Source organism: Oncorhynchus tshawytscha, linkage group LG23 (genome assembly GCF_018296145.1).
Source record: "Oncorhynchus tshawytscha isolate Ot180627B linkage group LG23, Otsh_v2.0, whole genome shotgun sequence".
Taxonomy (NCBI): domain Eukaryota; kingdom Metazoa; phylum Chordata; class Actinopteri; order Salmoniformes; family Salmonidae; genus Oncorhynchus; species Oncorhynchus tshawytscha.
In genome coordinates this window covers 7240587-7312675 of record NC_056451.1, presented here as the reverse complement: position 1 = coordinate 7312675, position 72089 = coordinate 7240587, and the positions used below count along the sequence as shown (strand labels likewise).

General features: G+C 41.8%; 1 protein-coding gene across 2 annotated transcripts; it reads right to left on the bottom strand.

The window, feature by feature from the left end:
* Positions 1-23129: 23129 nt before the first annotated feature.
* LOC112223070 (R-spondin-1-like) lies at positions 23130-66014 on the bottom strand. 2 transcript variants are annotated; one of them, XM_042304507.1, is made up of 7 exons: positions 65920-66014; positions 65526-65642; positions 47614-48317; positions 44917-45108; positions 37501-37644; positions 31470-31676; positions 23130-24573 (listed from the first exon to the last, which is right to left on the bottom strand). In XM_042304507.1, the coding sequence occupies exons 3-7, from the start codon at positions 47711-47713 to the stop codon at positions 24278-24280; spliced, it is 939 nt and encodes a 312-aa protein (XP_042160441.1). In that variant the 5' UTR covers positions 47714-48317; positions 65526-65642; positions 65920-66014; the 3' UTR covers positions 23130-24277. The 2 variants fall into 2 exon arrangements, with proteins under 2 accessions (XP_042160441.1, XP_024241793.2); XM_024386025.2 differs by having other exon boundaries at positions 47614-48314.
* Positions 66015-72089: the final 6075 nt, after the last annotated feature.

Sequence of the window (72089 nt, the reverse complement as noted above, 5' to 3'; positions counted from 1 at the left end):
CTTTGACAGCATTTACCATCCACTAGGCCTAACACCACTTGCTGGTAGCAGTGTGAACAGACAACAACACAGAGTTACACATGGAGTACACAATAAACAAGTCAATAACACATTAGAGAAAAAAAAATATTCTATATACATTGTGTGCAAAAGGCATGAGGAGGTAGGCAATAAATAGGCCATAGGAGCGAATAATTACAAATTAGCAGATTAACACTGGAGTGATAAATGATCAGATGATCATGTGCAGGTATACTGGTGTGCAAAAGAGCAGAAAAGTAAATAAATAAAAACAGTATGTAGGTAAATTGGGTGGGCTATTTACAGATGGACGCTGCAGCGATCGGTTAGCTGCTCAGATAGCAGATGTTTAAAGTTGGTGCAGGAAATAAAAGTCTCCAACTTCAGCGATTTTTGCAATTTGTTCCAATCACAGGCAGCAGAGAACTGGAAGGAAAGGCGGCCAAATGAGGTGTTGGCTTTAGGGATGATCAGTGAGATACACCTGCTGGAGCGCGTGCTACGGGTGGGTGTTGCCATCGTGACCAGTGAACTGAGATAAGGCGGAGCTTTACCTAGCATGGACTTGTAGATGACCTGGGGCCAGTGGGTCTGGCGACGAATATGTAGCGAGGGCCAGCCGACTAGAGCATACAGGTCGCAGTGGTGGGTGGTATAAAGTGCTTTAGTAACAAAACGGATGGCACTGTGATAAACTGCATCTAGTTTGCTGAGTAGAGTATTGGAAGCTATTTTGTAGATGACTTCGCCAAAGTCGAGGATCGGTAGGATAGTCAGTTTTACTAGGGTAAGTTTGGCGGCGTGAGAAAAGGAGGCTTTGTTACGAAATAGAAAGCTGACTCTAGATTTGATTTTGGATTGGAGATGTTTGATATGAGTCTGGAAGGAGAGTTTACAGTTTAGCCAGACACCTAGGTACTTATAGATGTCCACATATTCTAGGTCGGAACCATCCAGGGTGGTGATGCTAGTCGGGCGTGCGGGTGTAGGCAGCGAACGGTTGAAAAGCATGGATTTGGTTTTACTAGCGTTTAAGAGCAGTTGGAGGCCACGGAAGGAGTGTTGTATGGCATTGAAGCTCGTTTGGAGGTTAGATAGCACAGTGTCCAAGGAAGGGCCAGAAGTATACAGAATGGTGTCGTCTGCGTAGAGGTGGATCAGGGAATCGCCCGCAGCAAGAGCAACATCATTGATATATACAGAGAAAAGAGTCGGCCCGAGAATTGAACCCTGTGGTACCCCCATAGACTGCCAGAGTACCGGACAACATGCCCTCTGATTTGACACACTGAACTCTATCTGCAAAGTAGTTGGTGAACCAGGCAAGGCAGTCATTAGAAAAACCGAGGCTACGTCTGCCGATAAGAATATGGTGATTGACAGAGTCGAAAGCCTTGGCCAGGTCAATGAAGACGGCTGCACAGTACTGTGTTTTATCGACTGAACTTAAACCCTGTACAAATCAGGAATCTTGGTGATCTCAGAAAATACACTAAGTGTAACAATGCCTACGTAACATTTCATTATGTTTTCAGTGAAAACCAATCCAAAATAATGTAGGCCTAGGCCATTGCAAAATCAAATGTTTCTAACCGAAAGAGTCAACTATAGGCCTGCTGTCATTAACACATTCTTGTTGGATGGATTGGATGCGCATTGGTGTCTAGCTGTAGGCTAGTTGTCTGGTGATATTGTCGACCATCATCAGCTGATCCAGAAAACAATACAAATATTGATAGAAAATAATAAAGCTAAATAAATGGCCTACTACTTCTAGCCACGGATGGCACAGAAAACACCACTACCCACGCGCACCCAAAAAACAAAGCAATGAGCACTCTAAACAACTGACTGACAACAGAAAACCAGGCTAAATCAATGGATAAATCATATGCATTGGAATAAAGGCTATTTTCTTTATCAAGGGCGCATGGCAAATAAACAGTAAAATTAGGAAGTACAAAAGAAAATCTACGCGTAAAGGAGCTTGGCTGAGGCCAAAGTTCAGCACTACTGGATGAGTAGTAGCACATAGAAATACATGGTTTAAACCATGACAGAGAGGTGGTGGTGTTCGTGCTCCTGTGAAACGAGGCCCGCCCCTTGCATTTATGAAAGCAATTGTTTCCAAAGCTCAAATTATATCTCACTCTTTTCACAGTTCTACTGGATAATGTTAATAAATGTTGTATTTATTGTAATTTCAACTATCGTGGGGTCGTGACTTTGTTGTGTGATATACGTGGCTCATTGATAACAACTCTCTATCCTACTATAGGCAGTTGGCTGCCTAGTGATTGCAGCATTGTAACTTCGATCTGAATAGTTGGCCACAATGTTTAGTTTCCAAGTGCAACTGGATAAGCTCAACTGAAATGCACCAATTTCGCATGATACTCATTATTACTATACTCTAGTTTATCAATCCATTCCAAATCTTTAAACACTGAACAAAAATATTATCACAACATGTAAAGTGTTGATCCCATGTTTCAAACGCTAATTTCTCTCAAATCTTGTGGACAAATTTGTTTATATCTCTGTTAGTAAGCATTTCTCATTTGCCAAGATAATCCATCCACCTGACAGGTGTAACATATCAAGAAGCTGATTAAACAGCATGATCATTACACAGGTAATGAGATCCTGAGGCCCATTGTCATGCCATTCATCCACCGCCATCTCCTCATGTTTCAGCATGATAATGTACGGCCCCATGTCGCAAGGATCTGTACACAATTCGTGGACGCTGAAAATGTCTCAGTTCTTCCATGGCCTCCATACTCACCAGACATGTCACCCATTGAGCCTGTTTGGGATGCTCTGGATCGACGTGTACGACAGTGTGTTCCAGTTCCCGCCAATATCCAGCAACTTCGCACAGCCATTGAATAAGAGGGGACAACATTCCACCGGCCATAATAAACAGTCTGGTCAACTCTATCCGAAGAAGATGTGTCGCACTGCATGAGGCAAATAGTGATCACACCAGATACTCTGGTTTTCCATTCCACGCCCCTACCTTTTTTTTAAGGTATCTGTGACCATCAGATGCATATCTGTATTGTTGCATGTTGCGTTTACATTTTTTGTTCAGTATACTGTACATGACAAAGGGGCAACATATGTTCCTCTTTCCTAGGGTGGCAGCAGAACTGCTAGGACCAGACCTGACAAACACAATCATTTGCCTCTAATTTACTTGTGTTTGCGGTGGACCTTGGCCTGCTCAAAGTGAGCCCCTGCCGCTGGGAAGTCAAAACTGTCCAACTCCTTAGAGCAGCCTGCGATGCGCGAAGGAGTGATCTTGAGGCCATCTTGACTCTGTTTTGGAGAAATAATCCCTTCTTGACGGGCACACTTTACTGTATATGGGGATAATCAACACAAACTTCTCCAATTTTACCCAGTTGGGGTACATTTAGCTAGCTGAAGTCCCTTATGACGACCTCCTTATGAGGACACAACAACACTCATTTCCAAGCACTTCGAGGATTTATTAGCCTATGAAGTATATTTGCCTTTGAAGTTTAAGCACATCGACTGGTATTTCCATCAATGAATAAAAAGCAATTTTGCAATGGATTTGTTTTCTTCTCTCTGACAATTTGGCCGGCAACTATTGTATTTAGGGGTTCATCATATTTTGTTGTGGGGGTGGGATCTACCAAGCTAACATATGGAATTGTTTTAAGATGGTCATACCAAGGATCAGTTATCTATTTGATTTGGAGTTTTGGGACCCCTTAATTAATATATCCCAAAAAAACAAAAAACATTGAATTTGTCCTTACTGCTATTAACCCACAGAAAAACATTGAATAACAGCTTCATACAGTACATGGACAAGCAGATAGTAAAACAAGTGAAGTGTATGTGCTGCATCGCAGAGATATAAGAAAGATCAGGAAACTCTTTTTCTATTTTTTTCTATATGTATTTCACCCCTTTTATTTTCGACAGATCGGATGTACCAGTTTCAGACGAGTCCCGTGACGCTTGTGGAGAACACCATCTGGAGTACACCATCGTGAACACCATCGTGTTCATGAGTCTCATCGTTCCACAGATGGACAGTGGTGGTACTCCACCATCTGTAGTACTCAATTGTAAAAGTAAAGATAGCTTAATAGAGGGAAATACTACTTGAGTAAAAGTCTAAAAGTTTCTGGTTTTGGGCCTCCTGAGTTGTGCAATGGTCTAAGGCAATGCATTCCAGTGCTAGCTGTGCCACTAGAGATTCTAGGTTCGAGTCCTGGCTCTGTCGCATAGTCGTTCTGGTTAGGGGGGAGGGTTGGCCGGCAGGGATGTCTTTGTTCTGTCACGCACACTAGCGACTCCTGTGGCGGGACGGGCGCAGTGTACGCTGACAGTCGCCAGGTGCACAGTGTTTCCTTCGACACATTGGTGCGGCTGGCTTCCGGATTAAGTGGGCTTTGTGTCAAGAAGCAGTGTGGCTTGGTTGGGTTATGTTTCAGAGGACGCACAGCTCTCGACCTTTGCCTCTCCGAGTCCGTACGGGTTTTGCAGCGATGAAACAAGACTAACTACCAATTGGATACCACGAAAAAGGGGTAAAAAAGTATCTGGTTTTAAATGTATTTAAGTATTGTGGTGGGAAAAGTACTCAAAATACTATACATCAAATTCCTTATATTAAGCAAACCAGACAGCATGATTTTAGTGTTTTATTTTATTTATGAACAGACGGGCACACTACTGCACTAAGACATCATTTACAAACTCATTATTCGTGTTTAGTGATCAGAGGCAGTAGGGATGTTATATTGATAAGTGGGTGATTTGGAACATAATTCTGTCCTGCCTGAGCATTCGAAATGTAACGAGTGCTTTTTGGTATCAGGGAAAATGTACATTTTCTTTAGGAATGTAGTGGAATTAAAGTTACAATTGTCAACAAATATAAATATTAAAGTACAGAAACCTCTTAGAATTACTAAAGTTGTGCTGAAATGTTTTTTTTATATAAGTACTTTACACCCCTGTAGATGGGTCAAAATAGTTTTCTAGGCCAAACTGTTTGGCACTACAGACATTTTCGTGAGAAGACCAATTTTCGGAATGTCTCATGATCTGACAAACACTGCTCCAGCTCTGCCACCTTTCACTGCAGATGTAATAGGGTGACATCGGCAGATGCAGTAGATTAAAATGCAGCCCATGCAAAAAACAGATATCTCTAGTTTAAACTGAGGGTTTTTGATGCAGATTTTTTTCTAATGACAATTCAATTTCTGCAGGGCCACGGACATCTACTCTTATGAAACACTAGGAGGATTTTAAAGTCAGTCCTATAGTTGACCAGTAGCCAGTGGGGTACAGCAAGGATGGTGAGTGTCATCATGCATGCAACACTTTGGGGTGGACACACCTGTCTCAATCAATGACAGATTTGAAATAGACAATATTGTGACGTACATATTGTTGGATTACTTCATGGATGTATTTTAATAACTGAGTTTTTTCTCAATTCAGACACCCCACCTGCTACTGGACAATTACATTTTCGAGAACGAAGAGAGTATCGCCAATACCAAGTCAAGTTAAAAATCTCTGCCTACATTTCATATAGGCAAACCTGTAATTCCCAGTAATAGATACCAAAAATCTCTGACTAAATCACATATTTTGTAACAATCTGTAGCTAGTAATACATACCCTTGGTGTACGGTTACCTTGAGAACAAGGTTCAATCTCTCATGTCTAGATTTTGCACTGACTTCTCTACCCCGTTCATTGCGGAGTGTCACATGATGTCAGTGTGGGCAAGTTCAAGGTCGTCATTATTTTTGAGCGTGTTGCGCATGTTCTTCTTCGATGAGCTTTAATGGCAGTTGGCATCCAACATATGTTGCATTACCGCCACCAACTAGACTGGAGTATAAATCCATTATAAAACCCACCACCCTATTACACAAGTGAACCCTATCTGGTCCTACACCAACGGCCTGGGAGGACGGAACACCACCACTAAACACCCCCTGTAACTCTTCTGCAGTCAAATCTTGTAAACCCAAGTATTTCTCTGCAGCTGCCACCATAACAGCTATTTTCTGTGACTTACATTCCCTGCAGTACCTGCAGTACAGTTGATAACCGTAGCAATGAACGCTAAGCCAATCACTTTGTACTGGCACAATTCTACTATTCACCAGGTGCCTCTCTGGATCCCATCTTACTCTACAGAAGCTGCCTCATACCCATAAGCTTGGCATCTGAAACACCGTAATGGGTTCGGCACAAAAGCTTGTAAGGAATAACTGATATATCCCAACATGACCTTTTCTGTTAAAGACTCAACATCAAAACTCAATAGAACAGACAATGACTCTTCAGTTTCACCACACTCGCCATCTTGTCTGTGTCGCAAATGATCACAAATACACTTCGAATCCAATCAAATAAATTTTTTACATACACGTGATTAGCAGATGTTATTGCAGGTGTAGCGAAATGCTTGTGCTTCTAGCTCTGACAGTGCAGTAATATCTAACAAATAACATCTAACAAATTACACAACATATACCCAATACACACAAATCTAAGTAGGGATGAATTAATACTATATACATACGGACGAGCGAAGTCAGAGCGGAACGGACTAAGATACAGTAGAATAGTATAGAAAAAACGGTATATAAATATGAGATGGGTAATGCAAGATATGTAAGCATTATTAAGTGAATGAGAAACCGTAGAATAGTACAGAAAACAGTATATACACATGAGATGAGTAATGCAAGATATGTCAACATGATTAAGTGACTAAGATACTCTAGAATAGTATAGAATACAGTATTTACATTCACTCTTTCAACAGCACAATTCCATTTTCCCAGACCCTGAAACCACATATAGATCAGCCAAAAGGAAGGCGTTCACCTTCTCCAAAAATGTCACTCCCACTGGACCAGAACCATCCGCCTCATGACTACCATTATGAGGCTCGAGCTCAGAAGCCCTCGCCACACCTTCCTTCCCAAGTAATTCATCCTCACTATCCTCCAATTCACCTTCAGAGCTACTGGAGTACTGCTCACCCCGCGTGTACATGACACCACACACCCACCCACCTCCCTCGGAACTCAACTCCTCTTTCTCTTCCTCACTATCCATATTTGCACTATAAAACACTATTTCTCTCTCAGCTGGTGCAGCCGGCCGGCCTTTAACCTCAAGCATATCGTCTGAGCCTTCCACCTCCTTTTTCTTCTTTTGCCCCATCTTTCAGATAGTATTTGGGAAGCCAACATATAATAGCAAACACTGAATTTTGTTCTTATTATCTGATAAACATTAGCGACCCTCCTTGAGCTGGCTTGTTTCTCCTGCTTCCTCTTGAAATCCCAACCCACCTGACCAAGGCATTTTGCTCAGATGGACAGGGGCCTCATTTATAAACCATGTACATAATATACTCCAAAATGTGTGTGCGCTAGTTTTCACGAAAAAGTTAGCATTTATAACAAATGATCTTGATGTGAGAATGTGCTTACCACCCCGCAAACTTTAGACCATACATACGCACATCTGTTAGCAGTTGAAATATTGTATTTCATGCTGGCAATTAAGTATTTTGTGCAACTGGGGGATATGATGAAAAGCTTATTCATAAACAAACTAAAAATAGGAAATGCAGAATGCAGCTATTTGCAGTTAGTCAAAAGAGCGAAAAATCTATTTTTAGAATCTAAACATTAGACATAGGAATCTTTTTCCTACTTATTTTATTTTCATAACCATTGCAGTTACATGTTATTACAGTGTAACTATGAATTATTACAACGAATGACAATACTTGTTACAGTGTAATTACATGTATGTAATGTAACTGACATGTATGTAATTACATGTATGTAATTAAATTGTATTAAGGACCCCTTAAAATGAAGTGTTATTGCTGCAATTATTGTAATGAGTAATTATTGGAAAAGGACTGGAAATAGCGCTCATCTCTTCCATTTTGAGAGTTATTTGGCAATGGTAAGGGTTTTGGAAAGTTCAGAAACTGCTCTTTCTGATAATACGTAGAAATCAAAACGGTGTACCTGCATGTGGCTCTGTAGGAGGATGTGAAAAAGTGACACTCTGGTGAAAAACATTTCCTTTTAAAACTTATAACACAAATTCTGTTTGCGATATTAAACATTCTTAAGACATATGTGTGTTAAATACACATATTTATGAAAAGTCAAGGTCGGAGGAGGGCATGACTTAAAACATGTCAGAGATATTTGAATTTTAAATTCATAATGAGTCAAAAAGACAAGTACACAGAATTTTGACTACAAAACGCCAAATACCTATTTAGACCTAATCACCAGCTCTTCAAAGTAAGTTACTACATAATAGTCCAGTTTGTAACATCCTCTATGAAATTGACTTTTAAATTATGTATGTCAATTTTAAAAGTGGCTACAATTCATGATGTTTTGATGACGATATTATGATAAAATAAAAAATGTCACCCATTTTTTAAAATTTATATTTGAACTTTTTGAAATGACTAAGTAACGAACCAAAATACCAAAAAATCTCCAAATTGATAAGTACATGAAAAAATGTGCCTGGCTTTCACAGAAATCACATGCAGGCTTGTTTACAAACACTGGAATGTGGAACACCTCAATTTGGCTGATAGAAATCTTTTGAATTTTGTTTAATGACTTTCAATTTAAGAGTCATTATTTCAATATAGCGTACACTTTCTCGTTCTGTACTATTAACAGAGTGGGACGGGTGTGGCTTTGTGACAATGATCAAGAGCAACTGATCACCGATTTGATAGCTCAAATGCAGACACCCTCAAAACATTAGCTAGGCGGGTGTCGGCTATCACCAGTTATCACTTGATCTGACTGAATCTAGGCAATAATTAATGCACGTAAATTACAAGTGCAATTTTAATTGATTTTTTTAATCTCCATTTTGAAGTAGTCAATTGAATTATTCACGATTGGCTGATCTCTCCTGATGACCCCGCTTGACATGACTCCGCTAGAGGCATCTATCATTCTCTTCCCCAGATTGCAGGGTGATGATGCAGAGTCACGTGGAGCACAACATCATGAATCCTATATATGGCAGCCTATATATAGACCAGCAGCACTGGGAGTTGTAGTAGTCGGCATGGAGATCTGTATGTAATGATGACATGCTTATGTCTCCATAACAATGGGGGTCGTTGTCCCAAGAGCAGGCGACAAGCATAGGTCCAAAATAAGTCCATAGAAACGCATTGGGCTTATTTTGGAAAGATTTTGGTGAGAGTGAAACCTCTCTCTTCGCCTCTTCCTCTCTGGAAGGCTGTAGCGCAGATAATAGGCGCATTTTGTTTTGTTTTGTATAAATATTGCAATTATGCCAAGGCCTATGCATTAAACTGTATAGAGAAAGTATAGGGCAAATGCCACGGGAAAGCACAAAACATAAACAAAGCCACAGTGATGCAGTCTTCTTTATGCAAGTAATGGATTATTCAGTTGACAACACACAGGGGGTGCTATAGGCCTGTGTAATTTCATTAATTTATGCCAGGCCATCAAAGTGATACAATTGGCGGTGTTTTCTGGTCAGTTTTTCTGAATATAACTTACTTGCCTATAATTAACCTGTAGACAGATTATTTATATATAATATTGTTACTATCATAGGGTTTGCTATGCCTAATTGAGAGGCAAACATTACTTCTTCAATATACAGGTAACTGCCAAAATAAAGAAAACATTGAAAGGGATACAAAGTATATTGAAAGCTGGTGCTTCTACACAGGTGTCGTTCCATCATGCTTAGTAGCTGCCTTATTTGTATTAGTTTTATAATCAACCTCTGTAGAGGGAGCAGCTAGTTTTTACATATTGTGTACACTACTGTTCAAAAGTTTGGGGTCACAAGAAATGTCCTTGTTTTTGAAAGAAATTGTAATTTTTGTCCATTAAAATAACATCAAATTGATCCGAAATACAGTGTAGACGTTGTTAATGTTGTAAATGACTATTGTAGCTGTAAACGAAATATTTTTTATGGAATATCTACATAGGTGTAGAGAGGCCCAATATCAGCAACCATCATTTCTGTGTTCCAATGGCACGTTGTGTTAGATAATCCAAGTTTATCATTTTAAAAGGCTAATTGATCATTAGAAAAGCCTTTCGCAATTATGTTAGCACAGCTGAAAACTGTAGTGCTCTTTAAAGAAGCAATAAAACTGTCTTTCTTTAGACTAGTTGAGTAGCTGGAGCATCAGCATTTGTGGGTTCGATTACAGACTCAAAATGGCCAGAAACAAATAACTTTCTTCTGAAACTCATCAGTCTATTCTTGTTTTGAGAAATGAAGATTATTCCATACGAGAAATTGCGAAGATATTGAAGATCTCGTACAACACAGTGTATTACTCCCTTCACAGAACACCGCAAACTGGCTCTAACCAGAATAGAAAGAGGAGTGGGAGGCCTCGGTGCATAACTGAGCAAGAGGACAAGTACATTAGAGTGTCTAGTTTGAGAAACAGACACATCACAAGTCCTCAACTGCCAGCTTCATTAAATAGTACCCGCAAAACACAAGTCTCAACCTCAACAGTGAAGAGGTGACTTCGGGATGCTGGCCTTCTAGGCAGAGTTCCTCTGTCCAGTTTCTGTATTCTTTTGCCCATCTTAATCTTTTATTTTTATTGGCCAGTCTGAGATATGGCTTTTTCTTTGCAACTCTGCCTAGAAGGCCAGCATCCCGGAGTCGCCTCTACACTTCAAATCAAATCAAACTTTATTGGTCACATACAAATGGTCAGCAGATGTTATTGCGAGTGCAGGGAAATGCTTGTGCTTCTAGTTCCGACGGTGCAGCAATATCTAACATGTAGTCTAACAATTCCACGACAACTACCTAATACACACACATCTAAGTAAAGGAATGGAATAAGACTATAATACATATAAATATATCACAAAACCAGATAGCAATCTCTGTCCAGTGAAGTCTACAAAGCATATTGCATGTACAGTAACACAGTTCCATGACCATTTAACAACCCTTCATTTAGTACCACAGAGAGTTACCACAAGTCGCAAAGAAAACAGGAGCTTCCTCCACTATTACAGCATCATTTTAACTTCAACATTTGAACATCAAATCAAATTGTTTGTCACATGTGCCGAATACATACAGTGAAATGCTTACTTACAGCCCTAACCAACAATGCAGTAAAAAAAGAAAAAAAAGAAGAAATAAAAGTAACAAAAATTTAAAGAGCAGCAGTAAAATAACAATAGCGAGGCTATATACAGAGGGTACTGGTACAGTCAATGTGTGGGAGCACCGGTTAGTCGAGGTAATTGAGTTAATATGTACATGTAGGTAGAATTATTAAAGGGACTATGCATAGATAATAACAGAGTGTAGCAGCAGTGTAAAAGAGGGGGTGGGGCAATGCAAATAGTCTAGGTAGCCATTTGATTAGATGTTCAGGAGTCTTATGTCTTGGGGGTAGAAGCTGTTAAAAAGCATCTTGGACCTAGACTTGGCGCGCCGGTACTGCTTGCCATGCGGTAGCAGAGAGAACAGTCTATGACTAGGGTGGCTGGAGTCTTTGACAATTTTTAGGGCCTTCCTCTGACACCGCCTGGTATAGAGGCCCTGGATGGCAGGAAGCTTGGCCCCAGTGATATATTGGGCCGTACGCACTACCCTCTGTAGTGCCTTGCGGTTGGAGGCCGAGTAGTTGCCATACCAGGCAGTGATGCAACCAGTCAGGATGCTCTCAATGGTTCAGCTGGAGAACCTCCTTTGCCTTAATCATGTTGAGGGAGAGGTTATTGTCCTGGCACCACACAGCCAGATCTTTGACCTCTTCCCTTTAGTCTGTCTCGTCGTTGTCTGTGATCAGGCCTACCACTGTTGTGTCTTCGGCAAACTTAATGATGGTGTTGGTGTCGTGCCTGGCCATGCAGTCATGAGTGAATAGGGAGTACAAGAGGGGACTGAGCACGCACCCCTGAGGGGCCCCCGTGTTGAGGATCAGCATGGCAGATGTGGTGTTACCTTCCCTTACCACCTGGGGGCGGCCCGTCAGGAAGTCCAGAATCCAGTTGCAGAGGTAGATGTTTAGTCCCAAGGTCCTTAGCTTAGCGATGAGCTTTGACGGCACTATGATGTTGAACGCTGAGCTGTAGTCAATGAATCAAATCAAAGTTTATTTGTCACGTGCACCGAATACAACAGGTGTAGACATTACAGTGAAATGCTTACTTACAGGCTCTAACCAATAGTGCAAAAAATGTGTTAGGTGAACAATAGGTAAGTAAAAAATAAAACATTAAAAAGACAGGCTATATACAGTAGCGAGGCTATAAAAGTAGTGAGGCTATATACAGACACTGGTTAGTCTGGCTGATTGAGGTAGTGTGTACATGTAGATATGGTTAAAGTGACTATGTATATATGATGAACAGAGAGTAGCAGTAGCGTAAAAGAGGGGTTGGTGGGACACAATGCAGATAACCCGGTTAGCCAATGTGCGGGAGCACTGGTTGGTCGGCCCAATTGAGGTAGTATGTACTGTACATGAATGTATAGTTAAAGTGACTATGCATATATGATAAACAGAGAGTAGCAGCAGCGTAAAAATAGGGTTTGGGGGTGGCACACAATGCAAATAGTCCAGGTAGCCATTTGGTTGTCTGTTCAGGAGTCTTATGGCTTGGAGCATTCTCACATAGGTGTTCCATTTGTCCAGGTGGGAAAGGGCAGTGTGGAATGCAATAGAGATTTCATAATCTGTGGATCTGTTAGGGTGGTATGCAAATTGGAGTGTGTCTAGGGTTTCTGGGATAATGGTGTTGATGTGAGCCATGACCAGCCTTTCATGGCTACAGACGTGAGTGCTTACGGGAAGGTAGTCATTTAGCCAGGTTACCTTAGTGTTCTTGGGCACAGTGACTATGGTGGTCTGCTTGAACCATGTTGGTATTACAGACTCAGACAGGGAGAGCTTGAAAATGTCAGTGAAGACACTTGCCTGTTGGTCAGCGCATGCTTGGAGTACACGTCCTGGTAATCCATCTGGCCTTGCGGCCTTGTGAATGTTGACCTGCTTAAAGGTCTTACATCGGCTGCAGAGAGCGTGATCACACAGTCGTCTGGAACAGCTGATGCTCTCATGCATGTTTCAGCTCATCTGATAGGCTCATGTCACTGGGCAGCTCTCGGCTGTGCTTGCCTTTATAGTCTAATAGTTTGCAAGCCCTGCCACATCCGATGAGCGTCGGAGCCGGCGTAGTACGATTCAATATTAGTCCTGTATTGACACTTTGCCTGTTTGATGGTTTGTCGGAGGGCATAGCAGCATTTCTGCGTTAAAGTCCCTGGCCACTAGGAGTGCCGCCTCTGGATGAGCGTTTTCCTGTTTTCTTATGGTGGTATACAGGTCATTGAGTGTGGTATACAGCTCATTGAGTGTTGTCTTAGTGACAGCATCAGTCTGTGCTGGTATGAAGACAACTACGAAAAATACAGAAACTCTCTAGGTAGATAGTGTGGTCTACAACTTATCATGAGATACTCTACCTCAGGCGAGCAAAACCGTGACACTTCCTTAGATATCGTGCACCAGTTGTTTACAAATATACATAGACCGCCACCCCTTGTCTTACCAGAGGCTGTTGTTCTATCCTTCCAATACAGTGTAAAACCCACCAGCTGTATGTTGTTCATGTCGTCGTTCAGCCACGACTCGGTGAAACATAAGATATTACAGTTTATGTCACGTTGGTAGTTTAATCTTGCTCATAGGTCATCGATTTTGTTTTCCAATGATTGCATGTTTGCCAATAGAACGGATGGCAGTTGGGGTTTACTCGCTTGCCTACAAATTCTCAGAAAACAGCAGCAATCTCCGCCCCCTTTTTCTCTGTCTTCTCTTCACGCAAATGACGGGAATTTCCTGGGAAAGCAGTATATCCTTCACGTCAGACTCGTCAGACACATTAAAGGAAAAAGCTTCTACCAGTTCGTGGTGAGTAATCGCTGTTCTGATGTCCAAAAGTTATTTTCGGTCTTAAGAGACAGTAGCAGCAACATTATCTACAAAATAAGTAAAAAAATAAGTTACAAACAATGAAAAAAAAAATAACACAGCTGGTTAAGAGCACGTAAAACATCAGCCATCCTCTCCGGCGGCATTCTACATGGGTAGGCATCATCAAATCACCTCTGCTTAGTCTAACACATTGACAACTAAAAGATACCGAAAACAATTTAGTCCAATCAATATAAGCTAAATATTATGTGGCTGTCCATGGTTCTGATTTCTGTGTGTACGTGTGTGTGTGTTCGTGCAAGTAGAAAACCATGTTGACTCACCCTACTTGTTGAGAAACGCCAATGTCATTCTCCTCTCTTTCATGTTGACGAAACTGTCTATCGGTCTGTCATACAGTACACACTTATTATTTGTTGTCCTAGGTTATTCATGGGCAACGTTAGCTACTTAACATTAGCCTTTTACATCTAGCTACATATTGCACCAGGGCCATTCACATGCCAGTCATTGCTGACTGGCATATTTTGAAAACTTTTTTTGTCAAGGGAGGCCAGATGCTCGTAGGCTTTTCCTTGCCTTCAATGCTACCGGTGGCAAAAATGTCTAACTCTGTAACGTCGTCATAAGGATCGGACCAAGGCGCAGCGTGGTATGCGTACATTCTCTTTTAATGAATGAAACACTTAACAAAACCAATAAACGAACCGTGAAGCTATACAACTTAGTGCAGACAGGTCACTAAACATAGTCAAGATCCCAAAACACAAATGAGGGAAATGGCTACCTAAATGTGATCCCCAATCAGAGACAAAGATAAACAGCTGTCTCTAATTGGGAACCATATCAGGCCAACATAGACATACAAAAACACCTAGACATACACAAACTAGAGTATCCACCCTAGTGTAACAGGGTTGGTTATGTTTCCACTTGCCTCTAAAGAAATGTGTATTTAATGTTCAAGCATTCTTATTGGTTAGTTCAACTCTGATGACAATAAGGTGTGTTGTGATTGGCCCCGCTTGCAGATAGGGGGAGATCGTGAACGTCAGGTCTCCCCAGTATGAAAATGTGATGCAAGGTCACGTTCTGAATACTGTTTTCTATTTTACAATGAGTACAAGTTTGCTGTACGTTACTGATTTATACATGTGTGGGTATATGGTACCTGTTCGGGATTGAGGGGCTTTCTGGGATGTGCTTTGGCATATGATTGCTGTAAATAAGTGTGTTAACTAGCATACACCGACGTAATGGTCACATAAGCCACTGCTAACACAGTTGTCTTCATGCTACAGATTTTGCCATCGACAGTCATCAATACCTGCACAACTAACATGCTGTTTCCCATTTAACAACAGGTATTTACACATGTTATATTTTGTATTGTATTTTTGTATTTTGTTCGCCCAGTATGAAAATGTGATGCAAGGGATTTTGTCATCGACAGCCATCAATACTGTTAAGCCCTGCACAACTAACGTGCTGTTTCCAATTTAACAACAGAAATAAATGCTCAACTGGGACCACTGGCCAAAGTGATTTATTTTGAGAAAACACAACGCATGGAGAGTACATTATACATCTGTTACACTAGTCACACCCTGACCTAAGCTAAATATATAGAAAAACAGATATCTAAGGTCAGGGCGTGACATACTCGTTTGGACCAGACAGCATCAGATAGATGATCTACACATAGTGTAACGGTTCTGTAACGACAGACACTGGGAGACGAGAAATGAGTACAGGGTGTGGATTTAATAATAAATAGACATGGAACAAAACAAGAACAGCGTCTGGACAGGAGAAACAAAACAACATCAATGCTGACTCGGGAATGAAACTGAGGAAGTGACAAACAACGGGATGTAAATGACGTGATGGAGTCCAGGTGAGTCTCATAATTAAGCACAGGTGCGCATAACAATAGTGGTAGGTGTGTAATGATGAGTGAACTGGTGACCTCAAGCACTGGAGAGGGGGAGCGGGAGCAGGTATGACACATAGAGAGACAGAGGGGTGCTGTGTTGCTCGCTCGGATGCTTTCTCCTGTGAGATACACTACCCTTCAACAGTTTGGGGTCATTTAGAAATGTCCTTGTTTTTGAAAGAAATGCACAAAAAAAAGTCCATTAAAATAACATAAAATTGATCATAAATACAGTGTATACATAGTTAATGTTTTAAATGACTATTGTAGCTGGAAACTGAAGATTTTTTATGGAATATCTACATAGGTGTATAGAGGCCCAATATCAGCAACCTTGACTCGTGTGTTTCAATGGCACGTTGTGTTAGCTAATCTATGTTTATCATTTTAACGCTAGTTCTTCAACCCTAGTTCCTTCTGTAAGTCGCTCTGGATAAGAGCGTCTGCTAAATGACAAATGTAATGTAGATACTCCAAATATTGCCTGAACCACCTTTGCTATTTGTCTCTGTACTCAATAAATGGTGAAACTATTTGTGATTGTCAGAAGGTGAGTGTAGCTGGCGCATGAAGTCAGGCGCAGGAGAGCAGAATGAGTGAGCAACGTACTTTACTCAACAAGGCACAAGGTAACAATTACACTTGACAACAACAAAACGGTAAAGAAAACGCACGGGTGAAACACAGAACCCGCAGAATAAACCAGCAATACAAAATAAACCTAACTGAACATGAAATAATCCAACACAACACCATGGGGGAAACAGAGGGTTTAAATACAGGAACAAGTAATTGTGAAATGGAAAACAGGTGTGAAAACAAAGACAAAATCAAAGGAAAAAGAAGTGGATCGGCGATGGCTAGTAGACCGGCAACGCCGAGCGCCGCCCGAACAAGGAGAGGCACCGACTTCGGCGGAAGTCGTGACAGTGATGGTGTTTTTTATTCGCATGTACAGTATATGCAGGAAACGTACATGATGGAAATGTCTCACACTCTGCCATAGTTAGTAGAATAATGAATGCATTGGCAAGATTTTGGCACAACTTTTAGAAGGCTAGTAGGACAGTTTATCATTTAAACCACCTAAATATACTCACATTCACTGAACATTTAATAACTGCTTTTTCTATAATCCTACAGGCTCTATCATTCGCCATACCTTATATTCCAGTGCATCCATCAAAATGCATGTCCACCATGTTATTGGTGCGGCAGGTAGCCTAGTGGTTAACGTGTTGGACTAAAAAGGTTGCAAGACCGAATCCCTGAGCTGACAAGGTAAAAATCTGCCCCCCTGAACAAGGCAGTTAACCCACTGTTCATAGGCCGTGATTGAAAATATAAGTTAATTTGTTTTTAACTGACTTGCCTAGTTAAATAAAATGTAAAACATTGGGCTGTTATTTGATAACCAGAGTTTGATTTCTAAACCAGATTAGTTATCTTATTGCAGAGCACATTATACAACTGTTTTTAGAAAATATTTTATTACATGGTATGCCACATGGGTGGGCTATGTATTGGCTAACATGCATCCTCAGCTGTTGTTTCATTCTAGCATACATGACACACACATCTTTCTATCTTCATGCCTTTATTGGGTTTCCATGAAAAGTACGTGATCGAATGTTTCTTTAAGCCTGCAGCTAGTTGCTTTAAATGAGACGTAATCATGAGCCGAAACACGATTCAACAATTGAATTCACTGATAGAGGTAACGCTAACTAATGAAACAGAAACTGAGATTTACATGAACAGTAGCTGGCTAGTCTGTAACATTGGCTAGCTTTCAATAAATTGGGGAAATAGTAAGAATTGAAGGTGCCAACACATTATATAGTATGAATATTTTACTGTCGTACACATAAAATCAGCTACTTCCTCGACAGGGATCAATCAACTTCACGTTTTAAGACTTCGCCCCCAGAAGAGATCTCAATGACTTTGAAAGAGGGGTCTCAAAAGGGCATAGAGGGTTTAAAATGTGTGTGTGTGTGTGTGTGTGTCTCAGTTACCAGATCTCAACCAAATTGAACATGTATGGGAGATTCTGAAGCAGTGTTTTCCATCAACAAAACACCAATGGTGTCGTATCCCTCCAATATAGTTCCAGACACTTGTAGAATCTATGCCAACGTGCATTGAAGCTGTTCAGGCGGCCCAACACCCTATTAAGATACTTTATTTTGGCAGTTACCTGTAGTTTAGGTCTACTGTATCAACACTGATGCAATATGGGTTTACCCCAAAGGGGGGCAGTATAGTACATAAAGCAATGAGGATGTTTTCAAGACTTTGGGGTTTTCAGTGTTCATCCCTTAGGATAATTGACTCTTCAACAATACAGGCCAACTGGCCTTGTAGTCTCAATTGTAATTGTCATCAGATACACATGTATACTATGTAATGTTGTCAATCTGTTTCTTCAATCAATGAGAGTACTCACATTGAGTAGGGCTAAGGCATTGGCATTGATGGCCATTAATGATCGCAGACATTATGCTCTCTGTGATACTGTTCCTCAGCTCCAATAGCGTGGAGTCCCTATCAATGGATGGCCATCTCTATATCAAGTGGGTGGCCTGTCAGTCTCTTTCTGGCTTGACACATTTCCCACTATATGTTTTGGAGTAATCAAGGCCTCCCTTTGAACATTCCCTCTGGCCCCTACTGGTCTACCTCTCAGATCTGTAGCCATGAGAGAGACAGAGACTGCTGTGCTCCAGAGATGGAAACCATGGATCAGTGTAGTCTCTGGGGGGAAGTCTCAGTGGGTTCATCTTAGGAGAGCTGGATGGAAGCCGCGAGTTCCACTGGATTTGGGGATAGGCTTTGAATGGAGGACAGCAATGGGTAATTGGTAATAACAGTGTAAACCCTAATGTAGTGCACCGCTGTTGGAGTTGCTGCTGTGACTGAGCCTGTGACTCTAGCAATGCAGTGGCCTCATGTGGCCCCCCCCAAATTCACCCCCATTGGTGAATGGGATGACGAAATAGGGGGAGGGGCCAGCAGTGGTTCAGAAGGGCCCCCGGTCTCTTGCTTTAGTCTATGGGAACTAACCAGGGCCCCGGGGCCTATTTTTCAGTGAATTATGAAAATGACAACAGGAAGGATTCCCGTCTCTATAATTTGCAGGGGGTTGGCTTGGCTAGCAGGGCCTAATAAGGGTGACAGGTACAGTACAAACAAGGGAAAGTGAGCAAGCACAGATGTGGCAATGAGGTTTCACACACATAGAGACTGTGTCCTTAAAGCCAAGCAAAAGTAATGAGATCAAGTGTTTATGATCCTGGAAAAGCGAGGGCACCTATATACTCTTGAGAGTTACCATCAATTTCTCTCCCTGGAAAAGACAGAGGGAGAGAGAGAGAAAAAAGCGAGTGGGAGCTTGAATGTGATGGAGAGCTCAGTCCCATGGAGCCGGGGTTGAGAATTTATGGTCAGGAAGAGGGATGAAAGTGTAATTTACAGTCCAAACTCTACCGTTCCCCTGCCCTCCCCTCTTGTAATGAGAAACGGCTGTTTTTGTTGCACAGGACGAAGGCCTGGTAGATTAGACCAGAGTAGACCCCGTCCCCCTAGCTATGACAAATCCTTCGTTTTTATTTCTGTCCCTGCTTTTACAGCCGCTGCCCAGGCTCCATCGTTTGGCCCAGTGCTCAGAGACTGCCGCAACTGCTTGCACCAGCTGGGCCATTCCCGTTCCACCTCCCAAGATGGCCTCCTGTCGCTCCCAGCGGTATGCAGTGCGGAAGCTGGCTTTCCAAACTGTTGCTCCAAACCACCATCACCTGGATGAACTGAAATTCCCCAACCTGCCTCACCTTTCAAGCAGTTTTCCCATGCTTCAATGGAATACATACAGTATTGACTCCATATGGCCATTCACAGCCATTTTATACAGCCTATGTTAACGGTCCAGTGCTGAATGTACTACCAACACAGCCCTACATTGCCCAGCATGATTATACTCTATGTCAGGGATGGGCAACTTTGATGGGGTGGGGGCCACACAAAAAATCTGAACTTATCATGAGGGGTTGCATACCCACATCCATACCCACATATGCAGTCTGAGCCGGCCCTAGCCTTCTGGGGGTCATAAGTAAAATTTTGTTGGGGGTCTCCCTCTTGACAGCAGAAAAAACACTGTTTTAGCATTCATTTCCTGCAATTCTACACATTTAGCCTGGGCCGTAGAGAAAATGTTACAGTTTTTAAGTAAGTTTGCTGCAATTCTACAAATGTAGCCATAGGGCGGAGCATATTTAGCAATTTTATAACCAATTTCATGCAAATCTACTCATTTTGCCATGGGGCGGAGAGACAAATGTGCCGTTTTACAGCTAATTTCCTGAAATTCTACACAATTTGCCATAGGGTGGAGAGAAATGTTTGCAGTCTTTAATATATCTGAGTGAAAGTGACTAAGAAAATCTATGGGGACCCCTGATTGGTAAAGACTAACTTACAAATCTAAAACATTTTAGCTGACAGACTAATTGAGTGACTGTCAGTGATTGACATAACAAGAGAAAACATTCTGATGCACAACCACATTTTGGAATTGCACTTTGTGTATTCTACTATTCTAACTCTCAACAGTAAATTGAGACTCGACTTGAATTCCCATAATACATTTTGGGAAATTGATCCCCAGGGCGTGAGCTGCCAGTTTCACATCTCTGCTGAATGAGATCAACATTATAATAGAGACATAATGGAGACATAATAGAGCGGTTGGAGAGATTGACTGAGGGGACTGCGCAATGTTGTCAGATTTATGTCATTTTAATTTGGGCTTGTGCATCGTGGTTCAGTTTTTATGGAGACGTTACATGAGATTTGTGCACTTCCTTCAGCAATGACAAACATATGCCGTGAATGTGCTGTCATTATCAATTTAAAGAGCCTGTGAAAGGCAGTCTTAATATGTGTGTCAATTATTATGGTGACTGTATACTTACTGGTATAGTATACAAATACAGATCATTGGTATAAATGTAGGCTACTGTACTGTATATCTATGGCATATACAGGCCAACTACTGTCTGTGTGAAAAGTAAAATCCATTGAGAGACCACGGAGAACAAAAAGGAAATGGAAACATGGAAATGGAAATACTAATAATAATATTTGATTGCACAGGAAGAGACCGACTACTGTAAAATATACAATGATCATGCTGGTGTGTCTGCCATGTTTACTGAATCTGAAGTTTATTCAAGCTTTCACAGAAGTAATCAGATATATCATAATGATACTAATAGTCGTTATGATCAATGATATACTGATGTCAACATTTTCAGTACCACTATCCACAATATGAACGCGTTTTTAACGTATACCTTCTCATGAAGCTAATATTTTTGTGTAAAGCAAATAGACCCAGGGAAAGCTAAACAAAATGTGAAAATGATTGCTCAAAGATTAGTGTCAAACGGTAAAAAAGCTTTAGTTGCTCTGTCGTATCAGGCTGACAGTAGTTGTATAATGCAATGATTATTTCCACTGACAGAGCTGTATATAGCACAGAACACAAAAGGCTGTGCAATATGTTGGACCCTGTTGCAAAAACACATGATTACTGAGCAGCTGTAGATGGTTTACATGTAACCAGAGGCATATGATTATGGAAATATTGATGCGTTGATATATAACTGTGCCTTTACAATGGTCTCTCTCATCATATAAACTCAGCAAAAAAAGAAACGTCCTCTCACTGTCAACTGCGTTTATTTTCAGCAAACTTAATATGTAAATATTTGTATGAACATAACAAGATTCAACAACTGAGACATGAACTGAACATGTAACACAGGTGTGAGTAATATAAATTGAATAATGTGTCCCTGAACAAAGGGGGTGGGGATCAAAATCAAAAGTAAACAGTCAGTATCTGGTGTGGCCACCAGCTGCATTAAGTAGTGCAGTACATCTACTCCTCATGGACTGCACCAGATTTGCCAGTTCTTGCTGTGAGATGTTACCCCACTCATGTTACCCCACTCTTCCACCAAGGCACCTGCCAGTTCCTGGACATTTATGGGGGGGAATGGTCCTAACCCTCACCCTGTGATCCAACAGGTCCAAGACATGCTCAATGGGATTGGGATCCGGACTCTTCGCTGGCCATGGCAGAACACAGACATTCCTGTCTTGCAGGAAATCACGCACAGGACGAGCAGTATAGCTGTTGGCATTGTCATTCTGGAGGGTCATGTCAGGATGAGCCTGCAGGAAGGGTACCACATGAGGGAGGAAGATGTCTTCCCTGTAACGCACAGCGTTGAGATTGCCTGCACTGACAACAAGCTCAGTCCGATGATGCTGTGACACACCGCCCAAGACCATGATGGACCCTCCACCTCCAAATCAATCCCGCTCCAGAGTGCAGGCCTCGGTGTAACGCTCATTCCTTCAACAATAAATGTGAATCGGACCATCACCCCTGGTGAGACAAAACCACAACTTGTCAGAGAAGAGCACTTTTTGCCAGTCCTGTCTGGTACAGCAACGGTGGGTTTGTGCCCATAGGCGACGTTGTTGCCGGTGATGTCTGGTGAGGACCTGCCTTACAACAGGCCTACAAGCCCTCAGTCCAGCCTCTCTCAGCCTATTGCGGACAGTCTGAGCACTAATGGAGGGACTGTGCGACCCTGGTGTAACTCGGGCAGTTGTTGTCATCCTGTACCTGTCCCGCAGGTGTGATGATCGGATGTACCAATCATGTGCAGGTGGTGTTACACATGGTCTGCTACTGCCAGGACAATCAGCTGTCCGTCCCGTCTCCATGTAGCGCTGGCTTAGGCGTCTCAGAGTACGGACATTGCAATTTATTGCCCTGGCCACATTTGCAGCCCTCATGCCTCCTTGCAGCCCTCATGCCTCCTTGCAGCATGCCTAAGGCACATTCACGCAGATTAACTGGGACCCTGGGCATCTTTCGTTTGGTGTTTTTCAGAGTCAGTAGAAAGGCCTCTTTAGTGTCCTAAGTTTTCATAACTAAGACCTTAATTGCCTACTGTCTTAACAACCGTTCCACAGGTGCATGTTCATTAATTGTGTATGGTTCATTGAACAAACATGGGAAACAGTGTTTAAACCCTTTACAATGAAGATCTGTGAAGTTATTTGTATTTTTACGAATTATCTTTGAAAGACAGGGTCCTGAAAAAGGGACATTTCTTTTTTTGCTGAGTTTATAGAAAATTTCCCATTCTACCAGATTGATACGTACACACACACATTAAGCTTATGTGCAGAAACACATACAATGTACCCACTCAAATATACATACACTTGTGTGACCACTACTTCACAAAAACATTTTGCTGAAATTCTGTAACATTACAGACAGGCACGAATGCACACACAGACACACGCACACATACTCACAACACACATACACAACACACAGTTTTCAATCCTAAACTTTTTATGCTGAAGATAGCAAAACATTCTATTTGAAATTAAGAACTAAGCTATTATGTGGGTAACCTTTGTCTAACACCAGATCAGGATTTGAACTAAAGCTGTATAAACCTTCTCTATATTGTTGCTGGTTTGTTTTGGAGTAGATTCTCTACAAACCAAAAATGTCATTAAAATATGTTTTCCTTCAAAACCACACATTTGTTCCAGTGCCTTTCTTTTGTTTAATCATAAAATAGAATTAAAATAAAGAATTTTAATACTGTTCATTTTCTCTATATCACTTACAACAACATCTCCTTAGAAATATCTACTTGCTACCATTCACAAAACATGAGTCGTCAACAATGAAAAATAGTTTTTGAAAAGCACATCAGGGATTCTAATGGATTGTAGAGATCCTTGATCATTGTGAAGACTCCATCTTGAAATTCTCATATTCATATTCAGTGTCTTCCACTGTTCAGCCACTGGGATCTCCATCTGCCAACTCCATGATAAACCTGGGAGCGGTGAAATGAAACATGTTGACCCTACTGCAAGGCTTACAGTGGAACCCTCCACATTGCACATTCACCCTCTTCCCTCCAAGTCTGATAAGTCCAAGTCCTGATCCTCATTTATTGCAGCAATCCTCCAGTTCTCTTAGAGCATCTTCTAGAATGCATAGCAGCATTAATCCTTTTCTTCATCAGTTTGATATTGTCTCCTCTGTCCACTGTCTGTCTCTTAATAATGGCCAATGCAGGTGGGTGTTGCCTAGTCGCCTTGTTTTTGTCCCTCCTTGTCCCCACTAAGTCCCAACGTGAGTAAGGCCTAGACTACAGTGCTAGGGGTAAGGCTGGGCGCGGAGGTGGCCTGGTTTTGGCCCTTTTTCCTCCTGCCGCCTCCCTTGCCACCCTCTCTTCCTCCTTTTCCTCCCTCTTTGCCCCCCTCTCTGCTTCCTTCTTTTCCTCCCTCTTTGCCCCCTCTCTGCTTCCTTCTTTTCCTCCCTCTTTGCCACCCTTCTTGCCACCCTCTTTGCCACCCTCTTTGCCCTCGTGGCCATGGCCTCGGACGTTTTCTTTGTCTCGCCTCCTCTGCTGGTCTCGTCGCTCGCCTTTATTCTTATTCCCATCTGGATAGAAAAACAGATTGAAATGCATTATAACATGACGACGACACCAAAATAACAGGGTAGTTGGGCTCAGCTTTTATAAATAGGGCTTTGATGGTGTGTGTTTTAAGTACAGTAGAGTCAGAATGAGCTTGGTAGACCTTGACATTAACCCATTAGCCCACATTCACAACAGATCAATAAAAGGTGGCATTGTGTGGATACCCGGGTTCCTAGCTTTCCTATCAGGCCCTTTAACTTCTTGGATATAGGGCTTTTTTGGTGGCCTTCCTAAGCCAGGATTCAGACACGGCAAGGACATCAGGTTTGGCGGAGTGTGCTAAAGCAGTGAGTAAAACGAACTTAGAGAGGAGGCATCTGATGTTGACATGCATGAAACCAAGGCTTTTCAATTACAGATGTCAACAAATGAGAGTGACTGGGGACATGGAAAGCCCGGGTTAACCTCCACATCACCCAAGGAACAGAGGAGGAGTAGGATGAGGGTACAGCTAAAGGCTATCAAAACTGGTCATCTAGTGCATTGGGCACAGAGAATAAAAGGAGCAGATTTCTGGGTGTGGTAGAATAGATTCAGGGCATAATGTGCAGACAGGGGTATGGTGGGGTGCGGGTACAGTGGAGGTAAGCCCAGGCACTGAGGGACGATAAGAGAGGTTGCATCTCTGGAAGTGCTGGTTAACTTCTTGGATATAGGGGGCGCTTTTTTAATTTATGGATAAAAAACGTGCCCGTTTTAAGCGCAATATTTTGTCACGAAAAGATGCTCGACTATGCATATAATTGACAGCTTTGGAAAGAAAACACTCTGACGTTTCCAAAACTGCAAAGATATTATCTGTGAGTGCCACAGAACTCATTCTACAGGCGAAACCAAGATGAAACTTCAAACAGGAAATGAGCAGAATTTTTGAGGCTCTGTTTTCCATTGTCTCCTTATATGGCTGTGAGTGCGCCAGGAATGAACCTGCCCTTTCTGTCGTTTCCCCAAGTTGTCTGCAGCATTGTGACGTATTTGTAGGCATATCATTGGAAGATTGGCCATAAGAGACTACATTTACCAGGGGTCCGCCCGGTGTCCTTTGTCTACATTGGTGCGTAATCTTCAACTGGAGGTATTTTCCCATGAGATTCAGAAGAGAATGCACACTTCCACGAACGATATATCATCGAAGAGATATGTGAAAAACACCTTGAGGATTGATTCTAAACAACGTTTACCATGTTTCAGTCGATATTATGGAGTTAATTTGGAAAAAAGTTCGGCGTTTTGATGACTGAATTTTCGTTTTTTTTTGGTAGCCAAACGTGACGCACCAAACGGAGCGATTTCTCCTAAACAAATAATCTTTCAGGAAAAACGGAACATTTGCTATCTAACTGAGAGTCTCCTCATTGAAAACATCCGAAGTTCTTCAAAGGTAAATGATTTTATTTGAATGATTTTCTGTTTTTGGTGAAAATGTTGCCTGCTGATGATAACGCTAAATGCTACGCTAGCTATCAATACTGTTACACAAATGCTTGTTTTGCTATGGTTGAGAAGCATATTTTGAAAATCTGAGATGACAGTGTTGTTAACAAAAGGCTAAGCTTGAGAGCTAGCATATTAATTTCATTTCATTTGTGATTTTCATGAATAGTTAACGTTGTGTTATGCTAATGAGCTGCGGGGATATTTACACTCCTGGATACAGGTTTTTTTCGTAGTTAAACGTGATGAACAAAACAGAGCGATTTGTCCTAAACAAATAATCTTTTTGGAAAAACTGAACATTTGCTATCTAACTGAGAGTCTCCTCATTGAAAACATCTGGAGTTCTTCAAAGGTAAATGATTTTATTTGAATGCTTTTCTTGTTTTTGTGAAAATGTTGCATGCTGAATGCTACGCTAAATGCTACGCTAGCTATCAATAATCTTACACAAATGCTTGTTTTGCTATGGTTGAAAAGCATATTTTGAAAATCTGAGATGACAGTGTTGTTAACAAAAGGCTAAGCTTGAGAGCTAGCATATTTATTTCATTTCATTTGCGATTTTCATGAATAGTTAACGTTGCGTTATGGTAATGAGCTTGAGGCTGTATTCACGATCCCGGATCCGGGATGGCTAGAATCAAGAGGTTTTAAATACCGGCCAATTGCCACTAAGCCCCAGATATGCAGCTCAGGATCCAGAGCCTTTCATAAATGCCACCATGACGCAACACAGTGCTGCATTGGGCTGGTAGGAAACACACAGCAGTGCCATAACGACAGGCCGGAAAACAGTAATCAAGCCTTTGTGAGGAGTGTGACTCCAAGCCGGACACGTCTTAACACTCACAGAGACAACAGCTGATGGAACATAATAGTTCATGTAAACAGTTGGGAGCCGGTCGAGGTGAGCTCCTTTCTTAACGTCTGCCTTCCCTCTCCACTCCACCTCCCCCGCACCCTCGTCTTCCCCTCCTCTATCTCTCACTCTCGCTGTAGGCTGTTGTCTGGACTTCCACTTGGCACACAGTTTAAGTGTATAATTGCTCCCTAAATACAAACATCCATTAAGAGTTGCTTTCCAGGAACTCGGGATGGACAAACAGTTCAGGAGAGGATAAAATGGAGGAATGAAAGTAAATCAACACGGTTGAAGTGGAGTGCAAGAGTCCTTCATGTCCTGTACATACAGCTATAGATTGTTCAACATGCGAGCACTCATTGACATCCTCTTGACATTGTTGATGTAAATTAAGCTACGCCACTACACCGCTAAGCCACAATGAGGTTAACATGTTGGAGCTCTAATGACAGCGTGTGTGGGTGTGTATCTGTGTGTGTGTATGGCTTGCTCGTGTGTTCGATCAGGCGTGGGTGTAAACAACCTTTCACGCACATAAACGGGAATGGATGTTTGTGTCAGGTGTCAGACAGTGGGTGTTTATACTGGGCTGATGAGTACTCCCACGATGAGAGGAAACTGGGCAGTTAGGCTGAGGGATGTTTGCTATGAACTTGTGTGTTGAGTCTCCATGTTCCCTAGAAACAGAGACTCAAAACACTCACTAAGGGGGCTGGACAGCATTCGTTAAGGCTAACTGTTTGACAACAGGAGGCTCATGGAGCATTCTTGTTTGTTTGCTTTAATAATATAATATTATATTTAAACAATAAGGCCAGAGGGGGTATGGTATATGGCCAATATACCACGGCTACGGGTTGTTCTTATGCACGACGCAACGCAGACTGCCTGGACACAGCCCTTAGCTGTGGTATATTGGCGATATACCACAAACCCCGAGGTGCCTTATTGCTATAAGAAACTGTCTACCGACGTAATTAGAGTAGTAAAAATACATGTTTTGTCATACCCGTGGTATACGGTCTGATATACCATGACTGTCAGCCAATGAGCATTTAGGGCTAGAACAACAGTTATATAATTAAGCAATAAGGCATGAGGGTGTGTGGTATATGGCCAATATACCACGGTTCTTATGCACGACGCAATGCATCGAGCCTTGAATGCTGATTGGCTGCCATGGTATTTCAGACCGTATATTAGCCGTGGTAAATTGGCCATATACCACACCTCCTCGGGCCTTATTGCTTAATTATATAACTGTTGTAATAGGCCTACGACTATTTTCTCCATTCTGCACCACGTGCTTTGTTAGCTTGTTTTCTAAGTAATTTGTTAGTTATTTGAATGTATTTGAAAGTACGCAAAGACAAAAAGCCTTGATATTACTCAAATATGCTCCATCTCAGTATAAACCAATGAAAATCTCTATTTGGCAGTAGACCTGCAAACACTTACGTATTTAATGGCGCATATTTTGAATAAAGAGAACCCTGAAACTAAATGAGTTTCAATAAGCATTCCTATCATTTATTTAACAAGGACCTGGCAGGAGCACAGGTGTGCAGTTTCTTTCCCTTTGTTCGGTAGAAAACAGGCAGAGGCAGACCCAATACAGTAGTCCACTAACTAGAAGTAGTTGATGTTACTTTTCTTGAGACACGCGGGGCCAAAGTCATTAAAGCATCTGTCACTGTAGGGCCCTATTGGCCAGTTGGCTCCTGACATTGGGGGCTGTGTCACATTTCTTAGGGGAGTGTTGACAAGACTTGATTACTAGCTTTGTAAAGTATGCATGTGTTGCCTGCCTTGAGTAAATAAACAATTTCTGGGAGATTAATTTCTCCCGCTAATGAAAACAAAATGGAGACCATTTGAATTTGGAAGACATTTGTTTCTGTTTAGAGTAATGTGCTATAGTCAGTGAACCTGGGGAGTTACAGTAAGGGCCGTTTGTGTGAGTGTGTACAGCAGGACCTGGGTTGATTCTCTTCACTGTGTAAGGACTTAATTAGACCCGTGACAAGCCCACTAATGGACCGAGGGGGACTCCATCAATTTATGACAGCTATGATTGAAACTCCACTCCATCCAAGCTAAACAACTATGGCCTGACAAAGGCAATCACGCATTTAGCAAATTCTGTTTTCGTGCGGGCCCATTTGTAAAAAATCTGCAGGAAGAAAAAGGGGAGAGCTTGGCCAAATCGACACAAAGCGTGAGATCTGCAGACCAGTAAATCACTGGTGTTATACAAGCACTGCCCCCTGTGTTTTTTTACAGCGGCCCCGTCGGCCAAGTCTTGCAGATGGATTCGCGACCTCGCTAATTTAGCACATGGCAAGTTTTTTTTAAGCACATGAAAAAGGGCTCAGTCAAGGTCATGATACCCATCGCCTATGAATTCATTCACACGAGAACAACATTTATTTGTTATGCGCCTTGACAGGAGATCCTTACTCATTTTCACAACAGTGTATTCTGACACCAGAATAAGCAAAACAAGTTGAAGCTAATGCTTATCATCTCTCAATGTCAAGCTGTCAACATTTCACAACTGGAGTCACATCATACATCTCAGACTCCTGAGTCCTGACACACCACAGTCTGTTGTTCCAACACGGCATCCCTTTCCCTCATTTTCCCTCCTTTCACAACACCACTCGCTAAGTTTAGAAATTTGGCATTCGGCACTACACATTTATGTGGTAGTTTATAATATTTCACTGTTAATTATTCTTCTCAATCCATGACGGAAATTATTTCCAGGATGCAGGTGTCATGCAGTGTAAATTTGCCTCTAATTTCTCAAACAGTGCTGTCCTGGTCCTGTCCAGTGTGAAGCAAGCCCACTCCTCCCTGAAGAATTACAAGCAAGAGCTTGTATATATCCTCCCTCTAAGGATTTCTACATCTAATGTTGTATAATGTTGTTTCTGTGTGCATTTTTACATATTCCATTTGTTACATGTTGCTTAACTGACATGATTCTTCATTGATTCTTTACAATGGGTAAACTGACGTTTGTTGAAAGCTGTTATTCAAAATAGTAGCAGCCCTGAAATCCAATAAGTGTACCACCCGCTCATAAAGTTTGTGAATATTGCTTGTTTACTGCACACTAAGTCCTTGTAAAGAAATGGAAGCTTCCAACTTTGATTCAACATGTACATTAATTAGCTGCCAAATAAAATATTCACATGGATTAAAACCAGGAATTACAGTGGGAAAAGTAGGAGATAGAAACAGTGGCCAAATGGGCCCACCGCTGTCAGCCGATCCAAGCCCTACAAAACAACTCCTTTCGCTTCAAATCAACATTTACAAATCCACTCCAAACCTTTCTCTACCTTTTTATTGGGTCGATCACAAGGCTAAGCATCCCAGCCATGCTGGTCAATAAAGTTTTGACTGGTCCGTTTTATTTTATAAGGCAGAGTTCATTGAAACTTACTGACCGGGCCTCCCGAGTGGCGCAGCGGTGCTAGAGGCGTTACTACAGACCCGGGTTCATTCCCGGTCTGTGCCACAACTGGCTGTGGCTGGGAGTCCCATAGGACAGCACACAATTAGCCCAGCGTCGTCCGAGTTAGGGAAGGATTTGGCCGGGGGGGGGTTTTACTTGACTCATCACACACTATCGACTCCTTGTGGAGGGCCGGGTGCCTGCAGGCTGACCCCGGTCGCCAGTTGAACGGTGTTTCCTCTGACATATTGGTGCTGCTGGCTTCCGGGCTAAGCTGGCGGTGTTTAGGAGCACGGTTAGGCAGGTCATGTTCCGGAGGACGCATGACTTCACCTTTGCCTCTCCCGAGCCCATTGGGAAGTTGCAGCAATGAGACAAGATCAAAATTGGGGAAAAAATGTACCAAAATAATACAAAATACAAAATGAATACAATAAAAACACTTACTGACAAAAGGAAAGGCCTTTTGGTTTCTCGACTACTTGAATAAACTCCATCTTATAAAACCAACTACTACTAGAAAAGTGTTATGGGCCAAAGAACAACAACGGAGTAGTACTAATTAGAGCATGATTAAGCTGTTATCAAATTGAGTGTCACCGGGAAGATTTTTAGCTTAGCAACATTAGCCAGCTCTGAAACAAGATGGCAGATGAATGATAAGAGCTAGAGCAAACATGTCAGAGCCATGTAAACCTCACACCTCGTTGAGCTTCAAAACAAATAGTCCAACTCCAGCTCTTATCATTGTCCAACACAGTGCACTGCATGGCACCCTCCCATCTACCTTGCCTGTTTGGCTCTTTAGGAGTGTTTGTTTACATGGTTCCCAGTCAGAGGCTCAGTGTCCTTACTGAACCAACACTTCTGACGTTCCAGGTCATGGTCATACATGGGGTTAGAGCAGGGAGTTTATGACTTCATCAGAAAAGGTGCTAATCACAATATTATTGACTTTGTAGTTGTGGTGTTTTGTCATCTTTCATCTACTGTCTCATTCCTGTCTTTTATCCATCCATATATTAATGATCTGTTTCACTCTATTTCCTCTCGTTGCCACTCTCCTACTGTAGGTATGTGTTAGTCCTCACCTCCTTTTCCACATGGTGTCTTCTGCACTGTGCACTTCTGTCTCTCAGTCTGTGGAGCACATGGCCGGGGGGATGACGCAGAGACTGTGTCAGTGCTGGAGGCATGAAGAAGCTCTTGCATTCTGGTCTGTGTGCCTTTCTTAAAGCCACACGTCTTGTTCTTCTTCATACAGGGACCCCATGGGCTCCATTCACCCAGTTCACATTCTACAGGTGGGATAGAAAAGAGGACAGAAGTTAAATACAGTTTTACATGCACACACAGATCATATGCAACAAACCCCAAGTGAAACCCAGTAAGCTTTAGAGTCTAACAGGTCTTAAAGTGAGAAAATATTCACAGTGAGAAAATAATGAAGAGGAACTTATCTCACCCAAATCAGACATCACTAATTTGGCCTTGTCTTGCCCAAAGCCTCTATGTTACCAAGTCTGTCCAGTTTATCTAGAGACCTCAACTGTTTTATCACTAGTGACATGCTGTTGAGCTTTTTTATTTATTTTATTTCACCTTTATTTAACCAGGTAAGCTAGTTGAGAACAAGTTCTCATTTACAACTGCGACCTGGCCAAGATAGAGCAAAGCAGTGCGACACAAACAACAACACAGAGTTACACATGGAATAAACAAGCGTACAGTCAATAACACAATAGAAAAAAATAAAGTCTATATACAATGTGTGCAAATGGCGTGAGGAGGTCGGCAATAAATAGGCCATAGTAGCGAAGTAATTACAATTTAGCAGATTAACACTGGAGTGATAGATGAGCAGATGATGATGTGCAAGTAGAGATACTGGTGTGCAAAGAGCAGAAAGTAAATAAAAACAATATGGGGATGAGGTAGGTAGATTGGGTGGGCTATTTACAGATGTACTATGTACAGCTGCAGCGATCGGTTAGCTGCTCAGATAGCTGATGTTTATAGTTAGTGAGGGAAAAATAAGTCTCCAGCTTCAGCGATTTTTGCAATTCGTTCCAGTCACTGGCAGCAGAGAACTGGAAGGAAAGGAGGCCAAAGGAGCTGTTGGCTTTGGGGATGACCAGTGAGATATATACCTGCTGGAGCGTATGCTACGGTTGGGTGTTGTTATCGTGACCAGTGAGCTGAGATAAGGCAGAGCTTTACCTAGCATAGACTTATAGATGACCTGGAGCCAGTGGGTCTGGTGACGAATATGTAGCGAGGGCCAGCCGACTAGAGCATACAGGTCGCAGTGGTGGGTGGTATAAGGGGCTTTGGTAACAAAATGGATGGCACTGTGATAGACTGCATCCAGTTTGATGAGTAGAGTATTGGAAGCTATTTTTACTCGGGTAAGTTTGGCGGCATGAGTGAAGGAGGCTTTGTTGTGAAATAGAAAGCCCATTCTAGATTTGATTTTGGATTGGAGATGTTTAATATGAGTCTGGAAGGAGAGTTTACAGTCTAGCCAGACACCTAGGTATTTGTAGTTATCCACATATTCTAGGTCAGAACCGTCCAGGGATGTGATGCTAGTCGGGCGGGCGGAGGCCACGGAAGGAGAGTTGTAGAGCAGTTGGAGGCCACGGAAGGAGAGTTGTATGGCATTGAAGCTCGTTTGGAGGTTAGTTAACACAGTGTCTAAAGAAGGGCCAGATGTATACAGAATGGTGTCGTCTGCGTAGAGGTGGATCAGGTAATCACGAGCGTCATCATTGATATATACAGAGAAAAGAGTCGGCCTGAGAATTGAATCCTGTGGCACCCCCATAGAGACTGCCAGAGGCCTGGACAACAGGTCTTCCGATTTGACACACTGAACTCTATCTGCAAAGTAGTTGGTGAACAAGGCGAGGCAGTCATTTGAGAAACCAAGGCTATTGAGTCTGCCGATGAGAATACTGTGATTGACAGAGTTGAAAGCCTTGGTCAGGTTGATGAAGATGGCTGCACAGTACTGTTTTTTTAATCGATGGTGGTTATGATATAATTTAGTACCTTGAGCGTGGCTGAGGTGCACCCGTGATCAGCTCAGAAACCGGATTGCACAGCGGAGAAGGTACGGTGGGATTCGAAATGGTCAGTGATCTGTTTATTAACTTGGCTTTTGAAGACTTTAGAGAGGCAGGGCAGGATGGATATAGGTCTATAACAGTTTGGGTCTAGAGTGTCTCTCCCTTTGAAGAGGGGGATGACCGCGGCAGCTTTCCAATCTTTAGGAATCTCGGATGATACGAAAGAGAGGTTGAACAGACTGGTAATAGGGGTTGCAACAATGGCGGCGGATACTTTTAGAAAGAGAGGTCCAGATTGTCCAGCACAGCTGATTTGTATGGGTCCAGGTTTTGCAGCTCTTTCAGAACATCTGGGGGGGCAGAGCTGTTGGCTGGGGTTGGCGTAGCCAGGAGGAAAGCATGGCCAGCCGTAGAGAAATTATTATCGAGATTTTCGATTATCATGGATTTATCGGTGGTGACCGTGTTACCTAGCCTCAGAGCAGTGGGCAGCTGGGAGGAGGTGCTCTTGTTCTCCATGGACTTTACAGTGTCCCAAAACTTTTTGGAGTCAGAGCTACAGGATGCAAATATCTGTTTGAAAAAGCTAGCTGACTGCGTGTATTGGTTCCTGACTTCCCTGAACTGTTGCATATCGCGGGGACTATTCGATGCAATTGCATTCTGCCACAGGATGTTTTTGTGCTGGTCAAGGGCAGTCAGGTCTGGAGTGAACCAAGGGCTATATCTGTTCTTTGTTCTACATTTTTTGAAATGGGCATTCTTATTTAAGATGGTGAGGTAATTACTTTTAAAGAATGACCAGACATCCTCGACTGACGGGATCAGGTCAATATCCTTCCAGGATACCCAGGCCAGGTCGATTAGAAAGGCCTGCTCGCAGAAGTGTTTTAGGGAGCGTTTGACAGTGATGAGGGTTGGTCGTTTGACCGCGGACCCATAGCAGATGCAGGCAATGAGGCAGTGATCGCTGAGATCCTGATTGAAAACAGCAGAGGTGTATTTGGAGGGCATGTTGGTCAGGATGATATCTAGGATGGTACCCATGTTTACGGATTTAGGGTTGTACCTGGTGGGTTACTTGATGATTTGTGTGAGATTGAGGGCATCTAGCTTAGATTGTAGGACTGCCGGGGTGTTAAGCATATCCCAGTTTAGGTCACCTAACAGAACGTACTCTGAAGATAAATGAGGGGTGTCATGACATTGGCCTGGGGGTTAGGTTTATGACCGTCATAAATACTTCTTCCCCCCTTTTTCCTCTCTCTACCCTACTGATGTTACATTTGCAAAAACCTTGGTTAACATAGAGATTCTGGGAACATCAGTAGGTGGGGTGAAATGAACTGTATTCTGGTAATCCGAACAATTGAACATATGCGGTGGTACTTAATGAATATGATGTCAGTTCGGTTGTCATCTGAGACATTCTCATCAATGATAAGATGACATAAACTCTACAGTGGCCAATCACATCACAAACACATCAGAGTTATCGGATTCACATGGAATTGTTGTTCAATTTAAATGTTTGAATATGAAATTATTTGTGATGGGATGAAATGTGATTTTAGCTTCTAAAATGTGAGATTTGGATTTTCATAAGATAGTGCTGCTCAATCAGTGGCCCGCCCCTGTGAAGGGACATGGGCTATTTCAAACGCGCCCTCCTCTCCCTTCCTATATAAGCCCTTGACGACAATATAACTTCCTGTTCCGAGGATGTAAGACTATGTCAGAATGGTTCAGATAATATCTACAGAACGAAGCCAACATCAGCGTGAGCTTTGGTTGCGAATGGTATGAACTTTGAACTCTTATTCACTACAGAACTGATACCTCCTAGCCGTTGAGTTAGCAACAGCAGATGCAACGAGGGTTAGGAAGGAACAGACAGAGTATCCCATCTATCACCCAACAACATTATTACAACGTATCCAATTGACAAGCAGAGACATTCTTCAAAGGACTCGATTTGGCAACACGGCCTTCCATCTACCACCAACCTACCGAAGCGCAGCTCAGAGTAAATAATTATTGCATTTTCCTTTTCCAAATGGGCGGTAATTTAGAATGCATAAGATACTGTATTTACGATAGCACAGCTTCTCTCTATGTCCCTCAGTCTTCCTGCTCTTTCACTCAAGCCCAGCCCTTTTCTTTTGTGTAACCAGCGGTCATATCTGTTCCGCCCGCTAGGGACGTTTTCCTTTATGATGTAATTTGTAATCAAGTTAAGGTTTAAATATGTATATGTGTAATTCTGTGTGATTAGTTAGGTACTTAGTAAATAAACAATTAAACCCACTTTTGTATTGCTGATTCAACTTGTTAGCCAGGGTTCAACTTTCAGATGAGACTGAATTAAGGTGACGATTAATGTTGACTACTATTGATGTAAAATATTACAAGGTCTTTAAGAGTTTATTCGGAAGATAACAGCTCTATAAATATTATTTTGTGGTGCCCGACTCTCTAGTTAATTACATTTACATGATTAGCTCAATCAGCTAATAGTAATTACGGAGAAAATATTTTATAGAATAGCATGTCATATTACTTAATCCGGCATAGCCAAATACACGACAGGGGCAATGAATTCACATATGGTGTCCAGGGCACAGCTGGGAGCTGAGGGGGTTTAATAACTGGCGGCAACAGTGAGAGACTTATTTCTGGAGAGATTTGTTTTTAAAATTAAAGTTCAAACTGTTTGGGCATAGACCTGGAAAGTATGACAGAACTTTGCAGGCCATCTCTGCAGTAGATTGCAACTCCTCCTTTGGCAGTTCTATCTTGATGGAAAATGTTGTAGTTGGGTATGGAAATCTCAGAATTTTTGGTGGCCTTCCTAAGCCAGGATTCAGACACGGCAAGGACATCAGGTTTGGCGGAGTGTGCTAAAGCAGTGAGTAAAACGAACTTAGAGAGGAGGCATCTGATGTTGACATGCATGAAACCAAGGCTTTTCAATTACAGATGTCAACAAATGAGAGTGACTGGGGACATGGAAAGCCCGGGTTAACCTCCACATCACCCAAGGAACAGAGGAGGAGTAGGATGAGGGTACAGCTAAAGGCTATCAAAACTGGTCATCTAGTGCATTGGGCACAGAGAATAAAAGGAGCAGATTTCTGGGTGTGGTAGAATAGATTCAGGGCATAATGTGCAGACAGGGGTATGGTGGGGTGCGGGTACAGTGGAGGTAAGCCCAGGCACTGAGGGACGATAAGAGAGGTTGCATCTCTGGAAGTGCTGGTTAACTTCTTGGATATAGGGGGCGCTCTTTTAATTTATGGATAAAAAACGTTCCCATTTTAAACAAGATATTTTGCCACAAAAAGATGCTCGACTATGCATATAATTGACAGCTTTGGAAAGAAAACACTCTGACGTTTCCAAAACTGCAAAGATATTATCTGTGAGTGCCACAGAACTGATGCTACAGGCGAAACCGAGATGAAACTTCAAACAGGAAATGAGCAAAATTTTTGAGGCGATGTTTTCCATTGTCTCCTTATATGGCTGTGAATGCGCCCTGAACGAGCCTACACGTTCTGCCGTTTCCCAGTATATGTGATGGGTTAGGGTGAACGGGGTACATTATGGGGTCAAATATGCACCTGAGAAACATTTAAGACTTTGTGACAGGCTGTCAACACAGGGTAGCCTAGTGGTTAGAGTGTTGGGCTAGTAACCGAAAGGTTGCAAGTTCAAATCCCCGAGCTGACAAGGTACAAATCTGAACAAGGCAGTTAATCCACTGTTCCTAGGCCGTCATTGAAAATAAGAATTTGTTCTTAACTGACTTGCCTAGTTAAATAAAAATAGAAAATGAGTAAAATATGCTTAATACTCAAGGTATGGGTAGTGTGGGACTTACAGTAATATTCTCTGAGCCATTGAAATTGTGAACTAACATTTTAGCCATCTTATTCAAAAGCTAATATGTGCCAAAAGGCAACATGCCCTTAAACGCATAGTTCATAATCCAGTTCAGTGTCAGCTGTGAGTGAAGCTGTGAAAGGAAGAGAGGTCAGAGGTCACTCACCTACACACTCCATGGTCCCATTGGTGGTGCTGAGGCCTTCAGGGCAGCTGGGGTAGCATCGCCCTCTGTGTGAATATAAGCCCTCCTTACATTTTGTGCAAAAATTTCGATTGAAACACTCCTCACAATTCTCTATTTTACATTCTGAAAGGAAAGGGGGGGGGGAGAGTCAAAGAGAGGAGAGAATGAGAAAATTAAAGCGCACTTAGTTGAGTTCATATTCATTGTGTTAACATAGTATACATGTACACGTTGCATTAACTGACAGCATAACACATCACTGTTCATTGTTCTGGCTTCAAGCTTCCGTGTTAATACAGAATAATGCAGTATTACTATACAAAAACAGCAAAGTATGTTTAAAAATGTGAAGCCTTTCTGCTGCACGAAAGGATCCTCTTCTCCTTGGGGGAGGACAAGAATGTAGCCTGATTTATATCTCCTATGAGAGATTTATTAGTGATAAAACAATGGGGAGAGACTCTTTGGGGGGATTCTGCATGAATAACACCAATGTCTGAAAAGCATATGCATACCACGGCTATATTTTTTGGAAACCGGGTGGCCGGGTACTGGCCAAGAGTAGAGAGCACGTCAGTGGATTTCCAGAGGTCTCCACGCACCTTTGCCTCGTTAAACTCAGCTTCTCCAGTCAAACAAACAACTACTTTAAATTGAGGGTAATTATGGGCCCGGGAGAATGAAAAACAGACACCTTAGAGGACTACCAAGAGCAACCCTTTCTCATCCCAACCCTTCTCCTAGCCCACCTTTTTCATTACCATCATTATCTTATTCTGAAATAATAACATTTTCTCTGCCAAAATCAGAGTGTAGAAACAGAGGCACGCTAAGCGAAGGTCACAGATGTAATCCTTACATCTCTGGATTGGAATATCCAGTCACAAAACACTAGACACCTTTCCCATAAACAACTAAAGTAAAGAATGTCTAGTCGGCTGGAGTCTTGCCAGGAGTTCGAAACGAGCTAAAGGGAAGAATCCTCGTTGGGATTTTAATGCCCTAACCTCAATTATTACTTTAGGCTCTTGACAGCTAAATTTGACTTTAGTGATGTTTGGAGAAAATACATTAGGTCTACATTTGTAAAAGTAAAACAAATGTGGCTAACAAGACATCTTGGGGATTTTGATATGTCCTAAATGGATGGGGCTGACTGGATAATAACAGCAGGTTAGCCACGGAGAGGCTTGAGAAGGAGGTGGAGGAGACTAACCAGCATGCACAGCGGCCTTTCGGGATTCAGTGGACAACATTGAAACAATAACGACTAAGGTTAAGTTAATTTTAAGTGACAGTAAAACATTAACAAAAATGTGGGAATTTGAGTGAGCCAGAACGTTTGTTGTTTTATTCCAAATTTGACTATTTTCCCAAACCTGCTTCCTGAGTACCTAGCAGACATACATGCTCGGAGGTTATTGCCCTGTGTTAATGTTCACATACAGTACATATACAAATGTTTGTCAGGCTATTGCAAATACATGTCTTGAAGCAGAGTACGCTCAATGTTGCACTATATTACAAAGTTACACTGAGGCCAATATGTTCAGGTAGATCCTCATTATGCATCTTGTTTTGTGATTTCAGGTAGCTACATGTATAAACAACGCAATGTGGGGTAATAACTATTGTTTTATTGAACAGGCCACTATTTCGGCCCATGTTGCTGGAATGAGGAGTATCACACATACCAGCCCCACTTATTCCAACCTGAAACTTCTTTTGCTGATTGACAATAAGCTTCCCTGCTGCGGAGGCAAGATAGTAACTGCTATCTCATCTTCCTCTCAATATCAGGTCTATAAAATACTAGGGTTAAAGAGGAGGCAAACACTGTTCAAAAGAAAGCAATAAGTGCTTCTTATGCCTCAGTATGTACAGTACCAGTCAAAAGTTTGGACATACCTACTCATTCCAGGGTTTTTCTTTATTTTACTATTTTCTACATTGTATAATAATAGTGAAGACATCAAAACTATGAAATAACACATATGGAATCATATAGTAAGCAAAAAAGTATCAAACAAATCAAAACATATTTTATAGTTGAGATTCTTCAAAGTAGAGGCCAGGTCATCTGATGCAGCACTCCATCACTCTCCTTCTTAGTCAAATAGCCCTTACACAACTTGGAGGTGTGTTGGGTCATTGTCCTGTTGAAAAACAAATGATAGTCCCACTAAGCGCAAACCAGATAGGATGGCATATTGCTGCAGAATGCTGTGGTAGCCAAGCTAGTTAAGTGTGCCTTGAATTCTAAATAAACCAACAGTGTCACCAGCAAAGCACCCCCAAACCATCACACCTCCTCCATGCTTCACGGTGGGAACCACACATGCAGAGATCATTCGTTCACCTACTCTGTGTCTCACAAAGACACGGCAGATGGAAACAAATATCTCAAATTTGGACTCATCAGACCAAAGAACAGATTATCTCCGGTCTAATGTCCATTGCTCGTCCATTGCTTCTTGGCCCAAGCAAGTATTTTCTTTCCAATGGTGTCCGTTAGTAGTGGTTTCTTTGCAGCAATTCGACCATGAAGGCCCGATTCACACAGTCTCCTCTGAACAGTTGATGTTCGGATGTATCTGTTACTTGAACTCTGTGAAGTATTTATTTGGGCTGCAATCTGAGGCTGGTATCTCTAATGAACTTATCCTCTGCTGCAGAGGTTACTCTGGGTCTTCCTTTCCTGTGGCAGCCCTCATGAGAGCCAGTTTCATCACAGCGCTTGATGGTTTTTGCAACTGCACGTGAAGAAACGTTCAAAGTTCTGGAAATGTTCCGTATTGACTGACCTTCATGTCTTAAAGTAATGATATACTGTTGTTTCTCTTTGCTTATTTGAACTGTTCTTGCCAGAATATGGACTTGGTCTTTTACCAAATAGGGCTATCTTCTGTATACCCCCCTACCTTGTCACAACACAACTGATTGGCTCAAATGCATTAAGAAGGAAAGAATATCCCCAAATTCACTTTTAACAAGGCATACCTGTTAATTGAAATGTATTCCAGGTGACTACCTCATGAAGCTGGTTTATAGAATGCCAAGAGTGTGCGAAGCTGTCATCAATTCAAGGGTGGCTACTTTGAAGGTTCTCAAATATAAAATATATTTTGATTTGTTTAACACTTTTGTTTGTTTACAACATGATTCCATGTGTGTTATTTCATAGTTTTGATGTTTTCACTATTATTCTACAATGTAGAAGATAGTTAAAATAAAGAAAAACCCTGGAATGAGTAGGTGTGTCCAAACTTTTGACTGGTACTGTAATATGGAGAACCACAGGACACCTCTGTTTCGAGACTACTATCAAATCTTGGTCATGTTCACATTTTAAAATGTTTTGCATCAGAAAACTAAAATGGGGGCCTCCTGGGTGGCGCAGTGGTATAGGGTGGCGCTGTGCCACCAGAGACTCTGGGTTCGCGCCCAGGCTCTGTCGCAACAGGCCAACCGGGAGGTCCGTGGGGCGATGCACAATTGGCCTAGCATCGTCTGGGTTAGGGAGGGCTTGGCCGATAGGGATATCCTTGCGCACCAGCGACTCCTGTGGCGGGCTGGGCGCAGTGCACACTAACCAGGTCGCCAGGTGCACAGTGCTTCCTCTGACACATTGGTGCGGCTGGCTTCCGGGTTGGATGCGCACTGTGTTAAGAAGCAGTGCAGCCTGGTTGGGTTGTGTTTCAGAGGACGCATGGCTTTCAACCTTAGTCTCTCCCGAGCCCGTACGGGAGTTGTAGCGATGAGACAAGATAGTAACTACTAACAATTGGATACCATGAAATTTACCCTCCAAAAGAAAACTAAAATGGGTGTTTCTTATTTGGACAGTTATTCCCTCCCATTTTCAGTCAGATTTCTTCAGTTTGGTGACTAATGAACATGACTTTTTTCAAAAGACATGTACCTTATGACTCATGAGTTTACCTGTTAGGAAGTTTGTTTGTAATAGAAAAAAATGAAACATTACAGACATCTGCTATTAGATGATTTTGCAACAACCTATCTAACAAAACAACTTGCATACACCAAAACAACCTGCGTGTTCTTCCTGTAACAAAATATAATGACTACAAGCTGCCTTGCTCTCTAATTACCTATCATCATGCGTACTTTCCTAAAAAATAAGAAGTAGATATAATTTACCTTTGAAGAGGCAAGTTTAGATGTATGATTCACAAGGGAACTTGCCAAATGAATAATTCAGTTGTGTCCAGAAAATATAAATTTACTTTTAAAAGATGAATGTTTTGATACATAAATGGTAAAACTCAATGAATAGGGACTGTGAACTGGCATGAACCCCTGGCTCGCGAGACAAAAAAAAAGGAAAAAAATACATCCTTGAAAAAACAGACAAACAACAGTGCATTTGAATTTTTTTCTTTTGAGCTTCTTCCATTCCTGTTTTCCACCCACAAGTAAGAGAAAACAGACCACGAGCCGGGCCCTTGGTACCCCTGGTTCAGAAAAAAGGTATACGCGCCACCAGAACCAACATGGAGGAGTTTTGTAAACATTAACATGTATACCAACCCTATTCCACCCTATTTCAACCCACACCCCTTAATAAAGGAGGGATGGACCTACTGATTTGTTCTCTGTATTTTTGCTTGCTCATTAAGAAATGCAGCTGCCTAGACTGAATCCAAATGAGAGTTGTCTTGTGGGTGTGGTTTGCATGTGGGAAGTGTTAGTACATTTACTCTGCCAAAACAGTACACAGTTACAGTCACTCACTCTTCTAGATAACTTGAAACAGTCTAACCAGGTATTGTGTCTGGAATTAGCCTAAGCTAGCTAGTGCTAGCCAACTTTTTTCGCCAATTAGCTTCAGCCGGCTGGTGTGCGACCGTTGAAAAAGTGGTTTGAGGGCTAATTAGGGATCATCAATAAATTACACAATGTAAATGTCATGTTTAAGTTCTCATTAATTGCTTTCAATATGAATTTCTACAATTTATAATCAGTTTAATGGTTTTTAAGTTATTGACATTTGGAGCTATTGAAATGTTCAAATATTGTCCCATGTACACTACCGGTCAAACTTTTAAGAACATTGTAGAATAATAGTGAAGCCATCAAAACTATCAAATAACACATATGGAATCATGTAGCAACCAAAACTGTGTTAAACAAAGCAAAATATATTTTATATTTGAGATCCTTCAAATATCAAGGCAAAGGGTGGCTAACAGCTTTGCACACTCTTGGCATTCTCTCAACCAGCTTCATGAGTTAATCACCTGTAATGCATTTCAAATAACAGGTGTGCCTTAATTTGTGGAATTTCTTTCCTTCTTAATGCGTTTGACACAATCAGTTGTGTTGGGAGGGGGTATACAGAAGATAGCCCTATTTGGTAAAAAAATGAAACGACAGCTCATCATTACTTTAAGACATGAAGGTCAATCAATACGGAACATTTCAAGAACTTTGAACGTTTCTTCACGTGCAGTCTCAAAAACCATCAAGCGCTATGATGAAACTGGCTCTCATGAGGACCGCCACAGGAATGGAAAACCCAGAGATACCTCTGCTGCAGAGGATAAGTTCATTAGAGTTACCAGCCTCAGAAATTGCAGCCCAAATAAATACTTCACAGAGTTGAAGTAACAGACACATCTCAACATCAACTGTTCAGAGGAGACTGTGTGAATCAGGCCTTCATGGTTGAATTGCTGCAAATAAACCACTACTAAAGGACACCAATAAGAAGACGAGACTTGCTTGGGCCAAGAAACACGAGCAATGGACATTAGACCGGTGGAAATCTGTCCTTTGGTCTGGAGGCCAAATTGGAAATGTTTGGTTCCAACTGCCGTGTCTTTGTGAGACGAGGTGTGGGTGAACAGATGATCTCTGCATGTGTATTTCCTAATGTAAGGCATGGAGGAGGAGGTGTTATGGTGTGTGGGTGCTTTGTTGGTGACACTGTCTGTGACTTATTTAGAATTCAAGGCATTCTACAGCAATATGCCATCCCATCTGGTTTGGGCTTAGTGGGACTATCATTAATGTTCAACAGGACAATGACCCAACACACCTCCAGGCTGTGTAAGAGCTATTTTACCAAGAAGGAGAATGATGCAGTGCTGCATCAGATGACCTGGCCTCCACAATCCCCCGACCTCAACCAAATTGAGATGGTTTGGGATGAGTCGGAACGCAGAGTGAAGGAAAGGCAGCCAACAAGTACTCAGCATATGTGGGAACTCCTTCAATAAAATCATTCCAGGTGAAGCTGGTCGAGAGAATGCCAAGAGTGTGCAAAGCTGGCATCAAGGAAAAGGGTGGCAATTTGAAGAATCTCAAATATAAAATATATTTTGATTTGTTTAACACATTTGTGGCTAATGCATGATTCCATATGTGTTATTTCATAGTTTTGATGTCTTCACTATTATTCTACACTGTAGAAAATAGTAAAAATAAAGAAAAACCTTTGAGTGAGTAGATGTTCTAAAACTTTTGACCGGTAGTGTATATTGTGTAATTTACTGATAGGGATATCCAAAAGTCAAACCAAATTTACAATGGGAAATACGCCTTAACTCCATGACTTACATTTTTTTCCTTAATCGTCTTCCAAATCTCTGTATTGAACGAGACTGACTTTATGATTACACTTTGTAGTCAATTTTGACACTAGACTCGGCAAAATGACGTTACCACGAGCAGCACCACAGATATTGAGATGAGTGAGATGCAAGACTTCGCTCTCACACAGTCACACACAGTATGTGCGCATGTGCACGGGTTCGCTTCACACTGTTCACAGCGTGGTAGCCAGGGCACCAAAACAGAGGAGGTTGAGCCTCACTATTCAACGCTCTTAGTTGTTGCAGAAATTGCCCCACTTTGCTGTGTACTTTCTGCATCTATGCCATACCGCTTAGTCTACCTTTAAACTGTCTGAACATTACTGCAACAGAACAATAATTCTCCTGCCATCAGTTCAAGGCCCTGTCTCAGTTCAAGGCCATTCTCCAGCTTGACAGATGCTGGTCTTTATGAGTGTGTTGTTGTGTTGCATGTCATTGCTGTGGCTGTGGTCATGTAGCGAAGACAGCTCCTTCCACACATGGCACAGCAGTTCAAAGTGGAAATTACACCTCACTTACCACTGGACCACATTAGTGCCCATTGTGTGTTTACCATTATGGTGACACATTGTGATGATATGCATGTGGTACTGTGGAATATCTTGAATATGGTTTGTTTTGTCCAACACAGAAAAAATGTCAATACAAATATAGGAAACCTTCTTACTGTGACTTCCCTGGTCAGTTCACATCATAGTCACGAAAAACTCCTCGCCCTACTTATGACACAATGCATTTAAAAAACTAACAACAAAGTCCAAGAATCCAAACTCACGAATGCATCTGTTGGTATCGGGAGTCCGCATGCCGAAGTATCCCTGTGGGCACGAGGCGAGGCACACGCCTATCTGGCGGATGTCGTTGCGCTCCAGGAGAATGAAGAGTTTGGGCTTACATTTTATACAGCCATTGTATTCGGAACATCGCTCACAGCCATTTGAGCAAGATGGTGGCCCCTCAGTGCTAACTGTGGAAAGATGAGGGGAAAGAGAGAAGGAGAGGGAGAAAGAGAACAGTCATTAAAAACCAGCATATAAGGTCCAGTTACCACAAAGTGAATAAAGAGAAGTGTTTATCTGTTGGCTACAAACACTAGATTCAACACTGGCAGTATCAGTGAGGACATGGCCCTTGTCTATTTTTGCACCACATAGCCATAAACCTGGCAGTAGTTCATGTTGCAGCTAATCTAACCAGGGGCCATGCCAAACATCTTTGTTTGAACAGTTTTCTCACTGTTTACTTGAAACTGCTCGCCGGAGATCCTAAACAGATTTTAGTTGGAGAAGCCCGGGTGTTTGGGACTGACATCCCGCTATGATCGATTCCACATCATGCCATGACATCACGCAGCAGGGGCCCCCCTGGGGTCAACTAAAAGTGACTCAGCCATCGGGATCTCGCCAATTACACGAACGTGCACGCCAAAAAGCGAAATGCGCACAAATGCGTTACGTTTCTTCCCAACACTTCTATACAGAGCCGAACATGTTTTGGTGTTTTAACTATCCGCCCACGAAGCAGAATATAACAATCTAAGAATTTTACTGAGCCACAAAACTCTGTCTCAAAGCACCCCATCTGCATTTGGCTCTCATCCACATATAAGCCCATGATCATACTTCATATCTTCATATCCCTATTCCCTCATCTTCCAAAAAGGCTAGAACTCAGACACTCTGCTCTGCTGCAGCCAGTCATTTAAAGGATTGCTCAGAAAGCGTGTCAATATGCACATCCTGTTTCTAGGGGCCATTTGGTGCCAAAATGGCGGTCATCCCGGTTGATTTATAGGCCTATGTGGTATCAGCATCTAAATATACACATACACACTGCAATCAATCTGCCATCCCTGTCTCCCAGAGATAAGTTGGGATGGTAAAAGCTTTAAAAATGTTCCCCCCGCAAATCAAATACGCCATGCCTGAGTCATGGTAACCTCGCATGGGGATGCACCCAAAGTAGCCATTACACAGCCAGAATCTTAACACTTTAATAATGATAAAAATAATAATCACACTGTGTAATAGTTAACCAAAAGGTGAGGGGGGTGTTTTCAGGTTGTGATACTATTGTCTGGGAATGGAATGCCATGTATGTTGGGACAGTTTTTTGACCCTGCTGATAGAGGTCACGTACTAGAGCGTGAGTAGCCATATAACTACTCTGGATGAGGTGTTGTCGAACCAGGACGAGATGAGCACAGAACATACAGATGAGCACAGAACATACAGAGATGATGTGATGAAAATATGTTCTGTAAATTCAATGCAGATATGTCAATTTCTCATTTCTAATCTATAAACAGCTTCGGACCTAACATATAAAGGCTGTTGCGAGTGGCAAATTTGGAGCACCTGTTTCCCTGAACCTAACTCCTACAAGATGAGTTACCCTAAATCATACACTTCAACCACATGATTATCTACCTGCCAGCCAACAGCAGTGGGTAACATAGTCTGTGGGTTAAACCAACTGAAGGTTCCATGCCGTGTCAATCTCACTTTGTGTGTCAGTCTCTATAAAGGGCGCTCTAGTATATTTAAAAAAAAAAAAACAGAAAATAAACTTGAAAAATCGCTTCAAAATTCAAGGGGGAACACTGTTCACCTGGGATAAAACGCTCTTACATGATAATTGACACATGATTCATAGGTCATTGCTCACTCGTAAGGTATGGTAAAACACACTTTGGGCATCAGAAATACAGATTTATTGTGTAATGAAAAGACAGAAAAATTCAAGCAAGACCCATCTGATTAGCCTCTAGCCTATCCTCTGGACATCTATAGCCATGCCGAAGCCAAGCTCTATTTACCAAAGCCAAGCTCAATAACATTCTGACCTCTCCTGACTGCTTGGATGTTTTTCTGAGGTGGGGGTGTAGGGGGGGCAGAGGCTGGTATCCTCTAAAGGGAAAAGGCATTATATTAAAACCAGTGGTAATGCCTTGCACTGAGATTCACCCCGCTCTGAGGGCAGACACTGAGGCTGAGAGTAAGCTCTGTCTTTGTGTGTGCATGAGGTCAGAAAAGTGTTTATAAAACTGCTTGAAAACCAAACAACGCAACACGGTCCAACAGCCATGAGCTGAAGTGTCAGAGAGTTGTTCCACTCAGTGCCTCAGAGGCAGACATGGAGAGAACTGTGGTGCTGAAGCTCTAGCCGTAAAACCCAGGGTGAATCCGCCTAAAACCCGACTATAAACATTCTTAATGCCCATAAAAGCTCAACATAAACCAAGAAAGGCATCATCATAAAAAGAGGAAGAAAAGAGGGTCACTCAAAGACAACTGAGGCTACCATAATCCATCTTGGCAAAACAAATGAGGATGAAGAAAAATAAACAACATGTAATCTTTACTGCGGCCGTTAAATGTTTATAAGAAATGTACCACTGTGGCTCTCAGAGGCTGCATGGAAACCAGAGAAAGAGAGAAAGTGAAAGAGAGAAAGGGATTTGGTAACTCACTCCGTCTCTGCCTCCGTCCCTTTGAGAGCTTGAGGCCACTGTCGCTGTGACCCATGGATCCGAGAAAGACCATCGCCAGAGCCACCAGTCCCAGCTGCATAGTCCCTGGTGCTGATCGGCCACGCGGGGTCCCCCCTGCAGGCAGACAGATCAGGCGGGGGGCCCCTTCCACTCTGTGACAGGTGGATCACTCTGCCGCCGCTGCTGCTGTTGCTGCTCCTCCCTGCTGCTTCCCTCCTTCCGCTGCTTCTGTCCACTGGGTCTCTCTCTCTCTCTCACTCGCTCTCTGTCTCTCACGGTCTCTCTCTACGGGCTGCTGCGTCCGCAACTCCCTTCAGTAGAGGATTATGCTGCTGCGGCTGCAAATCCAAACATTCCCGGGGCACAAGCCATAACGGTGGTGTGCGTGTGTGTGTGTGTGTGTGTGTGTGTGTGTGTGGGGGAGGAGAGGAGAGGAGAGTGTGGCACTCCTGTCAGTTCAACCCATGAAGACTCGGCGAGGCTAGAAGTGGGGCAGGCAGCCTGTTGGGGGATCGCCAAGGAGCGTTTGGTGTGAATGAGAGCCTGAGCCCCGGAGCATGTGTCTTATTAAAGATGCTCTGAGGAGGTGTGGGGGGAGGGAGAGGAGTGGGGCTGCTTATAGAAGCTGGAGAAAGGTTCTGGACTCCTACGCGTGACAACACATCTGTCTGTGCCAGGACCTGCTGGGGAGAAAGAGAGAGGTGAGAAGAGAGAGACACACACAGACAGACAGAGAGAGAGACACACACACACAGACAGATAGACAGAGAGACAAAGACAGACAAGCAGACAGACAGACAAAGACAGACAAACAAAGACAGACAGACAGACAGACAGACAAAGACACAGACAGACAGACAAAGACACAGACAGACAGACAGACAGACAAACAAAGACACAGACAGACAGACAGACAGACAGACAGACAAACAAAGACAAACAAAGACACAGACAGACAGACAAAGACACAGACAGACAGACAGACAGACAGACAGACAGACAGACAGACAGACAGACAGACAGACAGACAGACAGACAGACAGACAGACAGACAAAGACACAGATAGACAGACAAAGACACAGACAGACAGACAGAGACAAACAAAAACACAGACAGACAAACAAAGACACAGACAGACAAACAAAGACACAGACAGACAAACAAAGACAGGCAGACAGACAGACAAACAAAGACACAGACAGACAGACAAAGACAGACAGACAGACAGACAAACAAAGACACAGACAGACAAACAGACAGACAGAGAGACAGACAAACAAAGACACAGACAGACATACAAACAAAGACACAGACAGACAGAGAGACAAACAAAGACACAGACAGACAGACAGACAGACAGACACAGACAGACAGACAAACAAAGACACAGACAGACAGACAAACAAACAAAGACAGACATACAGACAAAGACACAGACAGACAGACAGACAGACAGACAGACAGACAGACAGACAGACAGATAGACAAACAAAAGACACAGACAGACAAACAAAGACACAGACAGACAGACAGACAGACAGACAGACAGACAGACAGACAGACAGACAGACAGACAGACAGACACAGACAGACAAACAAAGACACAGACAGACAGACAGACAAACAAACAAAGACACAGACAGATAGACAGACATACAGACAAAGACACAGACAGACAGACAGACAGACAGACAGACAGACAGACAGACAGACAGACAGACAGACAGACAGACAGACAGACAGATAGACAAACAAAAGACACAGACAGACAAACAAAGACACAGACAGACAGACAGACAAACAAAGACACAGACAGACAGACAAAGACAGACACAGACAGACAGACAGACAGACAGACAGACAGACAGACAGACAGACAGACAGACAGACAGACAGACAGACAGACAGACAGACAGACAGACAGACAGACAAAGACACAGACAGACAGACCGACAGACAGACAGACAGACAGACAAAGACAGACAGACAGACAAAGACAGACAGACAGACAGACAGACAGACAGACAGACAGACAGACAGACAGACAGACAGACAGACAGACAGACAGACAAACAAAGACACAGACAGACAGACAAAGACACAGACAGACAGACAAAGACACAGACAAACAAAGACACAGACAGACACAGACACAGACAAACAAAGACACAGACAGACAGACACAGACAGACAGAAACAGACAGACAGACATACAAAGACACAGACAGACAAAGACACAGACAGACAAAGACAGACACAGACACAGACAGACACAGACAGACAAACAAAGACACAGACAGACAGACAAACAAACACATAGACAGACAGACAAAGACAGACAGACAAACAAAGACACAGACAAACAAAGACACAGACAAACAAAGACACAGACAGACAGACACAGACAGACAGACACAGAAAGACAGACAGACAGACAAAGACAGACAGACAAACAAAGACACAGACAGACAAACAAACAAAGACACAGACAGATAGACAGACATACAGACAAAGACACAGACAGACAGACAGACAGACAGACAGACAGACAGACAGACAGACAGACAGACAGACAGACAGACAGACAGATAGACAAACAAAAGACACAGACAGACAAACAAAGACACAGACAGACAGACAGACAAACAAAGACACAGACAGACAGACAAAGACAGACACAGACAGACAGACAGACAGACAGACAGACAGACAGACAGACAGACAGACAGACAGACAGACAGACAGACAGACAGACAACAAACAGACAGACAAAGACACAGACAGACAGACAGACAGACAGACAGACAGACAGACAGACAGACAGACAGACAGACAGACAGACAGACAGACAGACAGACAGACAGACAGACAAAGACAGACAGACAGACAAACAAAGACACAGACAGACAGACAAAGACACAGACAGACAGACAAAGACACAGACAAACAAAGACACAGACAGACACAGACACAGACAAACAAAGACACAGACAGACAGACAGACACAGACAGACAGAAACAGACAGACAGACAGACATACAAAGACACAGACAGACAAAGACACAGACAGACAAAGACAGACACAGACACAGACAGACACAGACAGACAAACAAAGACACAGACAGACAGACAAACAAACACATAGACAGACAGACAAAGACAGACAGACAAACAAAGACACAGACAAACAAAGACACAGACAGACAGACACAGACAGACAGACAGACACAGACAGACAGACAGACAGACAGACAGACAAACAAAGACACAGACAGACAAACAAAGACACAGACAGACAAACAAAGACACAGACAAACAAAGACAGGCAGACAGACAAACAAAGACACAGACAGACAGACAGACAGACAGACAGACAGACAGACAGACAGACAGACAGACAAACAAAGACACAGACAGACAGACAGACAGACAGACAGACAGAGACAGACAGACAGAGAGACAGACAGACAGACAGACAGACAGACAGACAGACAGACAGACAGACAGACAGACAGACAGACAGACAGACAGACAAACAAAGACACAGACAGACATACAAACAAAGACACAGACAGACAGACAGACAAACAAAGACACAGACAGACAAACAAAGACAGGCAGACAGACAAACAAAGACACAGACAGACAGACAGACAAACAAAGACACAGACAGACAGACAGACAGACAGACAAAGACAGACAGACAGACACAGACAGACAAACAGACAGACAGACACACAACGACACAGACAGACAGACAAAGACAGACAGACAGACAGACAGACAGACACAGACAGACAGACAGACAGACAGACAGACAGACAGACAGACAGACAAAGACACAGACAGACAAAGACACAGACACAGACAGACAAACAAAGACACAGACAGACAGACAAAGACAGACAGACAGACACAGACAGACACACAGACAGACAGACACACAAAGACACAGACAGACAGACAGACAAAGACAGACAGACAGACAGACACAGACAGACAGACAGACAGACAGACAGACACAGACAGACAAACAGACAAACAAACAAAGACACAGACAGACAGACAGACAGACAGACACACAAAGACACAGACAGACAGACAGACAGACAGACAGACAGACAGACAGACAGACAGACAGACAGACAGACAGACAAACAAAAGACACAGACAGACAAACAAAGACACAGACAGACAGACAGACAGACACAGACAGACAAACAAAGACACAGACAGACAGACAGACAAACAAAGACACAGACAGACAAACAAAGACACAGACAAACAAAGACACAGACAAACAAAGACACAGACAGACAGACACAGACAGACAGACACAGACAGACAGACAGACATACAAAGACAGACAGACAAACAAAGACACAGACAGACAAACAAAGACACAGACAGACAAACAAAGACACAGACAAACAAAGACAGGCAGACAGACAAACAAAGACAGACAGACAGACAAACAAAGACACAGACAGACAGACAGACAGAGAGACAGACAGACAGACAAACAAAGACACAGACAGACATACAAACAAAGACACAGACAGACAGACAGACAAACAAAGACACAGACAGACAAACAAAGACAGGCAGACAGACAAACAAAGACACAGACAGACAGACAGACAGACAGACAAACAAAGACACAGACAGACAGACAGACAGACAGACAGACAGACAGACAGACAGACAGACAAAGACAGACAGACAGACACAGACAGACAAACAGACAGACAGACACACAAAGACACAGACAGACAGACAAAGACAGACAGACAGACAGACAGACAGACACAGACAGACAGACAGACAGACAGACAGACAGACAGACAGACAGACAGACAGACAGACAGACAGACAGACAGACAAAGACACAGACAGACAAAGACACAGACAGACAGACAAACAAAGACACAGACAGACAGACAGACAGACAAAGACAGACAGACAGACACAGACAAACAGACAGACACACAAAGACACAGACAGACAGACAGACAAAGACAGACAGACACAGACAGACAGACAGACAGACAGACAGACAGACAGACAGACAGACAGACAGACAAACAAACAAAGACACAGACAGACAGACAGACAGACAGACAGACACACAAAGACACAGACAGACAGACAGACAGACAGACAGACAGACAGACAGACAGACAGACAAAAGACACAGACAGACAGACAGACAGACAGACAGACAGACAGACAGACAGACAGACAGACAGACAGACAGACAGACAGACAGACAGACAGACAGACAGACAGACAGACAGACAGACAGACAGACAAAAGACACAGACAGACAAACAAAGACACAGACAGACAGACAAAGACACAGACAGACAGACAAAGACACAGACAGACAGACAAAGACACAGACAGACAAACAAAGACAGGCAGACAGACAAACAAAGACACAGACAGACAAAGACACAGACAAACAAAGACACAGACACAGACAGACAAAGACAGACAGACAAACAAAGACAGACAGACAGATGCGCTCTAAAACACCAAGCCATTAAGTTAGCATGTCAAGAGAAAATCCACCTCTTGGCCAAGACTGAAACAGATAAAAGATTTTGTAACAAGAACGGAAATTATATCATTCCAACCATGTCAACCAACAGCGAACCAATGATAAGTACTGGAATTCAAAGACAGTAATTTGATTCCTCCGTTTTTTAAACTACTTTGAGGGAAAACGTATTGAAACATTTCCAAAGTACACAGTATTACATCTGATAAGTAAAATACTTGTTTAGGGCAATCAGCGTCCATTTGTCTTTTGACCTGAAATCAAAGCATAAGATAATGCACTTTCTTTCCAGATTTAAATGGACCTCAGTCATTTCCAAGCTTTGAAATCGATGCAGATTCATTCAAATTATTAGCAGCTATGGCACAAAGAAACAAAATACCACAAATAGTTTTGGGTCGCTTGCTACACTTCCAGTTGCCTTTGGAGAAGAGAGTTGATTTGAAAAATATGTTTGCTCCATTCTTAAAATAAAAGAATGAAAAAATACATAATAGTCCTTCTACAAACACTTGGAATGAACAGCCTTGTAACATTGGTGCAGAGATCTTCTCAGATAATGTCAAGCTATATTTACAGCTCTTGCACACGGAAGACATAAGGCATAGCTTGTCTGGAACAGTGCAAACAGGGTCTCCTACCCCAAGGGTGAAACAGCAAAACAAGGCCATATTTGGCTGTTGTACTTATTGTGGCTTGTGAATCATACAGAGTAGGCCTACAAAGACATTTGGGTGAGTTCTTAAAGAGCAACTTCCCCTAAAAAAACAACTTCTCATTTAGAAAACAGCCTATGTGGCATAGATATGAATCAGAAACATGTATTATACTTTCAAAATGTACTTAAAAGTGTAAATATGATAATTTTGGTCATAGTCAGTCTTGACCAACACAGTTTTTATTTGATGTTTTTTACTTGTGGCCATCACAATATAAATGAAAGTTGGATTTGTTTCAATCCTGGTCACATGCCGACAGCTGGCAGCACACGAGTAATCATCAATACTGGGGGCAGCTAACTGCATGGTTGACTTTGGATATCCCTATGGGGCTAGTTAGGGACCAACAGGTAAATTACAAAATGTACATAGGACAATTTGTTAAAATTCTAATAGCTCCAAATTTCAATGACTTAAAAATCTCAAACCAACTATAAATGGTAGAAATTAATATACAAAATGAAAGCATTTAATGAAAAAACTAAAAAGATGTGCAAATATTGTCTCATTTACATTGTGTAATGTATTGACGGTCCCTAACTAGCCTCGGCGATAGGTTATCCAAAGTCAAACCAATTTTGCCACAGTTTCACACCAGCCGACTGAAGCCAATTGTCAAAATAATTTTGCTATCTCTTCCCACCTGCAAACAAACGCGAGACATGCACATCAATCCCCACCCTGAAACCAACTCGCGTTTGAATTCAGTCATGGCCGCTAGCATTTCTTAATGAACCAAATCTAAAACGAGACCAAATCAGGAAGTGCAGACACCCTTTAACATTCCAAAAGGACCTACAATGTCCCTACAATACACTACAATGTCCCTAAACTGCACTACAATGTCCCTAAACTGCACTACAACGTCCCTACAATACACTACAATGTCCCTAAACTGCACTACAGCGTCCCTACAATACACTACAATGTCCCTAAACTGCACTACAACGTCCCTACAATACATTACAATGTCCCTAAACTGCACTACAACGTCCCTACAATACATTACAATGTCCCTAAACTGCACTACTACGTCCCTAAAATACACTGGAATGTCCCTAAACTGCACTACAACGTCCCTACAATACACTACAATGTCCCTAAACTGCACTACAACGTCCCTACAATACACTACAATGTCCCTACAATACACTACAATGTCCCTAAACTGCACTACTACGTCCCTACAATACACTGGAATGTCCCTAAACTGCACTACAACGTCCCTACAATACACTACAATGTCCCTAAACTGCACTACAAAGTCCCTACAATACAATGTCCCTAAACTGCACTACAATGTCCCTACAATACACTACAATGTCCCTAAACTGCACTGTAGTGTCCCTATAGAAACCCATAATCAAACCTGCAAGAATCCCAGCTAGATCTTACCATGCTTGTCTTACATTACTGATACAACCCAGCAAGGCAGTTTAGCCTCCAATTCTGACCCTAAACTCAAGTGGCTGCTCAAGGAATCCAGATAAATGACAAAAAAAGAGAGTAATCCAGTGAACTCTGTAATAAACGAAGGAGGACTGGAATGAAAAATAACAAATCATTCATACACGTGTCATTAACTACATGGCAGAAAATGAATACAGATTCATAGCCAGTGTGGCTGAGATCGACCAGGCAGCCCCTTTCCAGTGAGACCATTTGTGTAAAAATGTCTTGCTATTGTAAAACAATATTAATGTGAGCAGGGACAGTATTTAATTACAGGGTCTCGTCCATCATGTTGAAAAAAGAGCGTCTCTCTGAGATTAAGGGCCGCTGTCTGGGTCCCCTCTGTTGCGGCGAGTTAGTATGTGAAGAAGTCACATATAAACACACACATTCATGCTATACACACACACACACACACACATCACAACTCCTGCTAATAGACTCTTATTATGATTGCTATATACTGCACAATTTAAACACTTGCTCATCAAAACATGTGTAAATATTGGACTATAAATTGTGCCTTCCTGTATTATACTGTACTTATGCTAAAATATTTATTATATTCTACTGAGCCATTTACTTTATGTTCATATTCTTATATTTCGATCACCACATTCTTTTGGAGAGATTGGAAACCCAAATTGGTCTACACGGACAAGTTCTGGCCTGGTTTAGATCTTATCTGTCGGAAAGATATCAGTTTGTCTCTGTGAATGGTTTGTTCTCTGACAAATCAACTGTAAATTTCGGTGTTCCTCAAGGTTCCGTTTTGGGACCACTATTGTTTTCACTATATATTTTACTTCTTGGGGATGTTATTCGAAAACATAATGTTAACTTTCACTGCTATGCGGATGACACACAGCTGTACATTTCAATGAAACATGGTGAAGCCCCAAAATTGCCCTTGCTAGAAGCATGTGTTTCAGACATAAGGAAGTGGATGGCTGCAAACTTTCTACTTTTAAACTCGGACAAAACAGAGATGCTTGTTCTAGGTCCCAAGAAACAAAGAGATCTTCTGTTGAATCTGACAATTAATCTTAATGGTTGTACAGTCGTCTCAAATAAAACTGTGAAGGACCTCGGCGTTACTCTGGACCCTGATCTCTCTTTAGAAGAACATATCAAGACCATTTCAAGGACAGCTTTTTTCCATCTACGTAACATTGCAAAAATCAGAAACTTTCTGTCCAAAAATGATGCAGAAAAATTAATCCATGCTTTTGTCACTTCTAGGTTAGACTACTGCAATGCTCTACTTTCCGGCTACCCGGATAAAGCACTAAATAAACTTCAGTTAGTACTAAATACGGCTGCTCGAATTCTGACTAGAACCAAAAAATTTGATCATATTACTCCAGTGCTAGCCTCTCTACACTGGCTTCCTGTCAAAGCAAGGGCTGATTTCAAGGTTTTACTGCTAACCTACAAAGCATTACATGGGCTTGCTCCTACCTATCTCTCTGATTTGGTCCTGCCGTACATACCTACACGTACGCTACGGTCACAAGACGCTGGCCTCCTAATTGTCCCTAGAATTTCTAAGCAAACAGCTGGAGGCAGGGCTTTCTCCTATAGAGCTCCATTTTTATGGAACGGTCTGCCTACCCATGTCAGAGACGCAAACTCGGTCTCAACCTTTAAGTCCTTACTGAAGACTTATCTCTTCAGTGGGTCATATGATTGAGTGTAGTCTGGCCCAGGAGTGGGAAGGTGAACGGAAAGGCTCTGGAGCAACGAACCGCCCTTGCTGTCTCTGCCTGGCCGGTTCCCCTCTTCCCACTGGGATTCTGCCTCTAACCCTATTACAGGGGCTGAGTCACTGGCTTACTGGGGCTCTCTCTTGCCGTCCCTGGAAGGGGTGCGTCACCTGAGTGGGTTGATTCACTGATGTGGTCATCCTGTCTGGGATGGCGCCCCCTTGGGTTGTGCCATGGCGGAGTTCTTTGTGGGCTATACTCAGCCTTGTCTCAGGATGGTAAGTTGGTGGTTGAAGATATCCCTCTAGTGGTGTGGGGGCTGTGCTTTGGCAAAGTGGGTGGGGTTATATCCTTCCTGTTTGGCCCTGTCTGGGGTGTCCTCGGATGGGGCCACAGTGTCTCCTGACCCCTCCTGTCTCAGCCTCCAGTATTTATGCTGCAGTAGTTAATGTGTCGGGGGGCTAGGGTCAGTTTGTTATATCTGGAGTACCTCTCCTGTCCTATTCGGTGTCCTGTGTGAATCTAAGTGTGCGTTCTCTAATTCTCTCTTTCTCTCTCTCTCTCTCTCTCTCTCTCTCTCTGAGGACCTGAGTCCTAGGACCATGCCCCAGGACTACCTGACATGATGACTCCTTGCTGTCCCCAGTCCACCTGGCCGTGCTGCTGCTCCAGTTTCAACTGTTCTGCCTTATTATTATACGACCATGCTGGTCATTTATGAACATTTGAACATCTTGGCCATGTTCTGTTATAATCTCCACCCGGCACAGCCAGAAGAGGACTGGCCACCCCACATAGCCTGGTTCCTCTCTAGGTTTCTTCCTAGGTTTTGGCCTTTCTAGGGAGTTTTTCCTAGCCACCGTGCTTCTACACCTGCATTGCTTGCTGTTTGGGGTTTTAGGCTGGGTTTCTGTACAGCACTTTGAGATATCAGCTGATGTACGAAGGGCTATATAAATACATTTGATTTGATTTGATATTTTAGTATTTCTTATTGTTGTCGCATTGTTGGGAAGGAACCTGTAAGTAAGCACTTTGTTGGACGATGTATACCATGTGTATCCTGTACATATGACTAATAAAACTTGAAACTTGAAAAACACACAAAGTAAAGAAGCTGAAACAGAACAACAACAAGCACACACTAACACACCACAGCAGCATACAGTATCGCACATACTGTGGTACACATGAATACGGACAAACAGTTTGACACGCTAAATACTCCTCTAGGGAGACTGCCTTGCCAAGCCATGTCAAAGATCTCAGTTAACCAGCTTAAGAGGATCTTGGGTTCTGAGAATATGAAATATACTTACTCTGAGAATTACAACCTAACAAGGATAAAGAGTGGGACTTCTTTATCTCCAAAAACACCCGCACACACACCTGCACCCCAGCTTTCTCCGCTGTTGCTGCCCGGGTTTATTTGCGTTTTGAGGTGAATATTAGACACATTTCTTCAACAAATCCCCCTATATTTACTGTCAAGAGCCAAAAACGCTAAGGTTTGTTAATTGAGAAGGATGCTTTGAGAGCGAGGAGGACATGTCCTGGACCAGGGGAATGAACAACCTAGAACAACACGTCTAGACAAGGGCTGAGTAATTTAGGAGATGTGCCAGCGACGGTTTCACACCAAAATCCGTCTACGACTCTTTACTACCTGCCACTCTGTCTCATCCATCCATATCGGACCTTTATATTACAGCGTGGCAATAAGCCTAGAAGTGGCAATGGACTACTCCTACTCAGAGAGAGAGAGAGAGAGTGTAGTGCGTGAGAGAGCGAGCGAGAGAGATATGATGAAGAAAGAAAAAATAGTTGAAAATATTGATAAGAAAGCAAGGCAGATCAAGAGCAAGATGGGCACAAAACTCACAACATGACAACATAAGTGTCATTCTTCCACATGACAGCTGACCTGTCCTCTGGATATGAGGAACATCTCACTGACCTGCTCTGGGGTCACAGTGGCACTTCTTGACAGTTTTCTATGTGCTCTGTCTCGGTTCCCTCATCCATTAAACAGACACAAGCACTGTTCCCTTTCTTCACTGCCGGCTCCATTCATCTGAATGGAACTGAACTCCCTCATCAAATAGTCAGGAGATTAAATTGCCCTGCTCTGTAAGTCCTTTTGATGAATCAATTATTAATATCAGGCAGGCTCCAGTGAAAGGGAGCTCCCGCTCTGGGAATTTGTTGAAAGTGAGAAAGTGCCACTACACAGAGCTCAGAGTCAGAAACCTAGCCTACCGATGAACCCGTCAAAATAAAGTAATTTAGATCTCACAGAGGCTGATGTGGTAGGAGTAGTACAAGAAAATGTAAGCTCAGTAAAGCAATAATGGAGTGACACTGTATCATACTCTATTGCATCCAGCCAATCAAAAATCAGGTCTGTCTGCATACCCTAATGTAAATTAAGTTAATTCAACATCATTAAAGAGACCAAAAGTGTGTTCAAATAGTCCTGTTTATTATGGTTAGCCAAAACCAATGTTCTGATTGTGACTCCCAGAACATTGTACATTTTGGTGTACTAAAATTGACTTGGACTGAATTAGGTGCAGGAACTCAGCAATACTTTTGAGCTAATAATACTATTCTATAACAGGTGCAAGAAGCAATAGAAAATCAGAGGTGCCGGTACCAAGTTCCGTTGAGCTCCTGCCCAAATCAAGCACTGCTTATACTGTAGAATCATGAAGCCAAAACAGCCATCTCCACTGTCAACTTCTATGTAAAAAATGTTTAAATAAAAATCTCCCTAAACTGCACGTAAATCCAGCAATATTTCAAAAAGCTGTCTTTAGCTTTCTATTGTATTTAGCTCTTTTAAAGCTGCAATATGTAACTTTTTGGGCCACCCAACCAAATTCACATAGAAATATGAGTTCTGGCTATCATTCTCATTGAAAGCAAGTCTAAGAAGCGGTGGATCTGTTCTATGTGCGCCATGTCTATGCTTCCTGTTCTTAAGTTTAGTTTTTGCATCTTTTACTTTAGATGGCTGAAAATACAATATTTTAGGTTATGGAAAATATATTTCACAGAGGTTTAGATGGTACAATGATTCTCTACACTATACTTGCTTGTTTTGTCACATAAACTGAAATTAGGTGAACTATTGGAATTTTAGCAACGAGGAAATGGCAGAGAGATTTCTGCATAGTGCATCTTTAAACTCAGAACACTAGCAGTTGCAATCACCAGCAAGTGTGAGTGAGACAATGAAAAAGAGCAGAGCAGTAAACAGGCCATAAACACAACTGGTGGTAAAGCACTGAATAAAGTAAGAGTACACACAAACGTTTCGTTCCACTCCCACATTTCATTCCCTGTCCTCCCCAGGACCGCCACAAGCTGCATTGCCTTCCTCTGCTTCCACACAGGCACAGGGAAACAACAACAAAAACTGTGGCAGCCAACAGAGCCTGCTCTGGTGCTACTTATGGACTCCAACACACCTCCTATCCTCCAGTTTTTGTAATATAATGAAATTACTGCTAGGTGGTGCCTGCCACATGGGCACCGAATGGAGAGTTTGGCTCCAGTGTAAGGGCTTTTAACTGAGCCTTTTTCTTTCCATTCAGATCCAGATTATTTGGTTCAACAACTGCAGGCATCGAAGAAACAGGAAAGTTATGTGCACTTTCACCCAGGTATACAGTACATCAATGTTTGATTTACTTTTATTTTCTTATACTCCCATCTCTGCCTCCGGGCTGTAAGCTCTCGTCGCATTAGCCAAACCCGCCCACAGGTCGATGATAGGGGAGACAAACACGCTGGCCAGCTGCCTTGAGACAACAGTCCAGCATTAACAGAGAGGGGTAGAGACAGAGAGAGTCTGCTGTTTGCTGATGATCTGATGCTTCTGTCCCCAACCAAGGAGGGCCTACAGCAGCACCTAGATCTTCTGCACAGATTCTGTCAGACCTGGCCCCTGACCATAAATCTCAGTAAGACATGGTGGTCCAAAAAAGCTCCAGTTGCCAGGACCACAAATATAAATTTAAACAGGACAACGTTGCTCTAGAGCACACAAAAATATATACCTACCTCGATCTAAACATCAGCACCACGGGTAACTTCCACAAACATGTGAACGATCTGAAACACAAGGCAAGAAGGGCCTTCTACACCACACCATTAATTAGGCCAATACCCGCTAATGATCATAATTCAGAAAAGAGCTGTTAAATTCCACAACTACCTAAAAGGAAGCAATTCCCAAACCTTCCATAACAAAGCCATCACCTACAGAGAGATTAACGTAGAGAAGTGTCTCCTAAGCAAGCTGGTACTGTGGGTCTCTTCACAAACAGACACCACAGAGCCACAGGACAGCAACACAATTAGACCATGAAAAAATGTATATGATAATTACTTGACACATTGGAAAGAATTGACCAAAAGCAAAGCAAACTGGAATGCTATTTGGCCTTAAACAGAGAGTACAGAGTGGCAGAATAGCAGACCACTGTGACTGACCCAAAATTGAGGAAAGCTTTGACTGTGTACAGACTCAGTGAGCATAGCCTTGCTATTGAGAGAGGTTGCCATTGGCAGACCTGGCACTCGAGAGAAGACAGGCTATGTGCACCCTACCCACAAAATGAGGTGGAAACTGAGCTGCACTTCCTAACCTCCTGTTTAAATGTATGACCATATTAGAGACACATATAGTGCCTTTGTTATGTTACAGCCTTATTCTACAATGATTTAAATTAAACAATTTCCTCAGCAATCTACACACAATACACCATAATGACAAGACAAAAACAGGTTTTTAGAAATATTAGCAAATTTATTAAAAACAAAAAACTGAAATTCTTTATTTACATAAGTATTCAGACCCTTTGCTATGAGACTCGAAATTGAGCTCAGGTGCATCCTGTTTCCATTGATCATCCTTGAGATGTTTCTACAACTTGGAGTCCACCTGTGGTAATTTAAATTGATTGGACATGATTTGGAAAAGGCACACACCTGTCTACATAAGGTCCCACAGTTGACAGTGCATGTCAGAGCAAAAACAAAACCATGAGGTTGAAGGAATTGTACGTAGAGCTTCAAGACAGGATTGTGTCCAGGCACAGATCTTGGGAAGGGTACCAATCACTAAAAGGCACATGACAGCAAGCTAGGAGTTTGACAAAAGGCACCTAAAGACTCTTAGACCGTGAGAAAAAAGATGATCTGGTCTGATGAAACCAAGATTGAGGTCTTTGGGCTGAATGCCAAGCGTCACGTCTGGAGGCAGTGGTGGAAAAAGTACCCAATTGTCACACTTGAGTAAAAGTAAAAATACCTTAATAGAAAATGACTCAAGTAAAAGTGAAAGTCAACCAGTAAAATGCTACTTGAGTAAAAGTCTAAAAGTATTTGGCTTTAAATATATTTAAGTATCAAAAGTAAATGTAATTGATAAAATGTACTTAAATATCAAAAGTGAAAGTATAAATTATTTCAAATTCCTTATATTACCCAAACCAGGCGGCACGATTTTCTTGTTTTTTTGTCATTTATGGATAGCCAGGGGCACACTTCAACACTCAGACATAAATTACAAACGAAGCATTTGTGTTTAGTTAATCTACCAGATCAGGTAGTAGGGATGACCAGGGATGTTCTCTTGATAAGCGTGTGAATTGGACCATTTTCCTGTCCTGCTAGGCATTCAATTGTAACAAGTAATTTGGGGTGTCAGTGAAAATGTATGGAGCAAAAAGGACATTATTTTAAAAAGTAAAAGTTGTCAAAAATAAAAAATAGTAGAATAAAGTAGATACCAAAAAAAAAAAGACTTAAGTAGTACTTTAAAGTATTTTTAAGTGGTACTTTACACCACTGTCTGGAGGAAATCTGGCACCATCCCTACGGTGAAGCATGGTGGTGGCAGTATCATGTTGTGGGGATGTTTTTCAGCGACAGGGACTGGGATACTAGTCACGATCGAGCAAAGATGAACAGAGCAAATTACAGAGAGATCCTCGATGAAAACCTGCTCCAGAGCGCTCAGGACCTTAGACTAGGGCGAAGGTTCACCTTTCAACAGAACAACGACCCTAAGCACACAGCCAAGACAACGCAGGAGTGGCTTTGGGATATGTCTCTGAATGTCCTTGAGTGACTCAGCCAGAGCCCGGACTTAAACCTGATCGAACATCCAACCTGACGGAGCTTGAGAGGATCTGCATAGAAGAATGGAAGAGACTCCCCAAATACAGGTGTGCCAAGCTTGTAGCGTCATACCCAAGAAGACTCAAGACTGTAATCGCTGCCAAAGATGCTTCAACAAAGTACTGAGTAAAGGGTCTGAATATGAATGTACATTTGATATTTCAGATGTTTATTTTTAATAAATTAGCAACAATTTCTAAAAATCCATTATTGCTTTGTCATTATGGGGTATTGTGTGTATATTGATGAGGGACACAACAATTTCATCAAGTTTAGAATAATGCTGTAACCTAACAAAATGTGGGAAAAGTCAAGGGGTCTGAATACTTTCCGAAGCCACTGTATTTCCTTCAGATTACACAGACCCACAAATAATTAAAAAACGAATTCAATTTTGATAAAATACCACAGTGTGCCATCACAGCAGCTAGATTTGTGACCTGTTACCACAAGAAAAGGGCAACAAGTGAAGAATAAACACCATTGTAAATACATCCCATATTTACGTTTATTTAGTTTCCCTTTCGTAATTTAACTATTTGCACAGTTATAACACTGTACATAGCCATAATAAGACACGTTAAATGTCATGAGTGTAAACTATTATGAGTGCAATGTATATAGTTCGTTTTTATTGTTTATTTCACTTTTATTTATCTATTTCACTTGCTTTGGCAATGTAAACATGTGTTTCCCATTCCAATAAAGCCCTTTGAATTTAATTTAATTGAGAGAGTGAGTGAGGAGAGTAGAGCGAAAGGAAGAGAGAAGGAGAGAGGCAATGATGGTGAGGAAATAGGTGGTAGGAAGGCGTTATCAGTAGTCACTCTCCTTCATGTTTTAGGCCCCATAGACTGCTCAGCACCATTGACACTCTCTAATCTAAAGCAGCAGGTAGTAGTAGCACCATGCAGGGCATCTGCATGTGCACGTGTGCCGAAAAACACCTGGCTCTGCCACTGGAATGCTTCAGGAGCCTCCACAGCCCATTATTGGTAATCACTTCCTGTGCAGGGAAAGCTGGGTAAAATGTGCTACACATGTAGACTACAACACTATAGGACTGCCTGCTATGTACTGTACAGTAGATCTCTCTCCTTCCTTCCTTCCTCCTCCACCTCCTTGTCTGATCTCTCCCACTGAGTTGTACAAGGAGGAGAATTCCTCTGTGTTCCCAGCACCACCCTGCTCTTTCAAACGCACCCATAGTCTATGGGGCGCCAGCAGTCAGGGTTAGCCACGCTGTCTGTCTGCATGCCGCACATGCTAGCACACCATGCTGACTTACAGCTGCCTACATTGGTCTTCTGAGGAGAAAGGAAAATCTATTGGAGATCCCCCACCTGCCCCAGTCCACTCCAGCATCTCTCTCTCCCATAATCTCGGTCTCCAATTGTCTGTCTCCCTCCTGCTTATCAATCTCTTTTTAAAGCGGAACTCAAGTGGTCAGTGTTAATGTAAGACTGGTGGAGAAGCAGACAGAGACAGACAGATACAGACAGAGACAGAAAACCGGAGAGAAAGAAAGAGAGCAAGAACGAGAGAGAAAGAACAAGAGAGCAAGAAGGAGAGTGAGCGAGAGGGAGAGATAAATGGAGCTAGTGCTGTTTTAATTAACTGCTAAATTGCTGCTGCAACATGTGGAGTGCCAAAATACATTTCTTTACACTCTATTCCCTAAATATGCTTGAAAAGCGACCAGCAGAAGAAAAATGCACACAGGTTACTGAAAAGGAGATTATTTCTCTTCCGACATGCATTTTTGAATGTTAATGACAGTAACATATTTTTCATACAAAAAATATTTTTCCTGACACTTACCTGGTTCTACAAAATAACAGCAAATTACATAATGTTGCATTTCACAAAATAAAACAAGATCAATTTCAATGTCACTGACATTTAAAAAGTTGAATACTAAAATCATTCAATAATGAAAAAACCTAATAATAATAAAAAATAATAATAACACCTCAAAAATACTTTCATTTTGACCATTTATTATTATTAATTACCTATTATTCGGCATTAATTAAAAGTTAATTAAGCCATAGTAGGCTAATAATTACCTATTATTCGGCATTAATTAAAAGTTAATTAAGCCATAGTAGGCTAATAGGCTAGCCTAAAAAAATAAGTTATTTATTTCCCATATTACTAAAACGAATTACAGAGCTCTAAACTATTCCAAAATGCACTATCAGTTTCCAGTCATACAGAATCCACAGCAGAATAACAGCTTGGAAATTCGACCTACCTGTGCATTGCAAACCTCTTATGGTGAGATCCAGTGAGTTGTCGGGTCTCAATTTCCTTTTTATAAGGGAAAATTCGTAACTTGTTTGGTTTCAAAAGAACTCCTCCTACATGACCCCTTCACATGAGATGATAAAGAGATATTAGATCATTATAGAGAAACAAATCATTCCCTTTGTTGTATTTTATCAGTTGGCAATTTATGTTGCCATCAAACATTTGGGCTCTCCGTGTGCATTATTTATGGAAATTCAAAAATCTGCAACTCATTTCAAATAAAATGAGAAAATAATCTTTCAAATGCAATCCGCTTTAAAAATGTTTGTATAACTTTTGCTATTTCTTTCAGTCAGCGCAGTTATTTATAAGAAGGCTCGTGCTAGTAAATCACTCACTTGATGCAATTTCCACATAAATCCAATTTTAAGCATCGGAAACCTTCCAACTCAGACAAGTCATTCACAATCCTGGGGTATTTGCATCCAACCCCATCTAGTGCAGGAGACTCCGCATGCATGATGTTGAGTTGGCCCCACCCCTCAAACTCACACAGACTGCGAGACGAAAAACCAGAGGTGGAACAGTTGGGTTGTGCTGTGCTGTTTGTTTATATCAAAAAAACGGGTTAAATACCATTAGTTCTAATCTGTGCTGTAATGAAGCACGAAAAAAATACCCGTAACTTTCGGCCATCAAGCCTTGCCCAGCTGGATTGGTTTACCCTTAAAGTGAGGCATTTAAATTAGGTCTATTACGACAACTGATAGGCTACAATCTTATTAAACGACTTTTCTAATTATAATATTTTTCTACCTAAGAAAATATATTTTGACCTTGCATTTAAATACATCATCCTCAGTGGCTGTGCATAGGTCTAGTCATTTTTACTGACAACTAGGCCTACACTAATAAGATTATTGAATCAATTTGATTATGCATATCTCTCCTTGACAGGTGTTTCCTGCCAGCGCGCGAACGTGTAGTTTTGGCGCAGTGTAAGGGATGCAAAAGAAAGGTAGACTTAGCCCAAATCGATATCACCATTCAAATGTTGAGTTAGCGGTTTGTTTCTATTTTTTAGATTTGGCCATATTTGCGGTAGGCTAATATTAACTGGCAGTTGGAATTGTTAATAGTATTGACTTGAGGTAAAAACGTTTGGTTACTACAGTAGGTAGGCTATGCCATTACTATCCTAAAATCCTACTAGAGTACATACTGTACTGTATGACTTTGAGGGGGAACCTTTCTACTCATAGCCTTTAGGCTGTACAGGATACAAAAGTTGTAACTTACCGAAAGTGCTACCTTTCTTTTATTATCTAGGATAGTAGCCAAAATATATAGTCCATGGTGGTTGTGCATCTGTCATTTTATTTGCAGTAGCTGATAACACTAACTCTCCTTGACAGGTGCTTGCCGCCATGTGTGCAAAAGAAGAGCGCGAGAAGTGGACGTGTTGGCGCCATGTGTGAACAAGGTGAAAAATGCCAAACAAATAATGTTGTCTTTTATATGTCAAAGTATGTTTGATTCTTTTGAAGTGTCCAGTTTTGCTGAAGTAATAAAGATACCAAAAGAAAATGACTCTAGTAAAAGTGAAAGTCACCCAGTAAAATACTACTTGAGTAAAAGTCTAAAAGTATTTGGTTTTAAATATACTTAAGTATCAAAGTACATGTAATTACCAAAATATACTTAAGTATCAAAGGTAAAAAATATCAATCATTTCACATTCCTTATATTAAGCAAACCAGAAGGCATGATATTCTTGTTTTATTTCATTTATGGATAGCCAGGGCACAATCCAACATTTAGGGAGTCTACCAGATCCAAGGTAGTAGGGATGACCAGGGATGTTCTCTCGAGAAGTGTGTGAATTTGACCATTTTCTTGTGTCTTGCTAAGCATTCGGAATGTAAGGAGTACTTTTGGGTGTCAGGGAAAATGTATGGAGTAAAACGTACATTATTTCTTTAGGAATGTAGTGGAGTAAAAGTAGTCAAACATAAATAGTAAAGTAAAGTACAGATACCCCCAAAAGCGACTTTTAAATAAGTACTTTACACCACTGATTGCCAATCATTATCTTAAATGAACTGTCCTTGTCTTTAGATTTAAAAAAAGGCAAGGAGGGATGGAAGTAACTGCTACATGGGCATGACTAGGACATACAGTATGACTTAGAAGAGCAAGATTAGTTCACCATAGGGCGACGCACAATTGGCCCAGTGTCGTCCATTTTGGTCGGTGTAGACTGTAATTGTAAATAAGAATTTGTTCTTAACTGACTTGCCTAGTTAAATAAAGGTTAAATAAATAAATAAAATACAATTCAAATTATCTGCCTATTCTAATATAGTCTAAAAGTACTACCTTTTCTAATGTTCAATAACTTATTTAAAACCACCTGTTTTGCATAAGGTTATCGAACTGTGACAGAAGAGGCATTATTAAATGTAGGCTATACTGTGTGGGCCAGTAGGCAGAGTGGTCCTGGAGTCATAGCAAATGTTGAATAAGCCATTGAGTTCCCAAAATGTTGCACTTGTTGTCATGAACAATAATCAACCTAGTCAGAGAGCAAGATAAACACAATTTCAACAGAAACGTTGCAAATATTATATATACCTCCAAAACCCTGGGCCCTTTTAAACTAAATATGGTGTACTTCGGTCATGTATATCTTAACGCTCCCCACATATTTCCTTCCTACCACCTCTCCATTTTGCAGAGGGGCAAGGTCGAGAGTGTGTGCTATTCACTAATAAGGAGCAGGAAAGTTTTCTAATGAGTTTTGGCCCACCAATCCACCTAAAGAGATGATGTATTATTTACACCAGAACTGGCCTCATATAAACCAATCTTGCATGACATGGAATGATCATGCTTAAAGTGTTGTTTAGTAATAGGAAACTCATAGTTCCATCAATCTCTCTCTTGCTCTCGCTCTCCCGCTCTCTTGCCCAGTGATGAATAACAGTCAGCACACTTGTTTCTCAAGTGTTGCAGAATGTTTAGATACCAAAATTGTTTAGATACCCGTCAAATCAACCAGAGTATTTGTGCCAATAGAATAAGAGAATGAGAGTGAGAGTAGAGAGAAATGACAAGCGTAGAAGAAATGACAAGCTTAGTAAGCTTCTGCACTGACAGTATACATTGTGTAGAAAACATTAAGACCACCTTCCAAATATTGAGTTGCCCCCCCCACCCCAATGTTGACTCCAATGCTTCCCACAGTTGTTTCAAGTTGGCTGGATGTCCTTTGGGTGGTGGACCATTCCTGATACACATGGGAAACTGTTGAGCGTAAAAAACCCAGCAGCGCTGCAGTTCTTGATACAAACCGATGCACCTAGCACTTACTCTACTACCATACCACGTTCAAAGGCATTTAAATATTTTGTTTTGCCCATTCACCCTCTGAATGGCACACACACAATCCATGTCTCAATTGTCTCAAGGTGTAAAAATCCTTCTTTAACCTGTCTCCTCCCCTTCATCTACACTGATTGAAGTACATTTAACAAGTAAGATCAATAAGGGATCATAGATTTCGCCTGGATTCACCTGGTCAGTCTATGTCATGGAAATAGGAGGTATTCTTAATGTTTTGTACACTCAGTGTATGTTAAATTAACATCAATCTCAAAACAGTTTATATTTCCTCATAATCCAACAGGGGGCCATAAACAGCAATTCCTGGAGATTCTTCAGATCAGTGATCCTTGTAAACTGTGAATTTTGGGCGAGAGGTTCCCAGTCTCCTTTTCGTTGGGGCTCAAACCACAATATGTGAGACAACTTACAGTTTATAAATCGCTTTGGTACTATTTTTACATATATGTGGTGAATTGTTTTACTCTTAGTACAAAACTCCAAACTGGTAACACTTGTAACACAGCCAGTCTTACAATCAAAACCTTTCATTGTGCATTCATTTTGTTTGTAGACATCTTTCACCACACAACCATTGATCCAAAATACAAGTTTACTGTGAAATATAATGAGTACATTGGTTTAATCACCAAAACACAACCTAATGGTATCTTCTCAATGTAGTTATTTTAACAACCAGTTAATCCAATAGCAAAAAACATGTAAGATACGTTTAAAAATTGCGTTTTGAATGTCGTATGCTACAGTACTGTAAATTACAGTACATTACACTGTTTTCACATTAGGCAATAGACTTACAATACCCATTCAAATAGACCCTGAAGGAGGGTGGTACACTCATACGGACTGTCTTGAGCATTTGGCATTAGGTTCTCATTGAAATTGAGGTAAATATCCTCATTGTTCATGCATCTGGGGAAAAACCTTTTGGCATGGCGAATCCAAGCCTAACATAGGTCTGGATTGAAATAATTTCATGCCTCATTAATGATCCGCTCATGGGGATGGCAATTATACATTTTTTTAATCAATCAAATTTATTTATGAAGCCCTTTTTACATCAGCAGTTGTCGGGGCGGCAGGGTAGCCTAGTGGTTAGAGCATTGGACTAGTAACCGGAAGGTTGCAAGTTCAAATCCCCGAGCTGACACGGTATAAATCTGTCGTTCTGCCCCTGAACAGGCAAGTTAACCCACTGTTCCTAGACTGTCATTGAAAAAAAGAATTTGTTCTTAACTGACTTGCCTAGTTAAATAAAAAATATGTTTATACAGAAACCAAGCTTAAAATGCCAGAGAGCAAGCAATCGGATGTAGAATCATGTATTGTAGTTGTCCTTTATGTGGCTCAGTTCATAATAGCATTTCACAGCAACACCAGAGTTGCGGGTTTGATTCGCACTGGGGTCACATACCAAAAGGTGTTGACTGTTGTCACTTTGGTTAAAAGTCTCTGCTCCATAAATGCCATATATTACAGTATTACAGTACTCTATTGGCCAATGCAATTTTAGTAAAACATGTTTACTGTATATAGGGGATGCATTTCTTTCTTGTTTTGGACTTCCTGGATTATTTGTGTATTGGTATTATATTATATTGATATTGTATGCACCGTAGGAGCAAGAAACTAAAGCATTTAGCTGCACCTGTTTTAACATTTGCTAATCTGTGTAGGCGACCAATACACTTTGATTTGATTTGTTACATACAGTAGATCTCTGATCTTGTCAATATCAAATGTTTAAAACCTGCACTGTTAAGTAAAATCATAAGTCATCATCATAGTACATTGGAGTATCTAGAATTTTTTATGTTTCTATTTTACAGGCATACCTTTTCATTATGTAGTTCTCAAAATCTGTAATAGACAAACAAGTTGTAAAATTGTAATAGACAAACAAGTTGACAAACTACTTGTAAAATATAAAATGTACTAATAAGCATGGAGAGATCCCAATAAGGGGAGCAGTCTTTGAAGAAAGCGAACGGAGGGGATTTAATTCCAACTCATACAACAGTGCTTGAAAAATGGTCAGTTAAAAAAAATATGAATTTTCTTTTAATATTGTTTTGTATAAGAACTGCACACATGAATGACTCTTGCAGAAGCAAGTCTGAAGAGATTGTCCTTTTCTCCTCTAGTTTTCCTCAGTGGACCAGGCTGTTCTTTTCAGTCAGTTAAGAGGAAATTAATCTTCTGTGATTGCTGAAATCCACCCCACAGGTGTTTAATCCAATGCTTTCTGAAAAGAGTGTTGTCACCCACATTATATATTCAAAGCGGACCAACAGTGGCCATTATTATGTTGAGGAACATATGGTTGTCAACAGCATGAGTTTGCATATTAATGGTATTCACAGTTGCTGCAAGATAGTAGTGACCCTTCATGTTGTCTGAGAGAAGACAGGAGTTCAAAAGCTGAACTGATGCCAAACAGAATAATTGCTTAATAACCAATAAAAGAGGCCTTGTACAAAACATTAAAGGTGCTTTATGCAGAAATTGCTCCACCATTTTCTGGTTGCTTAAATTCTAATAGTTCACTTAATTTCACATTTGTCAATGTGACAAAACAAGCATTGTAGGCCAGCATATCGGAGTCGCCTCTTCACTGCTGACGTTGAGACTGGTGTTTTGCGGGTACTATTTAATGAAGCTGCCAGTTGAAGACTTGTGAGGCGTCTGTTTCTCAAACTAGACACTCTAATGTACTTGTCCTCTTGTTCAGTTGTGCTCCGGGGCATCCCACTTCTCTTTCTATTCTGGTTAGGGCCAGTTTGCACTGTTCTGTGAAGGGAGTAGTACACAGCATTGTACGAGATCTTCAGTTTCTTGGCAATTTCTCGCATGGAATAGCCTTCATTTCTCAGAACAAGAATATACTGATGAGTTTCAGAAGAAAGTTCTTTGTTTCTGGCCATTTTGAGCCTGTAATCGAACCCACGAATGCTGATGCTCCAAGATACTCAACTAGTCTAAAGAAGGCCAGTTTATTTGCTTCTTTTATGAGCACAGCAGTTTTCAGCTGTGCTAACATAATTGTAAAAGGGTTTTCTAATGATCAATTAGCCTTTTTGAAGGATAAACGCTGGAACACAGGAGTGATGGTTGCTGATAATGGGCCTCTGTACGCCTATGTAGATATTCTATAAACAATCTG

Excerpts from the sequence above, each read along its gene's own strand:
- LOC112223070 (XM_042304507.1), bottom strand. The coding sequence starts at position 47,713 with ATGCAGCTGGGACTGGTGGCTCTGGCGATGGTCTTTCTCGGATCCATG. Across the intron at positions 45,109-47,613 it reads GGGACGGAGGCAGAGACGGA|TTAGCACTGAGGGGCCACCA; the intron begins GTGAGTTACCAA and ends ATCTTTCCACAG. Across the intron at positions 24,574-31,469 it reads GACACCATGTGGAAAAGGAG|ATGGGAATAAGAATAAAGGC; the intron begins GTGAGGACTAAC and ends TTTTCTATCCAG.